Source organism: Oncorhynchus masou, chromosome 23 (assembly GCF_036934945.1).
Source record: "Oncorhynchus masou masou isolate Uvic2021 chromosome 23, UVic_Omas_1.1, whole genome shotgun sequence".
In the NCBI taxonomy this organism is placed as follows: Eukaryota; Metazoa; Chordata; class Actinopteri; order Salmoniformes; family Salmonidae; genus Oncorhynchus; species Oncorhynchus masou.
This window is the reverse complement of record NC_088234.1, coordinates 32,433,222-32,505,310: the sequence shown is the minus strand read 5'-3', so window position 1 is coordinate 32,505,310 and position 72,089 is coordinate 32,433,222. Positions and strand designations below refer to the sequence as shown.

General features: G+C 41.4%; 3 protein-coding genes and 1 long non-coding RNA gene across 5 annotated transcripts in view; 2 read left to right on the top strand and 2 right to left on the bottom strand.

Moving 5' to 3' along the window:
* etnppl (ethanolamine-phosphate phospho-lyase) overlaps positions 1-25,282 on the top strand; it is a 36,009-nt gene extending 10,727 nt beyond the window's left edge. Inside the window, exons 7-13 of the mRNA XM_064931936.1 lie at positions 6,491-6,573; positions 6,896-7,121; positions 7,936-8,090; positions 16,556-16,645; positions 17,371-17,501; positions 17,662-17,732; positions 24,265-25,282. Of these exons, the coding sequence (XP_064788008.1) occupies positions 6,491-6,573; positions 6,896-7,121; positions 7,936-8,090; positions 16,556-16,645; positions 17,371-17,501; positions 17,662-17,732; positions 24,265-24,369 (861 nt within the window). The 3' untranslated portion in view covers positions 24,370-25,282. The remainder of the gene's footprint in view (positions 1-6,490; positions 6,574-6,895; positions 7,122-7,935; positions 8,091-16,555; positions 16,646-17,370; positions 17,502-17,661; positions 17,733-24,264) is intronic.
* A 5,263-nt stretch (positions 25,283-30,545) lies between these two features.
* Positions 30,546-47,098, bottom strand: ostc (oligosaccharyltransferase complex subunit). The gene is made up of 4 exons (XM_064931935.1): positions 46,878-47,098; positions 43,873-43,966; positions 43,048-43,245; positions 30,546-31,085 (listed from the first exon to the last, which is right to left on the bottom strand). The coding sequence occupies exons 1-4, from the start codon at positions 47,014-47,016 to the stop codon at positions 31,067-31,069; spliced, it is 450 nt and encodes a 149-aa protein (XP_064788007.1). The 5' UTR covers positions 47,017-47,098; the 3' UTR covers positions 30,546-31,066.
* Positions 47,099-48,628: 1,530 nt separating this feature from the next.
* LOC135510756 (uncharacterized) lies at positions 48,629-54,901 on the top strand. Of its 2 annotated transcripts, XR_010451152.1 has the most exons (5): positions 48,629-49,079; positions 49,687-49,868; positions 49,990-50,084; positions 50,171-54,180; positions 54,405-54,901. It is a non-coding gene; the product is annotated as an uncharacterized LOC135510756 (long non-coding RNA). The 2 variants fall into 2 exon arrangements; XR_010451151.1 differs by having other exon boundaries at positions 48,656-49,079; positions 50,171-54,901.
* Positions 54,902-60,918: 6,017 nt separating this feature from the next.
* On the bottom strand, positions 60,919-66,609 carry rpl34 (ribosomal protein L34). Its single transcript, XM_064931933.1, has 5 exons — positions 66,589-66,609; positions 66,024-66,096; positions 65,663-65,762; positions 62,171-62,274; positions 60,919-61,044 (listed from the first exon to the last, which is right to left on the bottom strand). The coding sequence occupies exons 2-5, from the start codon at positions 66,086-66,088 to the stop codon at positions 60,960-60,962; spliced, it is 354 nt and encodes a 117-aa protein (XP_064788005.1). The 5' UTR covers positions 66,089-66,096; positions 66,589-66,609; the 3' UTR covers positions 60,919-60,959.
* Between the last annotated feature and the right edge of the window lie 5,480 nt (positions 66,610-72,089).

Here is a 72,089-nt window from a genome sequence, read left to right as displayed (position 1 = left end):
CCATTTCTGTTACAAATCTAACCAGAACCATGCACAATGCACTTCTTGTAGCAGGCATTATAGAAAATTAACACAGATATCATAAACAATCTCTCAAGTACAAGCCCACGTGCCAGTGAGTAGCCAGCTAATCTTTATATTTAACGTCAACTTGTATCTATTTGCTTGCTAACAATTTATAACAGTTGAACTGTTATGAATACACCCTCCTGTCCTCTACAACTGTTTGAACAACATAGCCCGTTCACTTTGTTAAGATATTTGTTAAGATAAGTTGCCTACCTGGTTATGATGCTTATTTTTCAGAATTCCTGATATAAATGCATCTTTAAATGCTCATTGCGCATTCATAAAACACAGACTAAACAGCTAGCACATGACAGTCTGTGGCTAAAATGTTACTAGCAGTGATTATACATTTTCCACAATCATGTTCATTGATACTCTCGTTATAGTGTACCACAGTATGAGACATAATACCCATAAAACCTAGCGGTCAAACAGGGAAATGGTTCTAATCGTTTTCCCAACATTCATTTTTCCCATAAGGGATTTTAGAAACATTTAAAATAAGGGCTGTGTTTCGTGTAGACTTAACCTGGCGTGACATTTGGATAACTGTGTAAATCTCTCTAGGACAAGGTAAAATATCAATATATTTGCCTGTATTTACCCCCCCCCCCCCTCCTTCTAATGTAGTTGTCATAGATAACTACAAATGCCATGACGATCTGGACCAGACTGCAGAATCTAGGCAAAATAAAAAAATCTCTGGATGAACTATCTGATGTTCCCTAAATGTAGTAATTAATACATTGGCTACGCTTCTTTAAATAGGCAATTCTGTGAACTGTCATGTGCAAGTTTTAAATTGACACAATACTTAATAGCAAAGGTGTCAGCTAGAGATGACGTGCTGGAGCTTGCAGGGATTTGTAGTTTTGCATGACGTCTACTTTGATGCTAATTAGCATTTTCAAATCTGTAAATAGAGCCAAATACCAGTATACAATGCTTTCGGAAAGTATTCAGACCCCTTGACTTTTTCCAAATTTTCTTACCTTATAGCCTTATTATAAAATGGGTTAAATAAATAAAAATGATCAGCAATCTACACACAATACCCCATAATGACAAAGCGAAAACAGGTTTCTAGAAATGTTTGCACATTTATAAAAAAACAGAAATACCTTATTTTCACAAGTATTCAGACCCTTTGCTATGAGACTCGAAATTGAGCTCATGTGCATCCTGTTTCCATTGATCATCCTTAGAGATGTTTCTACAACTTGATTGGAGTCCATCTGTAGTAAATTGAATGATATCACATTTACATACAGTACCAGTCAAAATTTTGGACACACCTACTCAGTCCAGAGTTTCTTTATTTTTACAATGTTCTACATTGTAGAATAATAGTGAAGACATCAAAACTATGAAATAACACATATGGAATCATGTAGTAACCAAGAAAGAGTTGTATTTTATATTTGAGATTCTTCAAGTAGCCACCCTTTGTCTTGATAAATGAATCACGCTTAGTCAGAGAGACGAATCTGGGTTTGGCGGATGCCAGTAGAACGCTACCTGCCCCAATGCATAGTGGCAACTGTAAAGTTTGGTGGGGGATAGATAATGGTTTGGGGCTGTTTTTCATGGTTCGGGCTTGGCCCCTTAGTTCCAGTGAAAGGAAGTCTTAACGCTACAGCATACAATGACATTCTAGATGATTCTGTGCTTCCTACTTTGTGGCAACAGTTTGGGGAAGGCCCTTTCCTGTTTCAGCATGACAATACCCCCGTGCACAAAGCGAGGTCCATGCAGAAATGGTTTGTCGAGATCGGTGTGGAATAACTTGACTGGCCTGCACAGATCCCTGACCTCAACCCCATCAAACAACTTTGGGATGAATTGAAATGCCGAGCCCCAGGCTTAATCACCCAACACCAGCAATAATTCAACATTTAGTAGAAAGCCTTCCCAGAAGAGTGGAGGCTGTTATAGCAGCAAAGGGGGGCCAACTCCATATTAATGCCCATGATTTTGGAATTAAATTCTCGACGAGCAGGTGTCCACATCTTTTTGGTCATGTAGTGTATATTGATAAAAGTCACCTAGACCACGAGAGATTGACATGTTTGTCAAAACTTCACGCCAGGGTAAGCCTATACAAAATACAGCCCTTATTTTAAGTGTTTCTAAAATTTATGGTGGAAAAATTATTAGAACATTTTCCCTGTTTAACCGCTAGGTTTTATGGGTATTATGACACCTCCACTTTGGGGCTCTATAGTAGGATCTGCTTTGTTTTACATTTTGGGAGTTGAGACATAAAAAGTATCGTTATAAAGGTCAAGTTCTCGTCTATTACAGTAAAATAATGTCTTAAGTGTTTCTGTGTCCATATGACCGATTCTGTTGGACCAAACCTCAAATGCAAATATGAAGTTTAAACTGCTTGTTGTCAGAGAGGAAGATCTTTCGTCTTTGTTGTTGTGGGTGGCAGGGGGAGGGGCTTGGTGTTAGTGTGGAAAGGTGCACAGTCCAGACAGCACCGAAGGAGCGAAGGAGACGAGACCAAAAAGACAGAATGCTCATAAAAACAACAAAAAATACAAACTTTGATTCTTGCGATACAGGAATTTGGAACATTGTGCTAAAACACATTCAAATTAATCTAATTCATTATATATATTTCCCAGCCCTACCTGCAAATCTACTGAAAATATCTCATAATTATAAACAGTAATTGCTGAACTTAAAGGCGCAATATGAAGATATCACTCCGCCATTGTCTGGTTGCTAAAATTCTAAAATGTTCGCCTAATTTCAGTTTATGTGGCAAAACAAGCAATGTTACTATTTATTTTTGTACCTTTATTTTAACAACATTTGAGACCAAGGCCTCTTTTACAAGGGATTCCTGCATATGCACAATTTACAATGAATAGTGTAAAGAATCATTGTACCATCTCTAAACCGCTGTGAAATATATTTTCAAAAGCCAATAATATCATATTTTCAGCTGTTTGAAGCTGGTGTACAAAACCGAAAGTAAAAATACACAAAAACGAAGCATAGAATGGATCTCTCTTATCAGACTTGCTTTCAATGAGAATGACTGATCTTGGAAGAGTCAACAAGAGTCAACATTGGATCATTCAGAGATCCTCACTGAACTTCTGGAGAGAGTTTGCTGCACTGAAAGTAAAGGGGCTGAATAATTTTGCACGCCCAATTTTTCAGTTTTTGATTTGTTAAAAAAGTTTGAAATATCCATAAATGTTGTTCCACTTCATGATTGTGTCCCACTTGTTGTTGATTCTTCACAAGAAAATACAGTTTTATATCTTTATGTTTGAAGCCTGAAATGTGGCAAAAGGTCACAAAGTTCAAGGTGGCCGAATACTTTCGCAAGGCACTGTATATGATGAACAGAGAGTAGCAATAGTGTAAAAGAGGGGTTGGCGGGTGGTGGGTGGAACACAATGCAGATAGCCCGGTTAGCCAATGTGCGGGAGCACTGGTTGGTTGGCCCAATTGAGGTAGTATGTACATGAATGTATAGTTAAAGTGACTATGCATATATGATAAACAGAGAGTAGCAGCAGCGTAAAATGAGGGGTTGGGGGGGAGCACACAATGCAAATAGTCCGGGTAGCCATTTGATTACCTGTTCAGGAGTCTTATGGCTTGGGGGTAAAAACTGTTGAGAAGCCTTTTTTCCTAGACTTGGCACTCCGGTACCGCTTGCTATGCGGTAGTAGAGAGAACAGTCTATGACTGGGGTGGCTGAGGTCTTCAACAATTTTTAGGGCCTTCCTCTGACACCACCTGGTGTAGAGGTCCTGGATGGCAGGCAGCTTAGCCCCAGTGATGTACTGGGCTGTACGCACTACCCTCTGTAGTGCCTTTGCCGTACCAGGCAATTGCCAATTGCCGTACCAGGCAGTGATGCAACCAGTCAGAATGCTCTCGATGTTGCAGCTGTAGAACCTTTTGAGGAGCTCAGGACCCATGCCAAATATTTTTTGTTTCCTGAGGGGGAATAGACATTGTCGTGCCCTCTTCACGACTGTCTTGGTGTGTTTGGACCATTCTAGTTTGTTGTTGATTCGGACACCAAGGAACTAGAAGCTCCCAACCTGCTCCACTACAGCCACGTCGATGAGAATGGGGGCGTGCTCGGTCCTCCTTTTCCTGTAGTCCATAATAATCTCCTTCGTCTTGGTTATGTTGAGGGATAGGTTGTCTCTGACTTCCTCCCTATAGGCTGTCTCGTCGTTGTCCGTGATCAGGCATACCACTGTTGTGTCATCTGCAAACTTAATGTTGGTGTTGGAGTCATGTGGCCATACAGTCGTGGGTGAACAGGGAGTACAGAAGGGGCCTAAGCACGCACCCCTGGGGAGCTCCAGTGTTGAGGATCAGCATGGCAGATGTTTTGCTACCTACCCTCACCACCTGGGAAGTCCAGGATCCAATTGCAGAGGGAGGTGTTTAGTCCCAGGATCCTTAGCTTAGTGATGAGCTTTGAGGGTACTATGGTGTGGAACCCTGAGCTGTAGTCAATGAATAGCATTCTCACATAAGTATTCCTTTTGTCCAGGTGGGAAAGGGCAGTGTGCAGTAGAGATTGCATCATCTGTGGATCTGTTTGGGCGGTATGCAAATTGGAGTGGGTCTGGGGTTTCTGGGATAATGGTGTTGATGTGAGCCATTACCAACCTTTCAAAGCACTTCATGGCTACAGACGTGAGTGCTACAGGTCTGTAGTCATTTAGGCTGGTTGCCTTTGTGTTCTTGGGCACATGGAGTATGGTGGTCTGCTTGAAACATGTTGGTATTACAGACTCAATCAGGGACATGTTGAAAATGCCAGTGAAGACACCTGCCAGTTGCTCAGCACGTGCCCGGAGCACACGTCCTGGTAATCCTTCTGGCCCCGCAGCCTTGTGTATATTGACCTGTTTAAATGTCTGGTTCAATGAAAATGTTTTTACCTAAATCAGGGATTTACTCATTGTCTGATTCATTTTCAGAGAGAGTCAGCAAGGCACGATCATCCTCCAGAAAGTAGTCCATCACAATGTTTTTCCACTGAGCTTTATTGATAGTGCTATTAACTTCAAGGCAGCAATGTTGAGAGCAGTAGCAAAACTTTTTCAGTTTTTCATGATATCTTTCAAAAAAATCAGCGATAGACAGGATTATCCACATATACTGAGCAGCTCATGTTATAGACAGAAGCACGTTACATAGCAGACCAATCCGAACATCTCTCAAGCATGTCCAGCCCATCCATTATCTCAGCCAATCATGGCTAGCGGGAAGGTTCCTGTATTTCTCCGTGGCTAAACCAACTAGGCTCTTTATTTAACAATTGTATTCGTATTTATAGATGGCATACAAGTTTGTTATTAAGGCACAAAAAAGTTAACATGTTCCATAAGGCATTTCTGCCAAAAAACATATTTATATGCCTCTCCTGTGAAGTAGTGATGTGAGACATACACAGAGTTTCTTGAAACGGGTCACATTTATCTACAGTAGATGGCAGTCTGTCTAGGCTTTAGGTACCTGTACAGGATGTCTGCAAGATATGGTCTTCAAATCTGGACTGTACTTCTAAGTTATTCTAATGTTTTGTAGTCCGGTATTGATTTTCTTTACATGAAATAGCCTAACTATTTACCCATCACACAATGTAGAACATTTGAGGTGCTCAGTTCTGGTGAGCTCCTGCCGAAATCAAGCACTGCCCATACACAAAGGAAGTTGCCTGTTTTTGCCCGTTTTCCCCCAACACAGGAAATAATAATTGTATCTTCCACCCCTCCTTCTTTTTTCCTCCCCGTCATTCCTCTCTCTTCTCTTGCTGTTTCTCCCACTCTCAGGTCAGGGACGAGAATGGGCTGCATAGAGGAACTCCACAGATCTGCCTGTCCCCTGGTTACACTGATTTACAGGGGCTCTTGTGGGGCTTCCCAGGGCCAATGACACTGGCTGGCTTAACCCTCTGTTCCAGGAAAAACCTGGGAGATCCACAGCCAAATCCAATGGAAGGTCCCAGCTTTACTTTCTGACATCAGTCATTCCCAGTTCAGTAGCAAGATGGAAGTGATGGCCGCCCTAGAATGCAAAGAGATGGAAATGGATGGATTACAATGCAGTTCTCCCAGAAGACAAGCCAGCCTAACGGACCTTTTTCTGTATGATGCAGTCTCATCTTATGCCTTTAACCATGCCTTATGCCTTTTTCATCTTGTTGCTATTGTGCTTTAAGGCGTAGTGAGATTGTTTTCTTCCTGTCTGGGAGTGGCTAAATGTTAGCCAAAAAGTGAGACTCCACTGTTGTGAAAAAGGGGAGAGAGGAATTCACAGGTTCATAGACCTGGGACACTACCTGGGACAAGTCTTTCCCCTATCTGTGGGTGTTGACATAAGGGGAGACATGGTGTTGGGTCTGATGTGCTCTTCTCTTGTGCAGGTTGCTGCTTTTATTGCAGAGTCGCTGCAGAGTTGTGGTGGGCAAGTCATTCCCCCTGCAGGCTACTTCCAGAAAGTGGCACAGTATGTACCAAGAGACTGCATTTACTCACTATAAGACCCCATTTACACCTGCTATTTTTGGATTGCGATTGGCCCATCGCCACACTGAAATTGGGTGTTATAAAATGCATTGTGATCTGATTGGCAATCTTATAACGTTTTGGTGGTAATTGGCTAACATTTACATTATTGTTATTTATGAAAGAGCACAAGAGGCAACTTTTAATTTGATTTATTTTTGTGTTGCAAGTAAATATATTTGTTGTTTTGTAGCTGAAAAATTGCAGCAGTATGTGTGTGTACGAGTACTTCCATACCAGTGCACTGTTCCTCTCCCCCACAGACATGTTCACCAGGCTGGTGGCCTATTCATCGCTGACGAGGTGCAGGTGGGATTTGGCCGTGTTGGCACCCACTTCTGGGCCTTCCAGCTACAGGGAGAAGACTTTGTGCCTGACATTGTCACCATGGGCAAACCCATCGGCAACGGGCACCCCATGTCATGTGTGGTCACCACAAGAGAGGTAGCAGAGGCCTTCAAGAACTCTGGCATGGAGTACTTCAACACGGTAAGAAGATTAGAAACCAAGTGGTTACATAAACCGTCAAACGTTAACTTAACTGTTCCTAATGTTTGTACACTGTATTTACAATTAGTTAGCTTCACACTTGCTACCTACCAAACACTCCTTCCTTCATGCTTGGATGCAAGAAGGAAAGAGTGTTTTGTAGCCAGCAAAAGAGTTAAGCTAACTAATTTTAAATACACTGAGTGTAGAAAACATTAGGAACACATTCCTAATATTGAGTTGCTCCCCGCCTTGGCACTCAGAACAGCCTCAATTCATCGGGGCATGGACACTACAAGGTGTCGAAAGCATTCCACAAGGATGTTGGCCCATGTTGACTCCAATGCTTCCCACAGTTGTGTCAAGTTGGCTGGTTGTCCTTTGGGTGGTGGACCATTCTTGATACACACAGGAAACTGTTGGGCGTGAAAAACCCAGCAGTGTTGCAGTTCTTGACACTACGATACCCTGTTCAAAGGCACCTAAATATTTTGTCTTTCCCATTCACCCTCTGAATGACACACATACACAATCCATGTCTCAATTATTTCAAGGCTTAAAAATCCTTATTTGACCTGTCTCCTCCCCTTCAACAACACTGATTGAATTGGATTTAACAAGCCAATAAGGTATCATAGCTGTCACCTTGATTCACCTGGTCAGTCTATGTCATGGAAAGAGCAGGTGTCCTTAATGTTTTATATACTCAGTATAAATGTAAATAGGTGAAATTTTGCAAATTTGGCCAATTCCCAGCAGATTTGTCTTCCAGTTGTACATGACCTGACTGTTTTCTGCAACTTGGATTTTCCAGTTTGGTGGTAACCCTGTGTCCTGTGCCATTGGCCTTGCTGTGCTGGACGTGATTGAGAAAGAGGATCTCCAAGGCAACGCGCTGCGAGTGGGGGGCTACCTGATGCGACTGCTGGAGCAGCAGAAAGAGAAGCATCCACTAGTGGGGGATATCAGGTACACACACACACACACACACACACACACTGCACCGTCCATAACTGCAGGGCTTTCCAGAGGGTGGTGCGGTCAGCACAACGCATCACCGCACTGCCAGCCCTGGACATCTTCGGCACCCACTGTCACAGGAAAGCCAAGAAGATCATCAAGAACATCAGCCACCTGAGCCACGGCCTGACCCCTCTATCGTCCAGAAGATCAGTACAGGTGCTTCAAAGCTGGGACCAACAGACTGAAACACAGCTTCTATCGCAAGGCCATCAGACTGTTAAATAGCCATCACTAGCCGGCTTCCACCCAGTACCCTGTCCTGAACTTAGTCACTGTCACTAGTTGGCTACCATCCGGTTACTCATCCCTGGACCTTAGAGGCTGCTGCCCTATGTATTTCAAATCAGGTGTTGACCTTAAAGTGAAATGCTTACTTACAAGCCCATAACCAGCAATGCAGTTAAAAAAATATGAATAAGAAATTGAAAGTAACAATTAGTTAAAGAGCAGCAGTAAATTAACAATAGCAAGACTATACAAAGAGGGTACCCGTACAGAGTTAATGTACGGGGGGACCGGTTAGTCGAGGTAATATGTACATGTAGGTAGAGTTATTAAAGTGACTATGCATAGATAATAACAGAGAGTGTGTGGGGGTGGCAATGAAAATAGTCTGGGTAGCCATTCAATTAGATGTTCAGGAGTCTTATGCCTTGGGGGTAGAAGCTGATTAGAAGCCTTGTGCACCTAGACTTGGTGCTCCGGTACCGCTTGCAGTGCGGTAGCAGAGAGAACAGTCTATGACTAGGGTGGCTGGAGTCTGATCATTTTTAGAGCCTTCCTCTGACACCGCCTGGTATAGAGGTCCTGGATGGCGGGAAGCTACCTTCTGTAGTGCCTGGCGGTCGGAGGCTGAGCAGTTGCCATACCAGGCAGTGATGCAACCAATCAGGATGCTTTCCATGGTGCAGCTGTAGAATCTTTGGAGGATCTGAGGACCCATGCCAAATCTTTTCAGTATCCTGAGGGGGAATACATTTTGTCGTGCCCTCTTCACGACTGTCTTGGAGTGCTTGGACCATGTTAGTTTGTTGGTGATGTGGACACCAAGAAACTTGAAGCTGTCAACCTGCTCCACTACAGCCCCGTCGATGAGAATGGGGGCATGCTTGGTCCTCCTTTTCCTGTAGTCCACAATCATCTCCTTTGTTTTGCTCACATTGAGGGAGAGGTTGCTGTCCTGGCACCACACGGCCAGGTCTCTGACCTCCTCCCTATAGGCTGTCTCGTCGTTGTCGGTGATCAGGCCTACCACTGTGTCATCGGCAAACTTAATGATGGTGTTTGAGTCGTGCCTGGCTGTGCAGTCATGAGTGAACAGGGTGTACAGGGGGGGGGGGGGGACTAAGCATGCACCACAGAGGGGCCCCTGTGTTGAGGATCAACGTGGCGGATGTGTTGTTACCTACCCTTACAACCTGGGTAAGGCTCGTCAGGAAGTCCAGGATCCAGTTTCAGAGGGAGGTGTTTAGTCCCAGGGTCCTTAGCTTAGTCCCAATGGTCAGCCTGGTACGGCAACAGCACCGCCCTCAACCGCAAGGCTCTCCAGAGGGTAGTGCGGTCTGCACAACGCATCAACGGGCGGCAAACGACATGCCCTCCAGGACTCCTACAGCACCCGATGTCACAGGAAGGCCAAAAAGATCAACAAGGACAACAACCACCCGAGCAACTGCCTGTTCACCTCGCTATCATCCAGAAGGTGAGGTCAACACAGGTGCATCAAAGCTGGGACCGAGAGACTGAAAAACAGCTTCTATCTCAAGGCCATCAGACTGTTAAACAGCCATCACTAACATAGAGAAGCTGCTGCCAACATACAGACTAAAATCACTGGCCACTTTAATAAATGGATTTAATAATGGTATCACTAGTCACTTTAAATAAGGCAACTTTAATAATGTTTACATATCCTACATTACTCATCTCATATGTACAGTGGGGCAAAAAAGTATTTAGTCAGCCACCAATTGTGCAAGTTCTCCTACTTAAAAAGATGAGAGAGGCCTGTGACAGACAAAATGAGAAAGAAAATCCAGAAAATCACATTGTAGAATTTTTAATGAATTTATTTGCAAATTATAGTGGAAAATACAGTGCCTTGCGAAAGTATTCGGCCCCCTTGAACTTTGCGACCTTTTGCCACATTTCAGGCTTCAAACATAAAGATATAAAACTGTATTTTTTTGTGAAGAATCATCAACAAATGGGACACAATCATGAAGTGGAACAACATTTATTGGATATTTCAAACTTTTTTAACAAATCAAAAACTGAAAAATTAGGCGTGCAAAATTATTCAGCCCCCTTAAGTTAATACTTTGTAGCGCCACCTTTTGCTGCGATTACAGCTGTAAGTCGCTTGGGGTATGTCTCTATCAGTTTTGCACATCGAGAGACTGAAATGTTTTCCCATTCCTCCTTGCAAAACAGCTCGAGCTCAGTGAGGTTGGATGGAGAGCATTTGTGAACAGCAGTTTTCAGTTCTTTCCACAGATTCTCGATTGGATTCAGGTCTGGACTTTGACTTGGCCATTCTAACACCTGGATATGTTTATTTTTGAACCATTCCATTGTAGATTTTGCTTTATGTTTTGGGTCATTGTCTTGTTGGAAGACAAATCTCCGTCCCAGTCTCAGGTCTTTTGCAGACTCCATCAGGTTTTCTTCCAGAATGGTCCTGTAATTGGCTCCATCCATCTTCCCATCAATTTTAACCATCTTCCCTGTCCCTGCTGAAGAAAAGCAGGCCCAAACCATGATGCCTCCACCACCATGTTTGACAGTGGGGATGGTGTGTTCAGGGTGATGGCTATGTTGCTTTTACGCCAAACATAACGTTTTGCATTGTTGCCAAAAAGTTCAATTTTGGTTTCATCTGACCAGAGCACCTTCTTCCACATGTTTGGTGTGTCTCCCAGGTGGCTTGTGGCAAACTTTAAACTACACTTTTTATGGATAGCTTTAAGAAATGGCTTTCTTCTTGCCACTCTTCCATAAAGGCCAGATTTGTGCAATATACGACTGATTGTTGTCCTATGGACAGAGTCTCCCACATCAGCTGTAGATCTCTGCAGTTCATCCAGAGTGATCATGGGCCTCTTGGCTGCATCTCTGATCAGTCTTCTCCTTGTATGAGCTGAAAGTTTAGAGGGACGACCAGGTCTTGGTAGATTTGCAGTGGTCTGATACTCCTTCCATTTCAATATTATCGCTTGCACAGTGCTCCTTGGGATGTTTAAAGCTTGGGAAATCATTTTGTATCCAAATCTGGCTTTAAACTTCTTCACAACAGTATCTCGGACCTGCCTGGTTTGTTCCTTGTTCTTCATGATGCTCTCTGCGCTTTTAACGGACCTCTGAGACTATCACAGTGCAGGTGCATTTATACGGAGACTTGATTACACACAGGTGGATTGTATTTATCATCATTAGTCATTTAGGTCAACATTGGATCATTCAGAGATCCTCACTGAACTTCTGGAGAGAGTTTGCTGCACTGAAAGTAAAGGGGCTGAATAATTTTGCACACCCAATTTTTCAGTTTTTGATTTGTTCAAAAAGTTTGAAATATCCAATAAATGTCGTTCCACTTCATGATTGTGTCCCACTTGTTGTTGATTCTTCACAAAAAAATACAGTTTTATATCTTTATGTTTGAAGCCTGAAATGTGGCAAAAGGTCGCAAAGTTCAAGGGGGCCGAATACTTTCGCAAGGCACTGTAAGTATTTGGTCAATAACAAAAGTTTATCTCAATACTTTGTTATATACCCTTTGTTGGCAATGACAGAGGTCAAACGTCTTCACAAGGTTTTCACACACTGTTGCTGGTATTTTGGCCCATTCCTCCATGCAGATCTCCTCTAGAGCAGTGATGTTTTGGGGCTGTTGCTGGGCAACATGGACTTTCAACTCCTCCCAAAGATTTTCTATGGGGTTGAGATCTAGGCCACTCCAGGACCTTGAAATGCTTCTTACGAAGCCACTCCTTTGTTGCCCGGGCGGTGGGTTTGGGATCATTGTCATGCTGAAAGACCCAGCCACGTTTCATCTTCAATGCCCTTGCTGATGGAAGCAGGTTTTCACTCAAAATCTCACGATAAATGGCCCCATTCATTCTTTCCTTCACACGGATCAGTCGTCCTGGTCCCTTTGCAGAAAAACAGCCCCAAAGCATGATGTTTCCACCCCCATGCTTCACAGTAGGTATGGTGTTCTTTGGATGCAACTCAGCATTCTTTTTTTCTGTGTTTTTTTTGTTGTTGGAATTTTTTCCCCTTATCTCCCCAATTTCATGGTATCCAATTGTTTTTAGTAGTTACTATCTTGTCTCATCGCTACAACTCCCGTACGGGCTCGGGAGAGACGAAGGTTGAAAGTCATGTGTCCTCCGATACACAACCCAACCAAGCCGCAATGCTTCTTAACACAGCGCGCATCCAACCCGGAGGCCAGCCGCACCAATGTGTTTGAGGAAACACCGTGCACCTGGCAACCTTGGTTAGCGCGCACTGCGCCCGGCCCGCCACAGGAGTCGCTGGTGCGCGATGAAACAAGGACATCCCTACCGGCCAAGCCCTCCCAAACCCGGATGACGCTAGGCCAATTGTGCGTCGCCCCACGGACCTCCCGGTCGCGGCCGGTTACGACAGAGCCTGGGTGCGAACCCAGAGTCTCTGATGGCACAGCTGACCACTGCACCACCCGGGAGGCCCTAACTCAGCATTCTTTGTCCTCCAAACACGACGAGTTTAGTTTTTACCAAAAAGTTATATTTTGGTTTCATCTGACCATATGACTTTCTCCCAATCTTCTTCTGGTTCATCCAAATGCTCGGGCCTGGACATGTACTGGCTTAAGCAGGGGGACACTGCTGGCACTGCAGGATTTGAGTCCCTGGCGGCGTAGTGTGTTACTGATGGTAGGCTTTGTTACTTTGGTCCCAGCTCTCTGCAGGTCATTCACTAGGTCCCCCCGTGTGGTTCTGGGATTTTTGCTCACCGTTCTTGTGATCATTTTGACCCCACGGGGTGAGATCTTGCGTGGAGCCCCAGATCGAGGGAGATTATCAGTGGTCTTGTATATCTTCCATTTCCTAATAATTGCTCCCACAGTTGATTTCTTCAAACCAAGCTGCTTACCTATTGCAGATTCAGTCTTCCCAGCCTGGTGCAGGTCTACAATTTTGTTTCTGGTGTCCTTTGACAGCTCTTTGGTCTTGGCCATAGTGGAGTTTGGAGTGTGACTGTTTGAGGTTGTGGACAGGTGTCTTTCATACTGATAACAAGTTCAAACAGGTGCCATTAATACAGGTAACGAGTGGAGGACAGAGGAGCCTCTTAAAGAAGAAGTTACAGGTCTGTGAGAGCCAGACATCTTGCTTGTTTGTAGGTGACCAAATACCTATTTTCCACCATAATTTGCAAATAAATTCATTAAAAATCCTACAATGTGATTTTCTGGATTGTTTTCCCTCATTTTTTCTGTCATAGTTGAAGTGTACCTATGATGAAAATTACAGACCTCTCTCATCTTTTTAAGTGGGAGAACTTGCACAATTGGTGGCTGACTAAATACTTTTTTGCCCCACTGTATATACTGTATTTCATACCATCTTTTGCATCTTGCCTATGCCGCACCACCATCGCACATCCATATATTTATATGTGAATATTCTTATTCCATCCCCATACATTGTGTGTATAAGGTAGTCGTTGTGAATTTGTTAGATTACTTGTTAGATATTACTGCACTGTCAGAACTAGAAGCACAAGCATTTCACTACACTCGCATTAACATCTGCTAACCATGCGTATGGTCAAATTTGATTTGATAAGTGTGCTTTGAATTTAAAACAAATCACAAAGTGTCACCAGCAAAGGACCCCCACACCATCACACCTCAACTTCAGGAGGCTAAAGAAATGTGTCTTTTCACCTAAACCCTCACAAATATCGACAGATACACAATTGAGAGCATCCTGCCCTCAACCGCAAGGCTCTCCAGAGGGTAGTGCGGTCTGCACCATTTCAGTTTGTCCGTGATGTGTACGCCGAAGAACTTACACTTTCCACCTTCTCCATTACTGTTCCTTCGATATGGATAGGGGGGTGCTCCCTCTGCTGTTTCCTGAAGTACATGATCATCTCCTTTGTTTCGTTGACGTTGAGTGAGAGATTACTTTCCTGACACCACACTCCGAGGGCCCTCACCTCCTCCCCTGTAGGCTGTCTCGTCGTTGTTGGTAATCAAGCCTACCACTGTAGTGTCGTCCGCAAACTTGATGATTGAGTTGGAGGCGTGCATGGCCATGCAATCATGGGTGAACAGGGAGTACAGGAGAAGTCTGAGAACGCACCCTTGTGGAGCCCCATTCCTGAGGATCAGCGGGGTAGAGATGTTGTTTCCTAACTTCCACCTGGAGGCGGCCCGTCAGAAAGTCCAGGATCCAAATGCACAGGACAGGGTCGAGACCCAGGGTCTCAAGCTTAATGATGAGTTTGGAGGGTACTATGGGTTTGAATGCTGAGCTGTAGTCAATGAACAGCATTCTTACATAGGTATTACTCTTGTCCAGATGGGTTAGGGCAGTTTGCAGTGTGATGGCGATTGCATCATCTGTGGACCTATTGGGGCGGTAAGCGATAAGCCATCCCACCTGGTTTGCGCTTAGTGGGACTATCATTTGTTTTTCAACAGGACAATGATGGAGTGGTGCATCAGGTGGCCTGGCCTCCACAATCAACCGACCTCAAACCAATTGAGATGGTTTAGAATGACTTGGACCGCAGGAAAAGCAGCCAACAAGTGCTCAGCATATGTAGGAACTTCAAGACTGTTGGAAAAGCATTCCTCATGAAGCTGGTTGAGGGAATGCCAAGAGTGTGCAAAGCTGTCATCAAGGCAAAAGGTGGCTACTTTGAAGAATCTAAAATCAAAAATATATCATATTTCAGAACAAGAATCGACTGATGAGTTTCAGAAGAAAGTTCTTTGTTTCTGGCCATTTTGAGACTGTAATTGAACCCACAAATGCTAAAGAAGGCTCGTTTTAATGCTTCTTTAATCAGAACAACAGTTTTCAGCTGTGCTAACATAATTGCAAAGGGGTTTTCTAATGATCAATTAGCCTTTTAAAACGATAAACTTGGATTAGCTAACACAACGTGCCATTGGAGCACAGGAGTGATGGTTGCGGATAATGGGCCTCTGTACGTCTATGTAGATTTTCCATAAAAAATCTGCTGTTTCCAGCTACAATAGTAATTTACAACATGAAAAATGTCTACACTGTATTTCTGATCAATTTTATGTTATTTTAATGGACAAAAAATGTGCTTTTCTTTCAAAAACAAGGACATTTCTAAGTGGCCCCAAACTTTTGAACGGTACTGTATGTAATCATACTCCGGACTCCGACATTGCACATCCTAATATTTCTCTATTTCTTAATTTCATTATTTTACTTTTAGATTTGTGTGTATTGTTAGATATTACTGCACTATTAGAGCCAGGAACACAAGCATTATACTACACCCACAATAACATATGCTACCAATAACATTTGATTTGATTTGATACACACAGGGAAAAACATCCACTGGCAAGAAATATCAAGTAGGTCTACTCACTTAACTAAGGGGGAGAGAGACTTATCATCTGAGCCTGATACTGACTCCCTAATATTGCAATAGCTTAGAGCTCTACACATTGACCATTGATCATGTATTTGGGTGTCACAGTTGTGTTTCGGTATTTGCAGATATACAACATGAATAATGTTTTTAGTCCGATTTTTTTTTTTTGGGGGGGGGGGGTTTAAACAATATGGTATTGTAAAGTATTGGGCAAGTAATAGCTGTAAATTTACACTGAATAATTTGACTTAAGTAATTACAAGACATGTTGTGCACACTCAAGAAACCACTGATCTATATACAAATATACACAATACCAATGCTTTTACCACTAGTAGTGATAGGCACCAATATCAATAATTTGACATGGCAAGGCATATTGTAATATCAATTGATCCGTCCTGTTATCCTTCCCATTATGTTAAAATGCTAACTTGACTGCTACTGCATGCACAAACCCCTTCTCACAGGCTCTCAACTTAGCATGCTGATGTGCAATCAATGGTAGATAGGCTTCCCATTGTATTCAAACGGGTTGAGTAGGTTTTAGGCTCCTTTGGGAAAAGTCCATACTTATATCAGTTGTCTTTTTCTAGTTGGTGCCTATCACTCACCACTACAATATGCCAATGTACATATCCAGTGTCAAATTACTCTGAAACCTATAGAGGATTCTTAGAAATGCAGCTGGTGACGTTCAACATGACAGAGGTTCACAAAAGCTCTGTGTGTGTGTGTCAGGGTTCAGACTGTGATGATGTAATGTCTGATAGGGGTCGTGGCCTGTTTGTTGGGGCGGAGCTTGTGAGAGATCGGGTGAAACTGACCCCTGCTACAGCGGAAGCCCAGGACATCATTTACAAGTGAGTGACTCATTTCGGGCATTTTTAGACATTTATAAAACGTACTTAGTTTTTATACTGCATTTTAGCATATGGTCAGTTCTTAAAATGAGATTAAACACAGTTTATAAAATGTCTGCACATTTATCAAGCCGTGTAAATCACACATAGAAGCATGTTTTATCAATTAGAATCATGTTAAATCAAATAGCACATTTTCAAATCAAGTATAAGGTTTTTAATTCACAATTTGCCATAGATTCCGACATATTTTTTTAGGATCGAGTTCTGTGAGTATTTTTCAGGCCCATGTTGGTTTAGGTTTCTAACATCACATGATACCGGTGATGTGTCGTATTGTAATGATCTCAATAAAAGTTTATAAATTGAGCAATGCAGAAGCACACATGAACTAAGTGCAGTTATATGAGCATATTAAGACCAAAAATCATTGGGCACCTCCTCCTAGTTGTAGTGTTAACACAACGGTTATGTAAACGTTTGGGCATACTCGTCATTGACCGCCATTATCTCAACCCCAGTGTAAACGTGGCTATAGTTGGCTGTACTATAGTAAACTAAACTATAGTTCAGCACTTGGGGGATGGCCTCAAGTGAAGAAACATATCTTCTCTTGAAATTCTAAATTGTAATTGATCCAGAAGAGACTTGTAGACCCAGAAGAGATATTGCAGTATGCTTGTTTCATTAGGACAAATATGGAGTTCCAAACTCTGTTTCCCCAGACTGAAGGAACAACACATCCTACTAAGTGCAGATGGTCCTCATCGCAATGTCCTCAAGTTCAAACCACCCATGTGCTTCTCTGAGGAGGACGCCGACATGGTCGTGGAAAAGATTGACCAGATTCTCACAGGTACTCCTAATGCCCCTCTGAGTTTGTGAGCTGTTGTCTGGAAAGTAGCAGACACCACATTCTTCTTTCTCTTGTCCATTATTCAAAATGCTTGTAGTGTCATGACACTGTGGTACCATGGCAAGACGTTTTATTATGAGTATTATTATTTTTTTTACAGACATTGAGAAGGCGTTGGGGTTACAAATGCCCTCCACAGTACATACAGAGAATGGAAGCCATAAGAGAAATGTAAGTCTGGCCCAGTTCATATAGGCCCTAGCTCCTTCCCCTCAATCTCTTTGTCATTCACAGATCTAATTTTAGCAGTACCAGTGTGTCGCCACTGATTATGTTAATGTGTTGTGATATTGTTTTGGAACTGAGTTTCCATAGCTAGGGCTGACACTTAGGACTTGCGAAGAGCAGAACCAATTGAACTCTGCATCATCAATACAGTTGCTCTGTGAGAAGGTGTTAACTGTGGAAGGTGTTAAACCATGTTCACAGTTAGACATTGTTATTTAAATGCTGTCTGAAAAGTACTAGTGGCCTCGCCTTGGTTCCTAGTCAGAGCAAGTCATCGGAGGCAATGGCCCAGTGAGTCACTCTCTGGAGCCGTGCAGTGGAAGTGGAAATACAAAAGTCTGAGCCTTTTTAGTAAAACACCAGGGTAAATCCTCATTGGAAATTCACCATAATGATGCATTTATACGAAGGACTTACCACACACCAGGGTGTCATGTGCTTCTAGGATTCTGCGATCGCCAATTGTTTTTCAAAATTAACAATTTCCTGCATATTATGCGAAGGCTCGCAATTTTAACCAATCACTGCCCAGTTACCACATAATTTGGTTCAATCAAGCCAAACATGAAACTTTTTCCCACGTCACCGCATTTTTGTGACAAATTGGACAAAATCATTGCATATAATGATCAATTAGCCTTTTAAAATTATAAACTTGGATTAGCTAACACAACGTGCCGTTGAACACAGGAGATGGTTGCTGATAATGGGCCTCTGTAGATATTCCAATTACAAATCTGCCGTTTCCAACTACAGTAATAATTTACAACATTAACAATGTCTACACTTATTTCTGATCAATTTTATGTTAATTTATTAATGGACAAAAGATGTTATTTTCTTTCAAAAACAAGGACATTTCTAAGTGACCCCAAACTTTTGAATGGTAGTGTACAGTCGTGGCCAAAAGTTTTGAGAATGACACAAATATTAATTTCCACAAAGTTTGCTGCTTCAGTGTCTTTATATATTTTTGTCAGATGTTCCTTTACAAACTGAGGGAACAGACTTTGTGAAAATGTATATTTGTGTTGTTCTCAAACCTTTTGGCCACGACTGTATATACAGTGCCTTGCAAAAGTATTCGGCCCCCTTGAACTTTGCGACCTTTTGCCACATTTCAGGCTTCAAACATAAAGATATAAAACTGTATTTTTTTGTGAAGAATCAACAACAAGTGGGACACAATCATGAAGTGGAACGACATTTATTGGATATTTCAAACTTTTTTAACAAATCAAAAACTGAAAAATTGGGCGTGCAAAATTATTCAGCCCCCTTAAGAAATACTTTGTAGTGCCACCTTTTGCTGCGATTACAGCTGTAAGTCGCTGTGTGTGTATGTCTCAGCAGTTTTGTCACATCGAGAGACTGACATTTTTTCCCATTCCTCCTTGCAAAACAGCTCGTAGCTCAGTGAGGTTGGATGGAGAGCATTTGTGAACAGCAGTTTTCAGTTCTTTCCACAGATTCTCGATTGGATTCAGGTCTGGACTTTGACTTGGCCATTCTAACACCTGGATATGTTTATTTTTGAACCATTCCATTGTAGATTTTGCTTTATGTTTTGGGTCATTGTCTTGTTGGAAGACAAATCTCCGTCCCAGTCTCAGGTCTTTTGCAGACTCCATCAGGTTTTCTTCCAGAATGGTCCTGTATTTGGCTCCATCCATCTTCCCATCAATTTTAACCATCTTCCCTGTCCCTGCTGAAGAAAAGCAGGCCCAAACCATGATGCCTCCACCACCATGTTTGACAGTGGGGATGGTGTGTTCTGATGAGCTGTTTGTTGTTCAGTTTTACGTAGTGGTCAAACATAACGTTTGTGTGATGCATTAGTTGCCAAAAAGTTCAATTTTGGTTTCATCTGACCAGAGCACCTTCTTCCACATGTTTGGTGTGTCTCCCAGTAGCGGTTTGTGGCAAACTTTAAACTACACTTTTTTTGGATATCTTTAAGAAATGGCTTTCTTCTTGCCACTCTTCCATAAAGGCCAGATTTGTGCAATATAGACTGATTGTTGTCCTATGGACAGAGTCTCCCACCTCAGCTGTAGATCTCTGCAGTTCATCCAGAGTGATCATGGGCCTCTTGGCTGCATCTTGATCAGTCTTCTCCTTGTATGAGCTGAAAGTTTAGAGGGACGGCCAGATCTTGGTAGGTTTGCAGTAGTCTGATACTCCTTCCATTTCAATATTATCGCTTGCACAGTGCTCCTTGGGATGTTTAAAGCTTGGGAAATCTTTTTGTATCCAAATCCGGCTTTAAACTTCTTCCCAACAGTATCTCGGACCTGCCTGGTGTGTTCCTTGTTTTTTTTACACCTTTATTTAACTAGGCAAGTCGATGCTTCTTATTTTTAACGGACCTGGGTTAACTCCTTGTTCAGGGGCAGACTATCACAGTCAGCTCAGGGATTCTGCACGTTTCATTAGTTCCTTTGTTATGACTTGATTACACAGGTGGATTGTATTTATCATCATTAGTCATTTAGGTCAACATTGGATCATTCAGAGATCCTCACTGAACTTCTGGAGAGAGTTTGCTGCACTGAAAGTAAAGGGGCTGAATAATTTTGCACACCCAATTTTTCCGTTTTTGATTTGTTAAAAAAGTTTGAAATATCCAATAAATGTCGTTCCACTTCATGATTGTGTCCCACTTGTTGTTTCTTCACAAAAAATACAGTTTTATTCTTTATGTTTGAAGCCTGAAATGTGGCTAATGAACAAGGGGGCATACCACTTTCACAAGGCACTGTATCTATTTATAAAAAATATATATAAACCTCAAAAATATAAGCGCAACATGCAACACTTTTTATGATTTTACTGAGTTACAAAGTTCATAAAAAATTAGTCAATTTAAATATTACAGTTTGTCCCTAATCTATGAATTTCACGTGACTGCGCAGGAGGCTCAAAAGCCCCGCGAATGCAGTGGGAGCCAGGCTAGCCAATCTAGCCACAAATTATCTTATAACAACCAGAATATAATCCTAGTTATATCTTTCCGGGTGGCTGTGGTTGTTCACTAGTTGTGTGTGTATGGTCAGCAGTTGCCCCCAGTAGTTGTCGATGCTCAGTTGCTCAGGTCTGCACTGTGTGGTTGTGGACAACCAGATGTGGTTAGCAGTTTCATTCAATCAGTAGTTGTGTGGTTGTGGACAGAAGGTGTGTGGTTGTCAGCAGTTAGTAGTTGTCATATTGCGCTCAGAAGTTGTGTGGTGTGGTTTGTAGTTGTGGTTGTTGTCAGACAATATGTGGTTATGCAACAGTTTGCTAGCCGCCTGGCTCAGCTGGACCTGAGCTTGCCAGAAGTGTTTGAGCTTGCGATCAGTTTGTTATGACAGAAGGTAACATTGAAGGTTGTGTCAATGTTTGTATTTAGACTTGTGGATGTTGTTAGATAAAATATGGAATGGTTCCTACTCTTCCTAGGGTCCAGAAAATTAAGGCAGTTTATACAATTTTAAAATCATTACAATACAAGGCTGTGTTTGTATGTTATTCTGTGATAATGTTTGTTTGTTCAGTAGCTGTGGTTAGTAGTAGGGTCCAGCAAAATGTAAGGTTGTTCAGTTTGTGAACAGCAGTTGTGTTTTGTGGTCATTAGTTGTAGTCATTATTTTTGTCAGTAGTTGTTCAGTATTTAGTGGTCAGTAGTAGTGGTCATTAGTTTTGTGGTTGTGGCCGAAAGTTGTGTCAAACAGTTGTGTCTTTGAGACATTAGTGTGTAGGACAGCAGTTTTGTATGTGGTCAGTAGTTACGTATGGTTGTGATCAGTAGTGTGGTCACAATTGTTTTGTGGTTGTAAACAAACAAACTGTGGTTGTGGTCAGTAGTTAGATAAATGGTAAAACAACAAATCGGAATGTGAAACCTAATTAGGGCCTGACTGGTTTTCATAATAGATCGGAAATCGTTATTTTTGGAGTAGTTTTTTTTTTTTTTACACCTTTATTTAACTAGGCAAGTCAGTTAAGAACACATTCTTATTTTCAGATGATGGCCTCAGGAGCCAAACCTATTAAACAACTCCCCTTGTTCAGGGCAATCCCAAATTTTTACCTTGTCAGCTCAGGGAAATCTGTCACACCCTGGCCTGACTAACTTCCTTTGTTATGTCTTTGTTTTAGTAGGTCAAGGCGTGAGTTGGGGTATTAGTTCAATGATGGCTCTTGGGTTCTCTATGTTCAAGGGTTTATGATGTTTGGCCTGGTCAGCTCAGGGAGGTGTCTGTACTGTTCACTGGAATATGGTTTAGAAGAACATCCAATGTCAAAGGTTAATGTGGGTGATTATTTTCTAGTCTATGTTTCTATAACTTTCAGGACTGTTTTAGTTTGAAGACTCATTTAAACGTTGTTATTTCATATGTTCTGAGCAAACATCATGAACACATACCACGCTGCGCACTGGTCTGACATTTCATACTACCTTCTTCTCCAGACACTTTGTTTTTGCATTATGTAACAGATTCAACATGTTTCATTGTTTACATTTAGTCCAACGCTCTAACCACCTTTTATTGAGGTATTATATTAAGTTAAATAAGTGAAGCCATTCAGTATTGCTTGCTAATTAATTATCTTATAAAAAACAATCAATCAATCATAATCACTAGTTATAACTACACATGGTTGATAATATTACTAGTTTATCTAAATCCTGCCTTAATCGATATTGGCAGTTTTGGTCCTCCAATAAATGGGTAAGTTGCTTGCTTTAAAAATCATAATCACTGTCGACCTCTAGTCAGTGGTTGTGTGGATGTGGTCACATGGTCAGACTGTTGTACCTAACCATAATGTTGGTTGTTTGCATCACTGTGCCTTACTAAAATAAACTCATAAAATCAATACACAGAAGTATGTATTTTTAAACCTGCATATTTAGCTAAAAGAAATCCAGGTTAGCAGGTCATATTAACCAGGTGAAATTGTGTCACTTCTCTTGCGTTCATTGCACGCAAAGTCAGGGTATATGCAACAGTTTGGGCCGCCTGGCTCATTGCGAACTAATTTGAAGGTTGTGCAATGTAACAGGAATATTTAGACTTATGGATGCCACCCGTTAGATAAAATATGGAATGGTTCCGTATTTCACTGAAAGAATAAATGTTTTGTTTTCGAGATGATAGTAGATTCCACCATATTAATGACCTAAGGCTCGTATTTCTGTATTAATAATAAGTCTATGATTTTATAGAGCAGTTCTATTTCTGTATTGAAGCTGGGGTTTTGCTGTAAGCGATGAAGTAGTCATAGCACCAGCAAGCTCGTAAGCATTCATTCAAACAGCACTTTTGTGCGTTTTGCCCAAGCACCTTTTCGCAATGCTTCAAACATTGAGCTGTTTATTACTTCAAGCCTATCAACTGCCGAGATTAGGCAGGGGGGTGCGGGGTGTGCGCTAATAGCTTTCCAAACGTCACTCGCTCTGAGACATGGAGCAGTTGTTCCCCTTGCTCTGCATGGGTAACGCTGCTTCAAGGGTTGCTGTTTTCGATGTGTTCCTGGTTCGAGCCCAGGTAGCGGCGAGGAGAGGGATGGAAGCTATACTGTTACACTGGCAATACTAAAGTGCCTAGAAGAACATCCAATAGTCAAAGGTTAATGAAATACAAATGGTATAGAGAGAAATAGTCCTATAATTTCAATAACTACAACCTAAAACTTCTTACCTGGGAATATTGAAGACTCGTGTTAAAAGGAACTCTGTGAAATAGTGGGAATGAGATGAGTTACCTGAGCAGGATTTTGGCTGTATTTGAGTCAATATTTTATAAGAGAAATTTTGCCCTTTTCATATTTGAATGCAAGCCATCCCTTTTTTAAAACTGGGGCTTCTCACAAAAGTGGTCAAAATTGTCAATGTACTCCAAATCCATTGAGAAATAGTAGCATTTAAGGCAGAAGAGATGACTAAAGCATTCCATTCCGTGACCTATTCTTGGTAGAGGCCCGGAAATGAGAACCCACTTGCCTGTCTCCTTTAACCTGCCTATCAGCCCTCTGAAGTAATCTTTTACTAACATGAATGACTACTGTGGGAGCATTCATGTGCTTCTCCATCACCACGGGGACCTGGTATTATTATAGTATAGTATTATCTTTTCAGATCTGTGGACACAGAAGGTTTGTGGCAGCATAAGTTTGTGGCAGCTTAATTGGGGAGAATGAGCTCGTGTTAATGGCTGGAGTGTAATCAGTGGAACGATATCAAATACATTAAACATATGGTTTCCAGATGTTTGATGCCATTCCATTTGCTCCGTTCATTATTATGAGCCCTTCTCACCTCAGAAGCCTCCTGTGGTGGACACTGAAAGGGTGGGTGCTAGGGGAAAGAGCTAAAGGATATGAAACCAGGAGAGAGAATGATGATACTGAGAATGCAGCAAAATGTTACACATACTCTTTGCCTTCAGATTCATCCATATTGCTCTCATCATTTTAATTTGATCACAAGGTTCAACCTGAGGAAAACGGATGTCATCATTCAAATGGAATAGGCCATAGCCGTGATACGTCTCAACAGCATGCCTCTCAGCAAAACAAAAGGCTGAGGCCTTAATGGACTTGTGGAGTTTTGCTACTGTCTTATAAGACCTGAATAGTGTGCCCTGCACACTTACATGTTTCAATGGATAAAGAAAGCGACTTCATTCTCAAAGCTATAATTACTTTTTGTAAGCATTTATAATATGTTAGTTACACATCGATGTTATAATCCTAATCTCAGATACTTTGAAATGTGATTGGAAATTTGGACAGGCATGTATAAGGCCTGCTGTTCCTTTGTATACAGACAAATGCAGATGAACTAGAAACCCATATTGACAGTGAGGAACAAATTTAAAGTGCTAATGTCCAGGATGTCTTTAGAGTCATGCATTGATCCCTCACTGTGACTTCATATTAAATAGTAAATGACAATGATTACAAATGCGAACTTTTTCAAAGTATCATTATGAAATATAAAGAACATGTTAGGAGGCCTACTGAAAAGACTATAAAGTCTTGGCCGTTGTCATGTTATTGCCCACATTTAGAGGTTCTTCAATGAAAGCTTTGTTCTACAAAAATGTCAAATAAACAATGCAGACAGGGAACGGAATTGTTTATCTTTGTGTCTAGCAGCCTCTTGTGTACATTGAAAGAAAATGCTGAGGAGCAGAGTTGGCTACACAGAAACCTTGGACAATACATGGTGCACTGCTATGCTAATTGTGGCAAGAACAAGTACCAAAAACACTTAGTTAATAGCCCAGGTGTTTATTTGCTTAAATCATGGAACACAACAGGCGCTTATTAGAGACTGGCTTCTATTTTAGCTTTTGCTCATTTGTATAGTTAATTGTTTAATACCAGGTTTTCTTGTACTAATATGTTATAACTTGCACACGGTGTCACATTTATTTTGTCTTAGTATGCCTGTATAAAATAAAATAAAACTTTTCCTTGACAGGATAATTATTGACCTCCGACTGTGGCTTTCCGGCAGTTCGTACTTTCACTACTAGAGGGCGATCTGCCAATTTCTAGTGGTCTGTACTCCCAAAATAGTTTTTGTGCTTGCCAGTTAGCAAGCAGTTCTCAGCGCTAGCAGTGTCTTACAGCCGATAAAAATGGATGATTGCCATAATATTTGTGTATTTACTGAATTATTTAATGTTAACAAATCAAACATTTAAACCTCAAACAATTCATGGTAACCTTTAGATCCAGCGTTAATTTGAAACGGGTGTTTATTTGCTGAAATGTGACATTGGCTGGCTATTAAACGGGACGGGGCTATTTGAGACTCAGCAAGTTAAGTTACATCAGGTTCCTATTGCCCAAATATGCTAAAGTTTGGTCAATGCAACACTGAAGTGTAGGGGATATTTGTCCTAAAATATTGTTTTTGTCTTTGGTAAAGATTCTCCCAGGGTTCTGTTTTGTTCCCACTTTTGTATATTTTATAAGTTCTTACAGACTGTAAATTAAATGTTCCTATGACAGCCCAGGTCAGACTTCTACAAAATGACTAGAAACACCATGGCCCAGTCCTAGATGACTTTGTCTAGTGATGTGATAGATCACATTTAGGGCCTCTTTGCACTACATTACTTTGATGACAAACTAGGTCCAGGAGAGATACTTGTGTAGTGTAAAGAGAGATACAAATCTCTCTTTAAAGACATGCTCCAGAACTTTGGCAACTAGTTAGTACTTTTTAAACTTCCTGCTTTGGGCTGGATGTGTCAATGTGTAGTTTCATACATGTATAATGTATGAGCAGAATTACTGTTTTACCTCAATTAGCTAAGAGTGTGCAAAGTGGTCATCAAGGCAAGGGGTGGCTACTTTGAAGAATATTAAATATATTGTGATTCGTTTAACACTTTTTTGGTTGCTACATTATTCAATATGTGTTATTTCATAGTGTTGATGTCTTCACTATTATTCTACAATGTAAAATATAGTAAACATAACTACAGTTGAATTCAGAAGTTAACACATACACTTAGGTTGGAGTCATTAAAACTTTTTTTTCAACCACTGAACAAATTTCTTGTTAACAAACTATAGTTTTGGCAAGTCGGTTAGGACATCTACTTTGAGCATGACATAAGTCATTTTTCCAACAATTGTTTAGATGTGTTCACTGTATCACAATTCCAGTGGTTTACATACACTAAGTTGACTGTGGCTTTAAACAGCTTGGAAAATTCCAGAAAATGATGTCATGGCTTTAGTTTCTGTGGATGTATTTCAAGGCCGACCTTCAAACTCAGTGCCTCTTTGCTTGACATCATGGGAAAATAAAAGAATATCAACCTAGACATCAGAAAAATAATTGTAGTCCTCCACAAGTCTGGTTCATCCTTGGGAGCAATTCCAAAACGCCTGAAGGTACTACGTTTATCTGTTCATCTGATGTCAGCTTCAATATATCCACATAGTTTTCCTGCCTCATGATGTCATATATTTTGTGAAGTGCACCAGTCCCTCCTGCAGCAAAGCACCCCCACAACATAATGCTGTCACCCCCGTGCTTCACGGTTGGGATGGTTCATCTCTAGGAGACAGAATGCATCTCTGTCCTGAGCGGTATGATGGCTGCGTGGTCCCATGGTGTTTATACTTGCGTACTATTGTTTGTACAGATGAACTTGGTACCTTCAGTCGTTTGTAAATTGCTCCCAAGGATGAACCAGACTTGTGGAGGTCTACAATTATTTTTCATAGGTCTTGGCTGATTTCTTTTGATTTTCCCATGATGTCAAGCAACGAGGCACTGAGTTTGAACGGAGCCCTTGAAACACATCCACAGGTACACCTCCAATTGACTCAAATGTCAATTAGTCTATCAGAAGCTTCTAAAGCCATGACATAATTTTCTGGAATTTTCCAAGCTGTTTAAAGTCACAGTCAACTTCGTGTATGTAAACTTCTGACCCACTGGAATTGTGATACAGTGAAAGAATCTGTCTGTAAACAATTGTTGGAAAAATGACTAGATGTAGATGTCCTAACCGACTTGCCAAAACTATAGTTTGTTAACAAGAAATTTGTGGAGTGGTTGAAAAATGAGTTTTAATGACTCCAACCTAAGTGTATGTAAACTTCCGACTTCAACAGTATCTGATCATAAATTACTGTTTCTAGCACTTCAGACAATATACTCAAAATAGACACACGTCTATAGTTTTGCCCTTCTTGTGGTAAATGCACTCCAAGTCACTTATTTTAATGGGTATGTCATCAAATACCAGGCCTAGATCTTATGTGTTGTTGAACTGTTACTTTTTCTGTGTAGAGAAAACAGTGGTCAATGTAACACCGCTGCTTGTTTTTATTAATACACATCATTGCGGTTGTTCACAGAATTTACTGGCTGGCACCTACGATTTTGTGCAGGGAAATCGGTTTCCAGATCTGTGTTTATATTAGTGGCAAATTCAACACAGATCTCCAGCCCCCATGCACTGCTCTCAATTTGAGCTGTGATAGGGAAAGAGCACCACCTTTTGGACATCCAGCCAAAGTGTATCATCTCCATGCACTTATTTCAACATGCCTGGATCTCCAAACAGAATTCAGTTTCACTGGCATGAATTCAGTTTGGATTCAATATTACCACACATTGTATAATCTTTGGCAATACTTCATTTATACAGATAACCCACATTTAGACCAGGGTCTCATTTGCAATGGTGTGTTCAAATAATAAAAAATCTAAACACCTTACACAGAGAATTAGAGAAAAAAAAATCATATATAGGGGGGGGAAATACAGTACCAGTCAAAAGCTGACACACCTACTTCGTTTTTCTATTTTCTACATCGTGAAGACATCAAAACTATGATATAACACATATGGAATCATGTAGTAACCAAAAATGTTAAAAGTTAATGTGGAATTTCTTTACCTCTTATTGCGTTTGAGCCAATCAGTTGTGTTGTGACAAGGTAGGAGTGGTATACCAAATAGGGATAAGTCAATATTATGGCAAGAACAGCTCAAATAAGCAAAGAGAAATGACAGTCCATCATTACTTGAAGACATAAAGGTCAGTAAATCCGGAAAATATCAAGAACTTTGAACGTTTCTTTAAGTGCAGTTGCAAAAACTATCAAGCGCTATGATGAAACTGGCTCTCATGAGGACCGACACGAAAAGAAAACCTAGAGTTACCTCTGCTGCAGAGGATAAGTTCATTAGTTACCAGCCTCAGCCATTTAGGATCTTGAATACAAGACATGCGTCGGTGTATTGCACAAGATTTTCCCAACTCAGGAGCTCATGCTTTCTGAGGATGTAACAATGATGGCTATTGGGCTTCCTATCAAGCACTTTGAGAGGCTGTTTGTAGACACTGAATAAGTTTTAATGTTGTACAGCAAGCTTGGGCCCAAATCAAGCAGTATGTTAAGTGGGGGAGTATCATAGATTTGAAGTAGTTTGCTACCTCGGTAGTCAAACAATTTTGTATAAATCGGAAATTAGCTATGTTGAATTTGGTTTATCTGAATTACCTTTTTCATATGCTTTTTAAGAGGTTGGAATCAAGTATGATGCCAAGGTACTTAAAATCAGATACCACCTGGAGCTTTTCCATTGACACATAGACATCTGGCTCAGTAGCATCTGTTGCCCTCTTTGTGAAGAACATGCAAACAGTTTTTTTCAGATTGAGATGAAAACACGAGTCACTGAGCCACTTTGTGACCTGGACCATTACAGTAGTGAGTTCTTGTGCAGCTTGTTATTTGCTCTTTGCATGCTGTATCACTGTATCATCTGCATACATTTGAACATCAGACCTAGTACAGACAGAAGGTAGATCATTAATGTACAGGCTGAACAGGAGGGGCCCCAGTATTGACCCTTGGGGCACGCCCACATCATAGCTAAGAGTGGGCGACAGCTCATTATGACACACTGAGTTCTGCCTTCAAGGCATGATTTCATCCATCTCAAGGCATCGGGGAAAAGTTGAACTTGGACAATTTGGTGATGAGAATCTCATGGTTAACAGTATCAAAAGCCTTCCTGAGGTCCAGAAACAGACCCAAAAACGCACCCTTTGTCCATCTTGTACTTCACATTTTCCAGAAGAAAGCAGTTGGCCGTTTCTGTGGAGTGTTTCGCTCTGAAGACAAACTGCATGGAGTGTAATGTGAAGGGGCTGTTGTTGAGGTGGGCAATCAGTTGTTCTGCTACACACTTTTCAACAACCTTCGACACCACAGATGGTAACTACAGGCCCATTAGTATACTCACATCAGAAGGTTCGCCCGATTTTAAAGATGGCCGACTTCCATACCCTTGGAAACACCCCGATACCAATAGATGTGTTGGTGACCTTAGTAATGGGGCCAATGAGTGACACTTTGGTCTGGACATACCTTTCTTAAAAACTACAAACACATCTTTGGCTTTAGAGTTCTTTAGTGAGCTAATCACCTTGTTCATCTTTGACTCAGAAACCTCCCTTGTGATGAAGACAGGTTGAGTATCATTCACTAGCACTGAGCCCAAGAAACCAGTGGCAGGGTTCTGTGTCAGTACCCTGACAGAGTCAATAAAGTAAGAATTGAAGGCTATTGCTATTTTGACTGCATCCTGTGTTAGATTGTTATTCACCATTGTTATTCACCATCTTTTTGCAGTGTTACTATGGTCTTTCCCTGTTAACTTTTTTAGATTCTTCCAGATCAATTTAGAATTTCCCTTTGCTTCACCAATTATGTCAATAAAAAAAAGTTTGCCTTGGCCTGTCTGATTTCTTTCATCACCTTATTTCTCAACATGGTAAACCTACATCTGTCATGCTCCAATTTGAATCTTAGGGCTATTTTCAGAGCATTATCTCGTTCTTTAATCAATTCCAGATTTCTCCATTTAGCTAAGTAAGAGTGCTCTTTTGGCCAGGTTTGGATTTGATTTTCTTTAGGAAACCACTTATTGTAGTCTGGATTCCTAGTTTAAAAGTTTTTCTGGAAGCTGTGCTGCACCATTTTCCCTACGAGGGCCAGCCCAGTAGAAATTTGAGTTCACCAAGTAGCTTCAGCCCCTCGTCATATGACTGACAGCTAGCAAGATGCGCACACAGTAGAGCAATGACGTAGTGGTCCACTTTTGGCTTGTGAGCACTACCTTCAGAACTACTGGTTAAAAAGATTACAAAAGTACAGAAGAATCCATTTCAGTAAGGATATTACTAGTATATTATTAAAAAAGTGATTAGAATGACAAGCTTTCTGGAAATAACATTTATTTAAGTTCCTAATACACACAACAGTGACATGTTGGAAGGCATTTAGGAAGATAGAATGGTCTACAAAACATTACTTATCAATAACCCCAACCACCCACAAATTTACTGCTCATTCAGATTTAATCAGGAAAGTGTCCCTCCTTCCAATGGGTGCATCTCAATGGTCTTATAGTGGCTTTGTCTCCACATTCTCGCCATCTGCATTACTGAACTGAAGACAGGTTAGCAATACAGCCTGTAAAGGAATTCCATCGCATCATTTATTGGAAGGAAAGGAGACGAGGGTAGGAAGCCTCGACTATTGAGATGCACATTGTGACATTTAATACATCACTCAAACATGGTCAAAGGCTTATTGCCAGGGACAGATGTTACTGTCAATTCTTTATTTGCAATTTAAATCTGTATTATCATAACATTTTAGGCTATCTTAAATCAACTGAAGCTTAAATCTTTGGCAGTCCTTCACCATTCTGTCTTCATAATGTGTTGTGTCCATCTTCAACCCATGAGGTACCCACTGGGGAGAAATAAAGAAAAGGTAGAGAGATTAGAGTAGGCTTCCAACATAGGTACAGTGAAAATAGAAAGGTAGACCCTGAACACAACACTTGACACATTTGTCTGCAGTTCAGGTAAATAGCTGACTGATATCATAGACCTTAAATATGAGCATCACATTCTGCTAATGCAACTCACATGTAAATGACAGCTCTAATTTTGAGGATAACACCACTGAGTGCCTTGACAGGGGATGTTTCACTCAAAATGCAACCTAAATCGTCAAGTTTATGATATAGGCCTATATTCTGCATACTTATGTATTTGATAGTTTTAGTTCAGCCCAAATTATATTACAATGTATTGCGTAACGACTGGACGTCTTTGGGATCAATTAGCATGCTAGCTGATCCTGAACACTTCCAATCATTGCGCTAAACACTAGTTCAAGCTGCACGCAGAGACAAAGAAATGGTATCCATGAGTCTGACTAAGTAGAAAATGTGCTTAAAAAAAATCTTGCACTATCGCTTTAAAGCTGAGATCTGCATTAGGGGAAACAGCACCACTGGCTGCACCCAGGCGCATTTGCTGTCTTTGTTTTGTTTAAGACAGTGGAGAGAAGCATCAAGGTACAACAACAAAAAATCATAGTGCATCCTCTGCTGCTCTATCACACGTGCATTGATGTCCAATGAAAAATAAAGAGTTTTTTGTTTGAATTAGCGTATGTGTTGTTCACAACCGGACGTGGAAGTTTCACCACATCTACAGGGCCGCAGTGGAGAAGGTGAAAAGCTTCGTACACATGACTGACAATCTGAAAAATGGTCCAGCCACACAGACAAAGTGGTGAAGGTGGTGCAACAGCGTGTCTTCAACCTCAGGAGGCTGAATAAATTTGGCTTGGCCCCTAAGACGCAAACTCTTTTACAGATGCACCATTGAGAGCATCCTGTCGGGCTGAATAACCGCCTGGTACGGCAACTGCACCACGAGCAACCGCATGGGCTCTACAGAGGGTGGTGCAGTCTGCCCAACACATCACCGGGGGCACACTACCTGCCCTCCAGGACACCTACAGCACCAGCTGTCACAGGAAGACCAAAAGACAACCACCCGAGCCATGGCCTGTTCACCCAGCTATCATCCAGAAGGCAAGGTCAGTACAGGTGCATCAACGATGGGATCGAGAGACTGAAAAACAGCTTCTATCTCAAGGACATCAGACTGTTCAATAGCCAGCCTCCACCCAGTACCCCGCCCTGAACTTAGTCTCTGTCATGAGCAGGCTACCACCCTGCACCTTAGACTGCTGAAATATGCACAGACATAGAATCAGTGGCCACTTTAATAATGGAACACTGGTCATTTTTAATATTGTTTACATACCGTTTTTCTAATTTAATATGTAAATTCTGTATTTTAGTCAATGCCATCCTATTCAACTATTGTATATAGTGGGGCAAAAAAGTATTTAGTCAGCCACCAATTGTGCAAGTTCTCCCACTTAAAAAGATGAAAGGCCTGTAATTTATCATAGGTACACTTCAACTAACAGACAAAATGAGAAAAAAAATCTAGAAAAATCACATTGTAGGATTTATGAATTTATTTGCAAATTATGGTGGAAAATAAGTATTTGGTCAATAACAAAAGTTTCTCAATACTGTTATATACACTTTGTTGGCAATGACAGAGGTCTTCACAAGGTTTTCACACACTGACGCTGGTATTTTGGCCCATTCCTCCATGCAGATCTCCTCGAGAGCAGTGATGTTTTGGGGCTGTTGCTGGACAACACAGACTTTCAAATCCCTCCAAATATTTTCTATGGGGTTGAGATCTGGAGACAGGCTAGGCCACTCCAGGACCTTGAAATGCTTCTTACGAAGCCACTCCTTCATTGCCCGGGCGGTGTGTTTGGGATCATTGTCATGCTGAAAGACTCAGCCACGTTTCATCTTCAATGCCCTTGCTGATGGAAGGAGGTTTTCACTCAAAATCTCATGATACATGGCCCCATTCATTCTTTCCTTTACACGGATCAGTCGTCCTGGTCCCTTTGCAGAAAAACAGCCCCAAAGCATGATGTTTCCATCCCATAGCTTCACAGTAGGTATGGTGTTCTTTGGATGCAACTCAGCATTCTTTGTCCTCCAAACACGACGAGTTGAGTTTTACCAAAAAGTTATATTTTGGTTTCATCTGACCATATGACATTCTCCCAATATTCTTCTGGATCATCCAAATGCTCTCTAACAAACTTCAGACGGGCCTGGTCATGTACTGGCTTAAGCAGGGGGACACGTCTGGCACTGCAGGATTTGAGTGTGTTACTGATGGTAGGCTTTGTTACTTTGGTCCCAGCTCTCTGCAGGTCATTCACTAGGTCCTCTCGTGTGGTTCTGGGATTTTTGCTCACCGTTCTTGTGATCATTTTGACCCCACAGGGTGAGATCTCGCGTGGAGCCCCAGATCGAGGGAGATTATCAGTGGTCTTGTATGTCTTCCATTTCCTAATTATTGCTCCCACAGTTGATTTCTTCAAACCAAGCTGCTTACCTGTTGCAGATTCAGTCTTCCCAGCCTTCCCAGCCTGGTGCAGGTCTACAATTTTGTTTGTTGTCCTTTGACAGCTCTTTGGTCTTGGCCATAGTGGAGTTTGGAGTGTGACTGTTTGAGGTTGTGGACAGGTGTCTTTTATACTGATAACAAGTTCAAACAGGTGCCATTAATACAGGTAACGAGTGGAGGACAGAGGAGCCTCTTAAAGAAGAAGTTACAGGTCTGTGAGAGCCAGAAATCTTGCTTGTTTGTAGGTGACCAAATACCTATTTTCCACCATAATTTGCAAATAAATTAATTAAAAATCCTACAATGTGATTTTCTGGATTGTTTTCCCTCATTTTGTCTGTCATAGTTGAAGTGTACCTATGATGAAAATTACAGGCCTCTCTCATCTTTTTAAGTGGGAGAACTTGCACAATTGGTGGCTGACTAAATACGTTTTTGCCCCACTGTATATACTGTATTTCATACCATCTTTTGCATCTTGCCTATGCCGCACCACCATCGCACATCCATATATTTATATGTGCATATTCTTATTCCATCCCCATACATTGTGTGTATAAGGTAGTCGTTGTGAATTTGTTAGATTACTTGTTAGATATTACTGCACTGTCGAAACTAGAAGCACAAGCATTGCACTACACTCGCATTAACATCTGCTAACCATGCGTATGGTCAAATTTGATTTGATAAGTGTGCCTTGAATTTAAAACAAATCACAGAGGGTGCTCCCTCTGCTGTTTCCTGAAGTCCATGATCATCTCCTTTGTTTCGTTGACGTTGAGTGAGAGATTACTTTCCTGACACCACACTCCGAGGGCCCTCACCTCCTCCCCTGTAGGCTGTCTCGTCATTGTTGGTAATCAAGCCTACCACTGTAGTGTCGTCCGCAAACTTGATGATTGAGTTTGAGGCGTGCATGGCCATGCAGTCATGGGTGAACAGGGAGTACAGGAGAAGGCTGAGAATGCACCCTTGTGGGGCCCCATTCTTGAGGATCAGCGGGGTAGAGATGTTGTTTCTTAACTTCCACCTGGAGGCGGCCCGTCAGAAAGTCCAGGATCCAAATGCACAGGACAGGGTCGAGACCCAGGGTCTCAAGCTTAATGATGAGTTTGGAGGGTACTATGGTTTTGAATGCTGAGCTGTAGTCAATGAACAGCATTCTTACATAGGTATTACTCTTGTCCAGATGGGTTAGGGCAGTTTGCAGTGTGATGGCGATTGCATCATCTGTGGACCTATTGGGGCGGTAAGCGATAAGCCATCCCACCTGGTTTGCGCTTAGTGGGACTATCATTTGTTTTTCAACAGGACAATGATTTCCTGGAAAAAAGAAAAAAATTCTCATTTTGTCTGTTGAAGTGTACCTATGATGAAAATTACAGGCCTCATCTTTTTAAGTGGGAGAACTTGCACAATTGGTGGCTGACTAAATACTTTTTTCCTCCACTGTATATTTACACTTCTATCCTACAGATATTCTATCCACATACTGTCCATACATCCCATCACACATTTATATACTGTATATTTTAATACTTTTTTTATTTAACCTTTATTTAAACTAGGCAAGTCTTAAGAACAAATTCTTATTTAATGACAGTAAGATATTACTGCACTGTTGGAGCTAAGAACAAGCATTTCGCTATGCCCGCAATAACATCTGCTAAATATGTGTATGCGACCAAAAAAAATGTGATGACAACAAATTTCAAAAGAGGGTTGTCCTGCAAGACTTTACAAAACTTTCACAAAGACAAGGGTGTGTTCAATTAAATGTTTAACACTGTTCTGTTGTACTGAATGGAAACGGTGCTGTACTGAATGACCAGTTGAAGAATGATGCGATTATGGCGGCAATCTGTAGTTCAAACCACAACATAGGTCACCTCGCCACCTTTTCGGGGTAAACAGTTTAGGGATGGGGTTGTAAAAATGTAACCACACTTCCATTCAGACAGAGCTATGAATGCAAGGACTAACCATCCATGATATCAACATGATAGTTTTAAATATGTTTTGAAGCTATACAGTGTTTAAAATTGAACAAACAATAGTGTAAAACAAGCTAATATTTGGGGTTTTGGTGGGGTTAAACCAGGGGTCGGCAACTGTTATGACTGGAAGAGTCATGTCAGTCGATAGGGGACCTAACATTCTACAAATACGTCATACAGAAATTCGCTTCTACGAACGAGTTTACCACCGGGATTAAACACTTGAGTTTAATTTCAAGTGAAGACAAACAAAAGTTACCTAGCCATCTTCCACCTCAACCAATGCTCTAAAAAGATGCACTCTAAAGCCGACCTAATTGTCACAATACAAGCAACTCGATAGGATAGTTGAGATTGATCCGCATGGTCCCAAAGCCTGGCTAAAGTGCATAATTGTTGCCTTTTGGAATGATTTTAGTAGCCTACAGTATTTAAAATAGTTGGGCATGAGCAAGGCCGCATTATTATTTTTTATTTTATTTTTTTTGGGGGGGGAGGGGGGGGGGGGGTCTACTACTAGTGGTGTAAAGTACTTAAGTAAAAATACTTGTGCTTTTTCTTGACTACATTCCTCATGGAAATAGTGTACTTTTTACTCCATACATTTTCCCAGAGAGCAAAGAGTTTTTTGAATGCTTAGCAGGACAGGAAAAGGGTCCAATTCACACACTTATCAAGAGAACGTCCCTGGTCATCCCTAGCGTCTCTGATCTGACAGACTCACTAAACAAAAACGCTTTGTTTGTAAATGATGCGAGTGTTGGAAAGTGCCTCAGGCAAGCCGCAAATACATTTTAAAAACAATAAAATTGTGCCGTCTGGTTTGCTTAATAAGGAATTAGCAATGATTTACACTTTTACTTTGATACATAAGAATATTTTATCAATTACATTCACTTTTGATATTTAAGTGAATTTAAAACCTGACTTGTCCTCAAATAGTATTTTACTGGGTGACTCACTTTTACTTATGTAATTTTCTATTAAGGCATCTTTACTTTTACTCAAGTATGACAATTGGGTACTTTTTCCACCGTCTACTACCATTTCTGATAAAGATTTTTTTTTTAAATGTATATATATTGTATTTACTTTTATTCAAACAGGGAAGTCATATTTAAAAAGAATTGCCCTGCACAATACAAAAACAAGTATAAATAAATAAAATAAAACAAAAGACAGACTAGGGCTGTCCGACAAGAAATTGGTCAACCGAAAGTCTGTTCTCTCGACCAATGACCAATTGATTGGTGGAAATGTTAAAGTATTCAGACCCCTTCCCTTTTTCTACATTTTATTGCGTTACAGCCTTATTCTAAAATGGATTAAATAAATGTTTTTACTCATTCTACACACAATACCCCCATAATGACAGAGCGAACAGATTTAAACATGGTTAGAAAGGTACAAAAAAATTAAAAAATTACTATGAGAATAATGGGTTCTCACTGTATGGATGATAAATTGTGCACCTTAATTCACAATTTAATTTAAGCCTAACTGATTGATGGTGAAGAGGTAGAGTTGATTTTGAAAAGACAAGTGTAATGAGTTAGTGTTATGCCTATTTGTCAGCAGCAAATAATTTGACCACACGCTTTGGGGGTTGACCATTCTTTTATATTTTACTTTGTAAAAATAAGCTATGGGACTGTTTTATTTACTATAACTGTATTACTAATCACATTTATTGTAAGGAAATTAAAACATGGTACATGTTGCAGTATGCCTTCAGAATAATGCAAAATATATCCTTGACTCTATCCAGTGAAGCAATTGATGCCAGCCCACTGAATGGCAAATGGATGAAATGGGCGATGCTGCACCTCACTTCCCAATTGAATTTCAAAATTAGGCCAAACTGGGTGAAGAGGTTGATTTAATTTAAAGACAATAGTGTAATGAGTTCGTTATGCCCATTTATCAGTGTTAGCACTCATGTTAATAATTTGACTGCGTGCCTTGCGGGTTGATACCATACTCACATTTTAAATTTGTAAAAAGAAGCCATTCCTGGACTGTTATTTACTATAACTGTTTTACTAATTAAATATATTGTAAGGGAAACGATCACATGCTATTTGTGCTATTTGTGCTCTGGCTACTAATTAAAAACGAGTAACAATCAAATTAAAATGTTATTCTGTCGTCAATGGATGAATGGGCGATAGAAACTGATAATGGTGCACGTGACTTTAATTAACTGAATGATGAGGGTGAAATAATTTGATTGATCTGAATGATACGGGTGAAGATGATTGAATTTAGAACAATAGCGTAATGAATTGTGGGTGGTCTAATTATTTTATTATGAAATGCTGGAAATTGTATATAATCTCCCCAGACACTGAGTACAACATTCACAATGGCAAGGCGAACCAAACTAAGGGACGCACTGACAGCGTTGCAAATGCTGCAGAATTTAAATGAGTTGGAGTCGGATGGATAATCTGATATTGTGCTTGATATCAAAGTTGCTGATGAAGAGTCATCTGATTCTGATGTTTACTTCGAGCCTCGGACTCCGATGCCTGAGCCTCGCCGCAGAAACAGAACAGAGCCAACAGACGGTGATCCCAAGTGCCACGTGAGACAGGAGTCTGGGAGGGATGGCACGGTTTGGGTAGAAAAGAGACCCCAACAGGAAGGTGGCCTCACCAGAATATTCACAAAAAAATATTCACCTCATGCAGAGACAAATTGCCAGAGTACTCAGTTTTCTTTGTTTGTGACATGCAGATAGAACAGTCTCTGTGCTGCAACATCACTCATATGCACAGAAAAGGAAACAAAACGAGGAACATGTGTATGAATGAACTGAATGCATTTATTGCACTCTTGTATGTCCACGTAGCATAAGGCGGAAAGAGCATGGATGTGGAGTCATTAGTCTGATAGGTATGGGGTGGACTTTTTCCAGAGACCATGCCACGCAACCGCTTCAGAGATCATGCGACACCTGCGTTGATAACAAGGAGATGAGACCAATAGGCGTGCAGACAGACAAGTTTGCCACCGTCTCAGACACCTAGAAAAGTGTTGTGAAGAATTGCACTGCTTGTTACAAGCCAGGAGACATCATAACTGATGAGTAACTGTTCCCAACAAAAGCTTGGTGCCATTTTACCTAATACATGGTCAACAAACAAGACAGATTTTGAATTGATTTTTAGTTGGCCGCCGATGTCAAAACCAAGAACTTGCTCAATGGCTTTCAAAATCGAAACCAGGCCAGTGGGTGAGCGACTGTTTGAGGCTGTTGAGACTCGTGGAGCCTTACATTGGCAAAGGCAGAAATGTGGCCATGGCAGACAAGTTGATTGCAAAGAAGATTAGTCTGCTTGGAATAGTGAACCAACAAAGGCGGGAGCTGCCCCTCTGCGCAAAACTTACCAGCAGAGCTGTACTCCACAGTGACGGAAAGTGGTAAAGCAACACTTATGGTGTACAGATGCAAAAGAAAGTGTTTGCATCCTCAGCACCATGCATCCCACTGTTGCCATTGGCAGTGACCAGAAAAAGAAACTGGAGACAGACGACAATCGCACAAAGGTATACATCTCTGCTATATACATATATCGTTTCCATCTGTCAAACACCAAATATAATCTTATATTGATGCACTAGTTATCAAGCATTGGTGCTTATGTTTGCTGCACCTTTCGGGTTGATATGCATCTGATGCATTTGCTGCATAAGGACAATCCGATGAGTGAAGATGTAATCCAGCCAAGGCAATCTTACGAGAACTTGAAAACAGAATTTATTTAGTTTTGCCCGTATTAAGCACACGTTTTAAAAATCAGTAATGGCTTCCTGTACAGATGCACAGACTGTAGCCTGGTAAAATCCAGGTCAGCAGTCAGAGCAATTGCATACATATCATATGCTGGGACTATCATATCATCCGCATATTGATGAAATGTCAATTCTTTAACAGATTGACCAATAGCATTTATATAAATAGTGACAAAAACAGGTCCCAAAACAGACTCCCGCAGAACACTTATGTACTTCAAGAAAATCGGACTTAACCCTATCAATCACGATGGCCTGAGGTCTGTCACTAAGAGAAACAATGAGCAGGTGTCAGAACCCAGCAAAGTTTCTTATTTACCATAGATTCAAGAATTTTAGCTAGACACAGAAGCCTAGAGATGGGACAATAATTATCAAGATCACTACTATCCCCGCCCTCATGGAGTAGCAGCATGTTAGCGGTTTTCCATACTTTAGGTATATTTCCTGACAATGTTAAATTTAAGATATGGGTTACTGAGCCAGCAATGAGGGGGCAGCACACTTGAGCATACAGTGCATGACGCTACAAGCTTGGCACACCTTTATTTGGAGAGTTTCTCCCATTCTTCTCAGCAGATCCTCTCAAGCTCTGTCAGGTTGGATGGGGAGTGTTACTAACCAGCTATTTTCAGGTCTCTCCAGAGATGTTTGATGGGGTTCAAGTCCGGGCTCTAGCTGGGCCACTCAAGGACATTGAAACATGTCCCGAAGCCACTTCTGCGTGGTCTTGGCTGTGTGCTTAGGGTCGTTGTCCTGTTGGAAAGTGAACCTTCGCGCCAGTCCTCAGCGCTCTGGAGCAGGATTTCATCAAGGATCTCTTTGCTCCGTTGATTTCTCTCTCGATCCAGACTAATCTCCCAATCCCTGCTGCTGACAAACATCCCCACAGCATGAAGCTTCCACCACCATTCTTCACCGTAGAGATGGTGGCAGGTTTCCTCCAGACATGATGCTTGTTATTCAGACCAAATAGTTCAATCTTGGTTTAATCAGACCAGAGAATCTAGTTTCCCATGGTCAGAGTCTTCAGGTGACTTTTGGAAAACTCCAAGCGGGCCGTCTTGTGCCTTTTAAGGAGGAGTGGCTTCAGTCAGCCCATTCTACCATTAAGGCCTGATGCTGCAGAAATGGTTGTACTTCTGGAAGGTTCTCCCATCTCCACAAAGGTACTCTGGAGATCTGTCAGAGTGACCATCGGGTTCTTGGTCACCTCCCTGACTAAGGCCCTTCTCCCGGTTGCTCAGTTTGGCCAGGCGACCAGCTCTAGGAAGAGGTGGTTCCAAACTTCTTCCATTTAAGAATGGAGGACACTGTGTTCTTGGGGACCTTCAATACTGCATAAATATTTTGCTACCCTTCCCCAGATCTGTGCCTCCACACCATCCTGTCTCGGCGCTCTAAGGACAATTCCTGGTTTTTGCTCTGACATGCACTGTCAACTGTAGGACCGTATGTGACTCATCAGGAAACTAGGTGTATGCCACGCATCACTACTTCACAGGAGAGCATTTTGAATGCAATTTTATTTTATTTGATCAAAAAGCATTTTTTTGACAAATGCCTTCTGGAACATGTAAACATTTTCATGTGCCTTTAACAAACGTGTATGCCATCTAAATACTAATACAATTGTTAAATTACGAGCCTAGTTAGTTTAGCCACAGAAAGAGAGCAACCTTCCCCCTATCCATGATTGGCTGAGATAATGAGTGGGCTGGACATGTCGAGAGACGAGTTCGGATTGGTCTGCCATGTGGCACACTCATGTCTATAACATGAGCTGGTCAGTATGTGTCGGTAATTCTTTCTAACGCAGCTTTTAAAAAATATATAGTGTTGGTCTCCACTTTCCGGAGGACCGAGTTTTGAAATTAACTAAGGAGATGGAGAAAATTCTGGCGTTTGATAGCGAATTTGAGTCAAAAAGAGAACACAAGGCTGTTGTAATCCGGAGACATGTGTTTTACACATCTTCAAACTAACCCTAACCCATTTTTTATTTAACCTTTATTTAACTAGGCAAGTCAATTCAGAACAAATTCTTATTTACAATGACGGCCTAGGAACAGTGGGTTAACTACCTTGGTCAGGGGCAGAACGACATTTTTACCTTGTCAGCTCAGGGATTCAATTCAGTTACTGGCCCAATGCTATAACCACTAACCCTAACTCATGGCATCTGTGACAGAGGGAGAAGCGTCCATGCATGTATATGGGTAAGATAGTCTAGCTAGCTACATTTTCAGATATTACACATTTCTAATTTTCTCAGAAAGTCACTTTAAATTTGAAGTTAAATTGTACTGTTAGCTAGCTAACGTTATGTGTATGATCTGTGTAGTAATATTATTCGTACCTCAGAGCTATTTGCATTGCTAGTTATAGCCTAATGTTAGCTAGCTAACATTGAACCTGGTTGGTTAGCTACCTGCAGATTCATGCAGGGTAGTAACGTTATGGGTTGGGATTATGGTTCATTGTTTAGCTAGCTAGCTGCATGTCTCAACAAAAGACTCCACTATGCAAGTAACCATTTCAATAGAAAGTTGTCAGGGACATAAACAGTCAATAGACACAGCTGGGGGGGAATGGAATTATTTTATTATGACTTTATTTTTCTCGGTCGGGGGTCACTCCGAGATCAGTCTCGGTTCACTAACCTCAGGAGGCTGAAGAAATTTGCAGTGTCACCTAAAACCCTCACAAGCTTTTACAGATGCACCATTGAGAGCATCCTGTTGGGCTGCATCACCGCCTGGTACAGTAACTGCACCGCCCACAACCACAGGGCTCCTCAGAGGGTGGTGCTAGCTGCACAACGCATCACCGGGGGCAAACTACCTGCCCTCCAGGACCCCTACAGCACAAAATGGCCAAAAAGATCAACAAGGACAACATCCACCCGAGCCACTGCCTGTTCACCCCGCTACCACCCAGAAGGCAAGGTCAGTACAGGTGAATCAAAGCTGGGACCGAGAGACTGAAAAAACAGCTTCCATCTCAAGGCCATCAGACTGTTAAATAGCCATCACTAGCACAGAGAGGCTGCTGCCTACATACAGACTTGAAATCATTAGCCACTTTAATAAATGGATCACTAGTCACTTTAATGTTTACATATCTTGCATTACTCATCTCATATATTTATACTGTATTCTATACTATCTATTGCATCTTAGCCTATGCCGCTCTGACATTACTCATCCATATATTTATATATTCTTATTCGATTTCTTTACTTAAGATGTGTGTATTAGGCATTTGTTGTGGAATTGTTAGACATTACTGTACTGTCGGAACTAGAAGCACAAGCATTTCGCTACGCTCGCAATAATATCTGCTAACCATGTGTATGTGACCAATAAAATATGATGTATCTGTTACTATCAAGAGTGTTACTTGTGTTGATGATTAGGTCCTCTTTAAACAAGACAAACAAATGTGTAAAAACACAGCAACTTGATGGTTTTAAATGGGAGCAGTAGGGTGGGGAAGGGTTTTGTTGCGCTGTCCATCCTAAAAGTAGCAAACTTCTCCCCACCCCACAGTTTCATGTGTTTTAGGTTGGGGGCACGATTGGAAATTTTCACAAGAGAGTAGACTTACGGCAGTTTCATTCTCATGAACACTCTGGCCATGAAGAAGCTGAGCAGGACACTGACAAAACCGATGAACAACAGAAGGAAGCGGTTGAGTTTAGGGATGTTTGGGGCATTCGAGCGATCCAGGATTATGAAGCCCAAGCCTCCCATGGTGAAGAGGAAACTGGAGGCCAACCCTTCCATGATGTACTGGCCATTCACTCTTCATAGGAAAGAGAAAAAAATAAGGTGGTTATGTGACTACCCCTCTCAAATTTGTGCAATACAATGCAGATAATGAAGGGTAAATAATAGCCCCAGGGATTGACTATGCAGAAACAGCATACACTTGGAAAGTGTTAGCTCTTAAGATCCCAAAGGGGATTACAGTTGAAGGGTTCTCAGTTGAACGTATGGACCACAGCTGGCCAAATGTGTACTACAGTCCCAACGCTGTTTTAACATTTAGAAACTTGAATAATCCTTGCTTGCAATGCGGTTTTGGAAACATTTGGAACTGAACTTTCATATAAGCAAGAAATAATTTTTCAAATATAACCGAAACACTTTCTGTACATCGTTTCAGCACAGTTGCACAGAGCAATTTCCATTAGAGTGCAACTGGGTAGGAAGTATTGTACGTTGGCTGGAAGCATGTGTTATTCAAAACACAGACACTTGCAACTGTGCCAAAACTGGGTACAGTAAGAGTATCTTTCGTATAAAAATAAAGAAATTGCACTGATGAAATTTCGAAATGTTTCCAAAACTTATAACGCAAGCAAGGCGCATTAACACTAGCATTAGTCTAGTGTACATGAATGGGCAAGGAAAGGTGTTGCGTACTTACCTGTATGCCAAAAAGGCAACAGGCCGCTGGTGCCCATGTTCATCGGTCATTGAACCCACACTAGGTGGTTCCACAATGACATCGTAGATGATGCCTACAGATGGGAGAGACACGAGGAAATCAGTTAGCTAACTAGCTAGTAGCAAGAAGGAAAATCAACAGTTACGCACTGGCATAATAATATGAATTGGGATGGTAAATGACATGTGTAAGGGTAAAGGAGGGTGCAAAGCTAGCCCATACCAGCTGAGCTGGCTTCGTAGTTTGCTACATGTTAGCCTACTCAACCGGCTAATAAATAAATCTAAATCTTTATTAGCCACATATTATTAGTATTGTGAAAGCTACTCTGAAAATAGTGTTTACCAAGCTGCTAACAATAACGTCAATGTTCCTACACCCCCCCCCCCCCCCCGAAAACGGAATAGATATAAAATGCCAAAAGATGATTTTCACACAAGTCACATAGCAAAAAACCCTCAATAGTCAATACAATGTCAAAACATGGTCCTGCCATGAGTTCAGTACCATTTGCGTGTTTGTGCAGACCCATGACAATGGTATTTTTTTTATGTATTAAGGCTCCCCCGTTCCGTATTTCACTGAAAGAATAAATGTTTTGTTTTCGAGATGATAGTTTCTGGATTCGACCATATTAATGACCTAAGGCTCGTATTTCTGTGTGTTATAATTAAGTCTATGATTTGATAGAGCAGTCTGACTGAGCGATGGTAGGCACCAGCAGGCTCGTAAGCATTCATTCAAACAGCACTTTGTGCGTTTTGCCAGGAGCTCTTCGCAATGCTTCAAGCATTGAGCTGTTTATGACTTCAAGCCTATCAACTCCCGAGATTAGGCTCGTGTAACCGATGTGAAATGGTTAGCTAGTTAGCAGGGTGCGCGCTAATAGAGTTTCAAACGTCACTTGCTCTGAGACTTGGAGTAATTGTTCGCCTTGCTCTGCGGCTTTTGTGAAGCGATGGGTAACGATGCTTCGAGGGTGGCTGTTGTCGATGTGTTCCTGGTTCGAGCCCAGGTAGCGGCGAGGAGAGGGATGGAAGCTATACTGTTACACTGGCAATACTAATGTGCCTTTAAGAACATCCAAATAGTCAAATGTATATGAAATACAAATTGTAGAGAGAGAAATAGTGCTATAATTTCTATAATAACTACAACCTAAAACTTCTTACCTGGGAATATTGAAGACTCATGTTAAAAGGAACCACCAGCTTTCATATGTTCTCCTGTTCTGAGCAAGGAACTTAGACGTTAGCTTTCTTTCATGGCACATATTGCACTTTTACTTTCTTCTCCAACACTTTGTTTTTGCATTATTTAAACCAAATTGAACGTGTTTCATTATTTATTTGAGGCTAAATTGATTTTATTGATTATATTAAGTTAAAATAAGTGTTCATTCAGTATTGTTGTAATTGTCATTATTACAAATAAATCAAATGTAAAAAATAAAAATTGCCCGATTAATCGGTATCTGCTTTTTTTGGTCCTCCAATAATCTGTATCGGCGTTGAAAAATCATAGTCGGTCGACCTCTACACGGTACAGCTGGCGACCAAAGTCAGTGTGCATGCGGAATGTTTGCTATGTTGCGGAACAGTTTGTTCTGAACGACATATTTCCCCAAAACGTTCTTGAACAGACTGGTATGTTTGCTCCTTTTTGGTGAGTGTGGCGAGGTGTGGCTTGAAGCAAAGATTTAAAAGGCAGTGCCAAGCTGACAGCTTTCCAACCCCTCCCCTTTTTTCAACTGGACTTTCAGTTCAGCACCGTTTCTGTTCAATGAAACGTTCAAGAACATAGTGAACATAGGACTTGTTACGGCAAGCACCAGCAGATCAAACAAATAACTAAAATGAAAGCTTAGAAAAAAGTCAGTAACACATCATGGCAGGGTAAGCCGACAAATAAATATCTAATTTTAAGTGTTTCTAAAATCTCCTACGGGAAAAAATTAATGGTGAAAAAACACTTGGAACCATTTCCCTGTTTGACCGCTAGGTTTTATGGGTATTATGACTCATGCGGTGGTACTCTATGGGTGCGTTCGTAAATTCACTCTAGCTATCTACTCCGATTTCAGAGCACTCGTCTGAGTGTAGCAGAGCACAGAATAACTAATAGTTTACTTACGCTCAACACCCGTTCAAAATGGTGAATGTCAGTAAAAGTCGTCAAAAAAAATGTAATTGAATTGTTGCCAGCAGCATAGTTACAGTCACCAACGCTCTGGATAACATGAACACCCTAATTCACCAAAATTCTGCTAGGGCGAGTAAACTGGTCAGAGATTATCTAATTTGCGCCTGTAAATAGTTTGCAAGTCTTAGCTTGGGTGCTTGACTGCCGTTGTCAGAACACTCGAATCAACCCTACTCCTAGGCCAGAGGGTTCAGTGTGCGCTCTGAACTCTGAATTTAGGAACGGAAGATCTGACGGTCTGAATTTACACCCAGAGCGCACTCTGGCACTCCAGATTGAATTGACACAACCTATAACAACCTATAACAAAAAATGCCAAGATCATTGTGAATTATGTCAAACTATTTTTAATTTAGCTTATTTTGCCAAATGAACAAATGTATTACAGTAACTGATGGAATTCATTTTTTCCGCTATACCGTAAACGAGCGTTACCCCAAAACCACAATATGTACTGAACCGTGGGTTTGGTGAACAGTTACACACCTAGCTAGTACTAGCTAGCGAATTAGTTAGCTAGCTACACAATAGCAAACTCCTCCGTACTCGGCCCAACACTGATTAGCCGATTGAATAGGTCTGACTGCATAAAATACGTGTGATGGGTGAAGACGTTGAATCATATTTTAGTAGGCAATACATGTACCTAACGTTAGCTGTTTAGAAGCCGGGTGTAACTTTAACAGACAAATCCTGTATCGGGGCTTTACAAAACCATCGGTTCCAGCCACCTAGTTAAACTAGCTTGACAGCTAACGACGCTGCAGTGTTCGACAACTTACCTCCAGTGATGAGAAAGTACGATACAATAACGATCGCGTAGACTGTCATAGCCGACGGCATGTGCAGCCATGATGGCTTTTTGAGTTTTATATTAGGACATTCCAACACTGCGAAAGGTACACCGTATAATGTCTCCATTTCTAATTCAATACGAATTTACTCTTCAGGTAAACAGATGTCTGGCTGCTACGGCGACGTGTCCAGGAAGTACCGAAAATCTAGTTAGTAGATAAACACTTCTAAGCAAATACTATACTTTTTAATCACAAATAATGAATTTCATGCACTGAAATTTTATTTCATATTTAATATAACTATTATATATACACATCTTGAAGACAATCTGAACTGACATGTGACCACAGTTTATTATCCTTCAAATGTTTCGCTTACCTGCTAAGACCTTCAGTGTTGACGTAGTTATTGTGCGACACTCAACCAGGTTCTAGAAAAAAGGAACTCCCGCTTGCAGCGAAACGAAATATTCCTTCGAGGACTCTCCCAAGCCAATGGGCTCTCAGCAACGCTTCCACCGGCTCGTAATTACGCCGTGAGCACTGCACAATGTGTGACACGCGCGGTTTGGCATTGTGTGCATGTAAGAAAACTGTGGGAGGGTCTTTTACTCAGTTATAAATAATTCTTATCACTTTACAAGGTCCCTGTAACACCTAAAGATTTTGCAATTGTTTTAGATGCCATTCCCTCAGGTGTTGCTATGTTATTCAGGAACATGTCAAGACCTGACCATCAGAGCCTACCTTCTCTTGACCCTGTTGACTCATCAGTAGGAAAGATTTGTTTCTCTTTTGGTCCATTCAACAACAGAGCGATACGATCCTTGCAGGATGTTGTATCTATACCTTATGTCATGCCTTATTGGAATGGATTTATTGATAATATCTGTTGGAAAAAAGTTTGGATGTTGCCACACACATACCTACTTGTTAACAAAATTAAGGACGTTTCCTTTAAAATTATTCATAAATATTATCCTGCCAACCACTATATGAAGAAGTTTAAGGAAAAGATCAACTCAAATTGCTCCTTTTGTAATGACCACCCAGAAACAGTTGTGCATCTTTTTTGGCATTGTATGCATGTAAGAACTGTGGCAAGACATCAGTAGGTTTATAATTGAACACATTTATGAAGATTTTACACTATTGTGGAGAGATGTACTGTTTGGATTCTTTACATACAATAGAAATAAGTGGAATCATTTTTATGTAATTAATTTAATTATTCTTTTGGCCAAATTTCATATACACAAATGTAAATTTACAAACAGAAAACCACATTTTCGTAACCTACAAAAAGAAATTGAACTGTATTTTAAGACGGTTAAATGCTCTACTAACAAAAAAGCTGTTAGAATTGTAAGTATATGCATGTCCCTTAAGGTCCTTGTGTAATTGTAATGTGATATTGTACCCCCTAGCTCGATTGTCTATTGTCTGTAATCTATGTATGCCTGTGTTCCCTCATGTGCTTTATATATTGAAACACCGCTTCCCATTCATTTTCAGCGGAAGGAAAGCGATGAGAAGCGGAGAGGGCAGGAGACCGTTGAGCGGCGTGATGTTAGACGTTTCCAGCTTTATGCAAATCACCAGCGGCGACTGCTAGGCAATGACCAATCATATATATTTTATTTAATCAGGCAAGTCAGTTAAGAACACATTGTAATTTACAATGGCGGTCTACCAAGACCTAACCCCGACAACGCTGGGCCAATAGATAATTTAAACAACGTAGCAACGCCCACTTCCGCTCAACTTCCTACCTGATACATTGCTTCCTGTCAGCCTGATAGTAGTCATACTAGCCTCTAAGTCGCTCGTTTTATCATTACCTCATTATATGAATATAATCATTTTTCTATAGCTTTAAAAAAATATATATTATTGTTGAAAATTGTGTTTATCCGTTCAGTTAGTGATTTTTGTAATTCGATTCTTGTGTTCTGTGTCTTTTTTTGTTTCGTTTAGCTAGCTATTAACGCGCTAACCATTAAGGTGGCTAGTAATTAGTCAACACCCCTGCTTACCATGCCATTGTTTTACACAAGGTGCTTGAAGAGCTGCCAAAGGTAACAGTGACGGGTGTACATCGTCTGGCCAAGACAATTAGCAAAGCACCGACCTCCAAGTTGGAAAAAGGTTTAAACTTTGTCTCCAGTTACCTTTTCTACTATGAAGGTAAATGTAGCCAAGTTGCCTATCAGACCAGACAAGGACGTTTACTCAAAGCTTTAACATATTTTAAAACATGCCTTTTACAGTAGCTAGCTAACATGATTGCTCTTTCTTTTTTATTCAAAACAGTTTTGAACAGTGATAAAATGACAGGAGAGGTCAGCATAAGGGCTTGCTGCTACAAGTCCCTGAGGAAAAATGAGAAACCACAAAGTTTGAGTGTAGGGTGAAAAGTCAGCCTTTTGTGACACACTACATGCTGGTTATACAGTCAGAGATAAAGCCTAGTCTCAGGCTAAGAAGTTCCTGTCAATGGAGATCTGCATTATGAGGCATGCTTAGTTTAGGACCAGGCTTAACCCATGTCTATGAAACCGTTTTTAGTTTAGTAACTGTTAAGGCGTCTTTGTTTCTGTAAACTCTGTCATGTTGAACGCATTTGATTAAGTTTAAACAAGGGCATATGCCCTTAATATAAATGTTTAAACCCATATTGTTGTAATGAATTTAATGGCTGTTGTATGTTGCACCAGTCAATTCTGTTTGCTGGTCGTAACTCATGTTGAGTGATTTTATAGTCTAATCATTTTCTTTTTATATCCCCTCGTAGGTTGTACTGAAGCGCTCTGAGCCAGAAACAATGACACATCACTGTTTGTGTTGCTGGCACTGCATTATGCAACCACACAGTTGCATTACTATTCCAGTCTGCACACTATTCCCAGGTGGGAACATCAGTCATCCCACCTGTGCACAGAGGCCAGGCAGCAGTGGCATAAGCCCAGGACTATGGTATGTTTTAATAGCTCTACCACATATAAATCATATCATAATGCTAAGAAATTATATCATGAACACTTAAATCGTCTCATGATTAGATTTAGAATAGTGCCCTTGTACTCTCTATTTACAGGGTCTGAAACCTGGGCCTATAGGCAAAATTACCATCATAGGCAAAATTACCATCATCAAGACCACCAAAAAGTGCATGGCAGAAAGAGGGATTAGGTGAGTATTCCCTAATAGCCAGTATAGTAGGTAGTAGCTGGTCATGTCCTATTACACTTTGACTATATAAAATGATTTCATTTCAGGTGGTTTCAAGTACGTTGTTTAGATTGGCTAACCACAGCGGCTGCTTTGCAGAAGTACACTCTACAGTGCCCTTCTTGGACCGCTCCCTGACTTCTCAGTAATTCAGATAGAAGAGGCATAAAATAACTTTGACCATCTCTCCAAGCCATTGATCTGCAGCATGGGGATGTCTGCTGAAAAGCTTTTAGCCAAGGAAAGGTGCAAGTGGGGAGCCTCCTGTCTTACCAGCAGCCACCAATCACAATGCAACACATAGTTCACAATAAGGAGACACCACCATTCCCTCCACTGCCCCTGGATTGCTACAGACTAGAGAACAACTTTCAAGGCTGCACATTTGTGTTCAGTGAAGGAGACCAGCTTCACATAGTCTCTTCAGGTGAGCTTCGCAACGGCCCATAAAATAGAGGAAGCTACTAGAGAACAGAGTGCTTTCTCTGACTGGCAGGTGCTACGGAAACCAAGACTGACCTCGTCACGGTTCTGAGAGGCTTGCCATGTGAGAGTGCCTACGGTTGTCTGCCATCTAGCTGAAAGGATCCTCAAAGGCACAGCACCAACAGCTGACATGAAGAGAGGACTGGAGATGGAAGCAGCCAGTGACTACTGCAAGATGCAGAATGTCAAATTCTCACCCTGTGGCCTCATACATCCTGACATCCCTTGGTTTAAATCTTCTCCTGATGGCCTGGTCTACAACCCTCTCGAGCATCCACCTTTTGGCCTAGTTGAGATTAAGAACCCAAACGTAAAAGATTTTGTGGATTGTAAGTACGTTCACATGCATAACGGTGAACCTTCCCTGAAGAGGCATCATACCTACTACTGGCAAGTTCAAGGTCAGCTCTACATCACTGAGTTGGAGTGGTGTGACTTTGTTGTCTGTGGACATGAGGACATTCTGTTTGAGATAGTACAGAGACCCAGTGGTGTTCACACTAATTAGAGTGAAGGGTGACTGGTACTACTTTATATGTGTACATGCAAAAGTTATTAGGCAGGAAAGCCTAAATAACTCCAGACAGGCTCCTGTACCTTTCAATTAATGAAAGAGAAACAAACTAACAAATCTGTCTGTGCAATTAATTAATAAGTCATTTTAAATAATTCAGTAACATTTTTTCAGTTCTCTTGTCACTGTAAATAAATATTATGTCCAACATTTTGTGTTTGGAGTATAAGCAGTGGTGTTTATTATCAATACATGGACTACAGGGTGTTAGACAATGTGGATGGTCACAGCAAAAAAAAAAAAGGAAAGCTGTAGCTCATTGCACCTTGGCCCATGCCTTCACAAGAGGCCCACACTGGTAGTTTGTGAGAAGGCAAGCCACAGCCCAGATGCAGTTGATGCTTCCCATCAGTGACTTGGGGATCTCTGACTGAAACAGCCTTTTCAGTTTAATTCTGCCAATTAATCTCTCAATGTGGACTCGATAAGATGAGCAATCTCTCGCGTTTTGATGGACCTGTGCTGCTGGCATTTGGATCCGTTTAGACAAAGGGTGGACGGTAAGACCTTGTCTGGCACACAGTCATCAATCATGAACCCCTTGTCTGCTATCACTGCCATGTCTTCAGTGAGCAAGTCAAACAGCCTGATTTTGGGGGGGGGGGGAATATCTCTTTGTTGTTGATGGAGCCCGCATACAATTCTGACACTACAGTAACTGCTCCATGTGGTGCCATGGGGCTTTCAAGGTGCAGTGGGACTTGTAATGACTGTGTAGAGGGAGACTGGCTGGCTGCTGGCATTTCAACTCGGTACAGTCAATAATGACCTGGGTGCCTGGATACCTACTGAGCTCCTTCGGCAACACATCACGGACAAACTGAATTGGTCCACACAGACAGCGTTGTGAAGAAGGCGTAGCAGCGCTTCTTCAACCTCAAGAGACTTTAGAAATTTGGCTTGCACAATAAAGAGCATCCTGTCGGGCTGTATCACCGCCTGGTACGGCAACTGCTCCGCCCACAACCGTATGGCTCTCCAGAGGGTAGTGAGGTCTGCACAACGCATCACCTGGGGCAAACTACCTGCCCTTCAGGACACTGTTAGATTTGCGTCAATTCGAATCTGGTATTAGGATAAATATGTGACATGGACAATATTGGCAGTTAACGGTTCGATGAGAGACCAAAAAGCCATCAGATGGTCATGTTAGCACTAACGTTAGCTATGTACTGGTAGCTAACGTTTGCTAGCTAAAGAGACAAAAAAAGACGCAGAACACAATCGAATTACAAAAATCATTAACTGAACAGATAAACACAATTTCAAAAATGGCTGACAGAAATACTAGGTTGAGACGGGGATGGTGGTTGGAAGAGGGCGCTTGGTTGAAATTGAAAAGTGTCATGGTAGCTTTTGATAAAGCATAACATCAAGACAAAGCAGCCGCATTGTAAGTGTGATGCACTGTTGAGCGCTACATCCCGAGGGGTTCGTGCTAATTGTACGGAGATTGTGACAGCTGGTTAAATGGCGTCCCTTGAGAAAGCAAGAACAAGATGTATGTCAGGAGAAGTGCAGTATTATAATAAGGAGGCGTATACTTAGAATACAGAGGAGGAATGGAGGGAAAAAGAGAGACACAGGAGGTCTAAGAGTGAGGAAGACGTGAGCTTGTTGGTTAAAAACGGGGGGGGGAGCCTGGTTTGTTAATGAAGAATGGTAGAAAGTATAAGCAGAGTGAGCTGAAGACAGGAGGAGAAAAGGAAGTGAATGAGGGCGAAGTATCAGAGGTGGTAGGTGTGGTGAAGTTCTCAGAGCCTGAGGCTTGCACCAAGGGTTAGGATAAAGATGAGTCACAGAAGTGAAGTATTTGGAAAAGTGGAACCTTGTCTTTTGGCTGATCCATTTGTGGTTTCAGGGTGGGTGAAAACAGAGTTGGGTGCTGTGGATCGGTGAAGTGGTCTTGTGATAATTGTTTGTGTAACTGTTGGTCAGAGGGAGAAGGTGCTCTGCGTTAAACAAATGGGGGCAAGAAATGTGAATTGTTTCACTCTCAAGAAAAGGGTGCCATTGAAAGGAGTGATTTACTGGGGTAGCAGTAAATGTAAAAGTTGACCAACTGAAGGGAAAGAATCTAGGTGTTTGATGCTCGTCGTTTGGTGCGACGCAGACAGGTTGGCGAGAGTGGTGAAACAAGTCATTTTCTGTTCTTTTGAGTTTTGATGTTGAGTCTTTGCCCGACAAAGTGATGTTAGGATAGATAAGTTATCCTGTACGAGCTTTTGTGCCGAATACATTACGTTGTTACAGGTGTCAAGCTTATGGGCATGTGGCAGCAGTGTGTAGGAGGGAGGCTCTTAGGTGTGAGAAGTGTGCAGAAGAGCATGAGACAAAGGAATGTGTAGCATCGGGGAAAGTAGTGGTATGCGTTAATTTTAGGGGTGCCTATATGGGGCTGGGAATCAGAAATGTCCCGTGCAAGAGAGGCAGGTTGAGGTTTCCAGGGTTCGAGTAGTGCAGAAGTTGTCATATGCTGAGGCAGTGTAGAAAGTAGAGGAAGATGAGTCAAGGGGGAGGTATCCTGAAAGGAGTGGTGTGAGTAGTAGATCTGTACCAGTACAAAGGGATAGGCCAACAAGTGATGCATGTTTCAGAAAGATTGAATTTCAAGCATTTATAGCAATGGTTATCAACTGGACTGCAGGGATGGAGCGTAAGTCGCAGAAAATTGAGGTTGTGGTGGCAGCTGCAGAGAGGTATTTGGGTTTGCGAGACTTGACATCAGAAGAGTTACAGGGTGTGTTAAGTGTGGTGATGTCCCATCCTTTCAGGTTGTTGGCATGAGGTAGGACTAAATATATTTAAATAGTGGAGTAGGGTGGTGGTATTTTTTTGTTTAGTGTTGTGTTAGATGGTAGGGTATTTGTTTATTTATTTCAAGCAAGGTATAAGGAAGTTATACTCCAGTCTAGTAGGTGGCGGTAATGCAACATATTGGGTGCCAACTGCCTTTAAAACTCAGCAAAGAGGAAAAATACTATGACGGAAGCAAATGTAAGTAATTATGTCATAACGAATCATGCATAAAAAATGTAGTTGAGAGGAATGTGTTAGTTAATGTAAAGACAAACGATTGTCTTTTTCGTTTGTCATAAGGCTAATTTACAAAAATCGCTATTTAGCAAGCTAGCTGACTAGTTAACATTAGCCAACTAGCTGGCTAACTTTATGGTGTGACATCAGTTTGAAATTGTAATTCTGGTTGTTTAATGTTTTAGGAACTCGTGAAACAACCAGCAAACCAAGCTGTCTTGTGAAACATTGGATGTAAATAATCTAGCTAGCTAGCTATAGCATTTACTACAAATTGATTGTACAATTTTGTAAGCTTGCCTTGCTGTTATTTGCCATGTAATCCATCTGAAGTAACATAGCAAGCTAACTATTTTGTTGCTTATTGTGCAGTGGAGGATTAAAATACCTGTATGCCTATGGATGTGTAGCGAGCTATGTTGGCGATCTGTGTATTGACCCTAAAACGTTTGGTATATTAGTTCAGAACCTAGCTATGAACATAGCTAGCCAAATGTATCAACTTCATTCATGACGCCTATGGATTGAGTAGAATGTAATAGAACTTTGTGCCAAGGATGCTAGTCGAATGTACATGTAGTTATTACCATACATGATATCCCGACATTGTAGCCTGTACATGTTATATATTCACTGATCATGTACTCTACTTTGGCAAATAAAGGTGCAGTTCAGGTATGAATTTCTGTGAGATTCTTTTTCAGTCATATCCAATACCAGGAGTGTCAAACTCCATTCTTTGAATGAATTCTTTGTCTGCATGTATGTATTACAATTATACACTTCAACAGTGTTTACCAATCCTGGTCTTGGGACATCAATGGTTACACATTGTAACTATGCAATAGACTAGAAACATTTAACTAGTTAAATCATTGTCATTCATAAATAGAATTTTAAAAAACAGTACACTACACTTCCTATGCATCATGTAAATACTGTAAAATACTGTAAAACCGGTTCATCTGAATCTAATTTCCTTCATCTGCATTGATCTGATACACAGGATAGGTGTTGTATTTCATCACATGAGGAACTTCATTATCCAAGGGTTATAAATAAATAATCCATGCATTATAAATATAATTGTAATATATTATAAATACAAGTTCAATCTGTATTTCAATGCATATCTGGTGTGCATTATAAAAACAGAGTGTAACGATGTGCGCTGGGGGTCGGGAAGCAAGTTCAGGGAGTGAGTGTTTTAATACATAAAACACAAACAACGCACAGACATGACACTGGAACAGAAACAATAAGGCCTGGGGAAGGAACCAAAGGGAGTGACATATATATATATATAGGGAAGATAATCAGGGAGGTGATGGAGTCCAGGTGAGTCTGATGAATTGCAGGTGCGCGCAATGATGGTGACAGGTGTGTGCCATAACGAGCAGCCTGGTGACCTAGAGGCCGGAGAGGGAGCACAGTGACACAGAAGAAGAAAGAGGAGGTGGCGAGAGAGGCGTAAAAGACAAAGGGAAAGAGGTAAGAACAGGAGCAGGGAAGATGGCATATGATTATTGAATCACAGTGCTACCTTAATATTCTCTCAGTTCATCACAATTACATAAGTGTCTTGTGGTGTCTCCTAATCAGCCTTGGGCTCCCAGTCGGGCCGAAGGTTATTTTAAGAGCTTGGCGATGACGGGACTGGGGTTGGCATCCTCTCTCACATCAAACATACCTGCAGACGAGAGACAGGTGGCTTTTAATTTTTTTTTTATTCTAACACCGACAGTCATCATAATCATGAGGTGAAATGCAAAACTGAACTTGGATCATTAAATCTGGGGAAACTACTACAACTGTCTTTATTTCAATATAAAGCACCTATTTAATAATACTTCCTGTTGACCCAACCAAGTGACCTCTCACCTCTGATCATGCTGTCCCCTCTGTAGCCAGTTCAGATGCGGGAGGGGTTCATCGACACAGCTGATATAACCTAGATGATTTAGGGAGAAGGAGAGAGATTGTTATTGAGAAAACAAGGTAGTTAAAGAGACAGTTTTCAACAGGAATCTGTGTCCTCACCTGGAGTCCACACTGAGTGGATGCAGAGTACTTTATGCTGAAAAACATGCAGAGACACACGACTTAAAATAGCCTGTTTTTGTTTTTGTGCAGACTTCGCACCCTTACCTAAACAGCACCCTCACCTGAGAAGTAGAAATCAAAGGGAGAGAAACTGGGAATTGAATAAATGCAGTTGACATTGATAAGTAAATGGAAGAATACTGTTATTGCAATGTGGATGGCTTATAAATATCCTTTGGTTGTGCATAGTGTAGTCTGATGTCAGGGAACAGCACCCTCTTCGAAGAAGTAGGAGGTGAAGATGTCCTGCACACGGATTGCCTCTCCTGCTGCGTTGTTGGACCCCATCCTTCAAACATCCTGCAGAACAGCAGACTTCTCCTCTGGCACACGGCGGCGAGCTGCAGATCCCCTCCTGGTTCTCGTGTCCATCCTCATGAAGTTATGCAGGATACAGGTAGCCTTCACATGCCTGAATTCCCCCAGGAGGCATTCCCAGATAGCACTGGTCACCCAACCTTGCAGTGCCCTACACGGTAACTAGGCAATCATTTTGTAGGTATCTCCAGTTTACAAGGTATCCGTCTTCCATATGCGACAATGTCATTATTCAACTTCTACATCACCAGGTCATTGTGGATTATTAAAGTATAATATCCCTTATAGCAAATCATGATAACATTGGATAGATAGATGCATGTGCATGTGACAATAGCAGGATCATATCAAGGATAGCATCACAAATGAATACATAAATACCACATGACACTTGATGATGAGTTGATCATTTGAATCAGCTGTGTAGTGCTAAGGCAAAAACAAAAACGTGCACCCCTTTGAGTCCCCAGGACCAGGACTGCAGATTTGCTTTCACAGCTCTCTGTATGCGAGGTCAGAAAACCTCACAAGAAGTAGACTTAATTATACTTCATTTAGACCGCACTGAATATTATGTTACTATTATCTCCGTCCTCACTTCTAGGGACTGGAACTACACAAAAGTACCTGCCCTATCCAGAATAACCTACTCTCTCACTTTGACAGTTGGCGCAGCCATCCTTTCACCCTCCTCCATGGCTGTTAGCTAGCTACCTACAAATGCATTTTGAGTTTTTTTTTTTTTACAGTCATAAAGATAGCTAGCTAATATGAAGTTAGGTTGCTGGTGATATTTAATTCACTTAGCTAGTTATCTATACACTATGTAAAGTTGGCTAGATAGCCAGCTAGCTACGTTAGCAGCTCATTTGAGATAGCCTGCACAGTAGCTAGTTAGCTAATAATACATTGGGGTTTTTTACATTTTCGAAATGTATTGTAATGAAACAGCAGAGAGCAGGTCTCGAACCCTCGACCTTCGAGCCCGAGGTCCGGCGCGCTATCGACTGTACCGCAAAAGCATATGCACGGGTCCTGCTCTCTGCTTACTGCCTGGATGGCAGTAAGCTTGGCCCCAGTGATGTACTGAGCCGTACGCACTACCCTCTGTAGTGCCTTATGGTCGGATGCCGAGCAGTTGCAATACCAGGCGGTGATGCAATCTGGTCAGGATGTTCTCGATGGTGTAGACGCCTCACAAGTCCTCAACTGGCAGCTTCATTAAATAGTACCCGCAAAACACCAGTCTCTATGTCAACAATGAAGAAGCGACTCCGGGATTCTGGCCTTCTAGGCAGAGTTCCTCTGTCCAGTGCCTGTGTTCTTTTGCCCATCTTAATCTTTTTTTTATTGGCAAGTCTGAGATATGGCTTTTCTTTGCAACTCTGCCTAGAAGGCCAGCATCCCGGAGTCGCCTCTGCACGTTGACGTTGAGACTAGTGTTTTGAGGGTACTGTTCAATGAAGCTGCCAGTTGAGGACTTGAGAGGTATCTGTTTCTCAAACTAGACACTGTAATGTACTTGTCCTCTTGATCAGTTGTGCACCGGGGCCTCCCACTCCTCTTTCTATTCTGATTAAAGCCAGTTTGCGCTGTTCTGTGCACAGCGTTGTACCAGATCTTCCGTTTCTTGGCAATTTCTCGCATGGAATAGCCTTAATTTCTCAGAACAAGAATAGAGTGATGAGTTTCAGAAGACCGTTGTTTCTGGCCCTTTTGAGTCTGTAATCGAACCCACAAATGCTGATGCTCCAGATACTCAACAAGTCTAAAGAAGGCCAGTTTTGTTGCTTCTTTATACAGGACAACAGTTTTCACCTGTGCTAACATAATTGCAAAAGGGGTTTCTAATGATCAGTTCGCCTTTTTAAATTATTAACTTGGATTAGCTAATACAACGTGCCATGTAGATATTCCATAAAATCTGCCGTTTCCAGCTACAATAATAATTTACAACATTAACAATGTCTACACTGTATTTCAGATCAATTTGATGTTATTTTGATGGACAAAAAATCTTTGAAAAACAGGGACATTTCTAAGTGACCCCAAACGTTTGAATAGTGGTGTATATGAATTACAAATAAGCCTTTAACTAGTTAAATCATGTGTTCTAGTCTATTGCATAGTTACAATGTGTAACCATTGATATCCCAGGACCAGGCTTGGTAAACACTGTTGAAGAGTATAATTGTAATACATACATGCAGACACAGCATCATTCAAAGACTGGAGTTTGATACTCCTGGTATTGGATATGACTGAAAAGAATGTCTCAGACATTCATACTGGAACTGCAACTTTATTTGCCAAGGTACAGAACATGATCAGTGAATATATTCAATGTACAGGCTACAATGTGGGAAACTCATACTTGATAATAACTACATGTACAGTTGAAGTCGGAAGTTTACATACACATTAGCCAAATACATTTAAAACTCAATTTTTCACAATTCCTGACATTTAATCCTAGTAAGAATTCCCTGTCTTAGGTCAGTTAGGATCACCACTTTATTTTAAGAAAGTGAAATGTCCGAATTTCAGTCGAGTGATTTATTTCCGCTTTTATTCCTTTCATCATATTCCCAGTGGGTCAAAAGTTTACATACTAATTGAGTGTATTTGGTAGCATTGCCTATTATTTTGACATTTCACATTCTTAAAATAAAGTGGTGACCTAAGACAGGGAATTTTTACTAGGATTAAATGTCAGGAATTGTGAAAAACTGAGTTTAATGCATTTGGCTAAGGTGTATGTAAACTTCAACTGTATATCACATTGCTCCATACTGGTCTTTAGGAGTTTGACTGACAGGGGAGGTGAAGGAGTGGTGATATCTGTTCAGCTTATACTGAGGAACCCTGTTACATCTGGCTGAGGGGAGAAGCTGAAACTTTGGGTGGTGTACATGGGAGGGGTCTGACATTTTCTTGACCTATCTCATGATTGTTTGTTCATAAACACAGTACGCAGTGATGAGTGCTACCTCACACCCATCACCTGCCAAGGCAGCAGCTACTCCTCCTGGGGTTTGGTGAAATTAAGGCAGTTATACAATTTTTGAAAACACAATATATTCATTACAGAATTCACAAGTGCGTGCCCTTGGGCCTATACTCCACTACCACACATCTACAACTCAAAATCCATGTGTACGCATATGCATTGTGTGTATGTTGGTTTACAGTCCCAGCTGTTCCATAACATGTATTTATACCTGCTTTTTAAATCTGTTTCTACTGCTTGCATCAGTTACCTGATGTGGAATAGTTCCATTTAGTCATAGCTGTTGTATTGTGCGCTTTCCATAGTCTGTTCTGGACTTGGGGACTGTGAAGAGACCTCTGGTAGCATGTCTTGTGGGGTATGCATGGGTGTCTGGTACCTTCGTCTAGTCAACACCTTACAAAAACAAGATAACCAGATGTGTGTTATCGTATCTTTCATTTTTGTTAACATTGCTAGACCTCATTACTGGTTTATCATCCACCTCAGTATATTTGATGGATTCCTAGCCAAAGCATAAGTGGCCGAGATACCCTTTTGTCCATTGATGTAGTCACAAAGCTCCAAAATATGTTCAGAGATTATCTGGGGGAATGCTCTTTAGATACCTGCGGGTAGCCAGAGTATACCAGAAACACAGGACAATTCAAAAAAATACACTTACCAGCTGTACAGCAGCTGCAGCCTCTGATAATTAAATATTCTTCTAACCCAATTTGTCACTCCCACTTGACACTCGTCCTTCAACCGCCAGTGCAGACTGAATTATCACCGGCGTAAACATTTTTTTTTACAGGACTATCTTATTTCAAAACTGTTTTGTTTGGAGTGTTGTGACAGGTTTACATTTTATTGTCCAATCAAGAATATCTATGCATACAAAAATAAACCCAGCGCCAGAATTTCAAAATGCAAGCACATGCTGCACCATCCTAATATATTTCATGTCAACTGCCTGAGAATCTTGAGTAAAAACAAAATTCCTGGATGTAATGTCAACACTTTCTCAAAGTCCATATGTCAATCAGTAGCCCACGCAGTCTTCAAACTCCACACTCATTCAAAACTACAAAATGACACAGGGGCCGATAGGTAAAGCTTGGTGATACTAGCAAGAGCAGTATGCAGGTACTCTTTCCCCTCTTATTCAATAGTTACCACGCACCTGCAAAAAAGAGCCCAGATGTGCGAATTCCTTTCGAATGACAATGAAATTAAACGTCAAATTTAGAAATACTATGGCCTGTTAAACAAACATGTCAGGACACTGGACTTGAATGACTTTTATTGTAGCAGTACAAATACACAATTACTTAGATTTCTGACTCTGTGCCTGTGCCTTAAGAACCTTGACAACGATCTTCTGTTCCTCAATCAGGAAAGCTCGCTTGATCCTGTGGTAGACAGAAGGGTGAACGTTAGTTAGTACATCTTGGAGACTAAGAAAGCGTAGGAGATATATTTTAACATGTTTTTACCCCCTTTTGGGTAGGCACAAAATTACCTTCATACATAAAAAAATCGGTACTGGTGACCTTCAGACGAGTCCTGTGACACTTGGAGGTTGTAGAGCAAACGGAGAAACACCATCGTGTTTGAAAATCTCCCCTTTCCATAGTGGGTCAAACCAGTCTGATGCTACAGACGCTTTCGTGAGAAGCTTAAGTTTCGGGACGTCTCAGTCTGACAAACACCGCTCTCTACCACCTTTAACTGCAAATGCGGAAGTGCGACACTAGTGGATTGAAACGCACCCAATGCAAAAAAATAACTGATCTCTAGCTTAAACTGTGATTTTGATTGGGATTTTTTTGGTTTGTTATTTAACTTGGATTGATGTTCCGGTGCATCAATAATCTCCAGGGGGTTTCTAGGGGAATGAAACTACAGCTGGTGTCTTGAATGTAATAACACCTTACTGGCATAGTCCAATATGCAAGTAAACCGAGTCAGAATGGCCCAAGGGGCAGGAGCCCTGTATCTGTATCGTGAGGCAGCTTGGTGTTTTAAGAGCAAATGGCCAGGATGCCCTCAATGCTGAGTCAAGCAGAGGGTCCCATTTTTAGTCTTTGATACAACTCTACATGGAATCGAACCCTCCTCTCAGCATGTACACTAACCACAAGCCCACCAAGTTGATTACTCCAATATGAATCATGAAACATTTATTACTGAGGAGACTACGGTCCCATGCAGAAAAAAAAACCTAGCCACATCATGTAGCTCTGATTAGGCATGTAAGTAGTTCCATCAACTATCACTAATATTCTGGGTGGAGATATTACCTATTTATCAAACCGTTTCAGATCTACACTTGTGTCTCGGGGTTGTTTCCAGAGAGTATGAGAAAAAGATAAACAAAATGTACTCCTTTATTCTGGCCAAAACACCAATGTAATGCCATTGAATGAAGTAGTTTAATTGAAAACCATTTTGGGTTGAATCAAACCGCACGTCTTCCAATATAAACAACACTTAGACGTTTTCTACAAAGGTGGTGTTGGGGATGCGCTTTCTTACCGGTCGCGCACACACTTGGCACACATGGCTCCACCGTAGGCTCTGCTGACGTGCTTCTTGGTTTTTGAGAGCCTCATCAGGACCTGGGGTCTCACCGCCCGGATCTTTAAGACAAAGAAATGCTTGTGAGCACAGACAACACACAAACCTGAACCCAGGGTTAAATTCAGGAGAAACCAGTGTTGCACAGTATACCGAAATTTTGGTAATTCAACTGTTCGGTACTAGAGTGTATTCCTCTTAGTACTTCTGTCAAATGTGTCTCATGTATTCTACTGATTGATTGAGGATCAAGTCCATCAGCGCAGTCGATGTCCCCTTAGCACAACAGCACCATACCTGCTCCACTTACTCATTGCTAACTCTAGCCTGTCCGGAGGAACCAATGCACTCAATGGGAATTTGGGCTGTCACCACTTATGTTGCACAGAAATTAACACGCTTGAATAATATAACACGGCCTGAACAAATGTTGAAAATGTAAATTACGGTTCACAAAACAATGTCCCATTACAGGCTCAAACACTTTACAATGCAAGATAACAGCAGCTTCCAGCTTTGTACACCAACTCACCTTACTAGTCAACAGCTGAAGCTAACATCAATTCACTTCCCTAGTACCTTGTTTGCGATAAACCAATTCAAAGCTGATTGTAAACCAAAAACGATTAATTCACTTAATCTCCCCGCCACGTCTCTCCCAGTCAAGATCTTTGCTCGAGACTCAAACTGAGTGTGTGTGGGAATAAAGATAGATCTTAAAGAGGAAGTGTACACTTTAATAAGAGTTTTTATGCAAGTGTTGAGGTACAGTAAAATAGGTTGAAGGGATAGATACTTATCTGTAGCCCCATGAAATAAGCCAAAACAAGCTAAAGTCAATGCACACCTGTTGAATATGCGTGCACCTGTACTGTAAATTGATTTCCCCAAGTTAATCAGACTAGATTTAACATTCAAATAACTGATTACAATACCATCATGTTACGTAGTTATATTTGTAAAAAACAAAGTAAAATTGACTGCATGTATTGAGTAGCTTGGATGAATAAGGTGCCCAGAGTAAACTGCCTGCTACTCTGTCCCAGATGGTAATATATGCATATTATTAGTAGCATTGGATAGAAAACACTGAAGTTTCTAAAACTGTTCTCTTTAACTCTTAAAGGTTAGGGTGCATTATTTCAACTTTTTGATAAAAAGCGTGCAAAATTTCAACTTCCTGCTACTCATGCCAGGAATATAGTATATGCATATGATTAGTATGTGTGGATAGAAAACACTCTGAAGTTTCTAAAACTGGTCCAATCATGTATGTGACTATAACAAAACTTGTGTAGCAGGCAAAACCCCAAGGAAAAACTGTTCAGAAAAAAAATCCCTCTGGCAGTTCCCTGTATTGTCTTGTCAAGGGAAATTAGATAGGAACTGTAAACTGGGCGCTACAACTTCCACAGGATGTCACCAGTCTTTGGAATTGGGTTGAAGTTAATCTTTGGTGAAATGAAGAAGAGGCACTTCCTGGCAGAGGTTACACTGTGGATAGTTATGAAAGAGCGAAAATCGTGCATGTATTGTTGACTTGCTGCTATTGAATATAGATCGCCCCGTCAACAATTTGATCGATTATTAACGTTTACAAATACCTAAAGTTGGATTACAAAAGTAGTTTGAAATATTTTGGCAAAGTTTATAGGCAACTTTTGAAATGTTTTGTAAGGACGTTGCGTTTTGGAAAGCTGTTTCTTTCTGGATCAGACGGGCTTTATAATTGGACATTTTGGGTATACATGGACGGAATTAATCGTGAAAAAAGGACCAATTGTGATGTTTATGGGACATATTGGAGTGTCAACAAAGAAGCTCGTCAAAGGTAATGCATATTTTATTTCAGCGTTTTGTGTAGCGCCGGCTACGCTAATTCTTTTGTTTGCATCTCGTTCAGGTGGTTCGGGGGGGGGTGCATGCTATCAGATAATAGTTTCTCATGCTTTCGCCGAAAAGCTTTTTTTTTTTTTTTATCTGACATGTTGGCTGTATTCACAACGAGTGTAGCTTTGAGTACCCTGCATGTGTGATTTAATGAAAGTTTGAGTTTTATCGCGTACTATTTGAATTTGGCAGTATGCATTTCCCCAGGCTATTGGCCAAAGAGACGCTAGCGCCTCCATATCCCTAAGATGAATGAATACGCTATTGTCCGGTTGGAATATTATTGAAGATTTATTATAAAAAAGACCCTAAGGATCGATTGTAAACATCCTTTGACATGTTTCTACTTTCTACTTCTGCTTTTTGTGATCTCTTTGGTTGGAAAATGGCTGAATGCTGTCTGACTAGTTGCTAACCTAACATAATGATATGTTCTGCTTTCGCCGAAAAACCCTTTTGAAGTCGGACACTGTGGTTGGATTAACGAGAAGTGTCTCTTTAAAATGGTGTAAAATACTTGTCTGTGTAACAGATGTATATGTTCTCTCCATGCGTTGTGTTTTCTCAAATTAAATCACTTCGGCCAGTGGTCCCAGTTGAGCATTTATTTCTGTTGTTAAATGGGAAACAGCACGTTAGTTGTGCAGGGCTTAACAGTATTGATGGCTGTCGATGGCAAAATCCCTTGCATCACATTTTCATACTGGGAAGACCTGACGTTCGCAATCTCCCCCTATTCATGCTACCAGGAGCTACCTTAGAATTCCATTTGTGCAGAATGCGAAACCTAGGCCTCTGGCGTGCATCAGCAACCACAGTTCTTCTTGAAGCCGGGTCTCCGATCCCTCCACATGACGTCCGGCGAAGACGAGTCATGGCACCAGTGTAACAGTATAACTTTAGACCGTCCCCTCGCCCATACCCTGGCGCGAACTAGGGACCCTCTGCACACATCAACAAGTCACCCACGAAGCATCGTTACCCATCGCTCCACAAAAGCCGCAGCCCTTGCAGAACAAGGGGAACCACTACTTCAAGGAAATGCTATTTAGCGCGCACCACCGCTGACTAGCTAGCCGTTTCACATCCGTTACATATGGTCGAGGAATTTTAATTATGAGATTTGTTGTTTTGAATTTGGCTCCCTGCAATTTCACTGGCCTTTGGCGAAGTGGGACGCTAGCACCCCGAACGATCCCAGAGGGGTTAATGCATGCAAAATCAAACATTTCACATGCAATGAAAATGAACTCCAGATCGTTCTGGATCAAGTGCCATTTTGGCATTCGACGTAGTGCTTTCACCCATCCTTAGGGCACATTCAAACCAATGTGTAAAAAAGACAGGTTAAGTGGAAGCAGTGCGTTGGGGGTGGCTAATATTGTGTTGTGCTCAGCCTGAAAAGTTGTGATGTATTATCAAATAATTTCTCTCCACCCAACCACACTGACATGCATTTTGGCTGAGGTACTTTTATGCACAGTTCTGACACAGAATTTATGGCGAGTCAAACTGAATAGAAATTAAGAGTGGGCTGGCACAGTTAAGAGCTTTACTTACTCCACGCAGTCTACCAGGGCAGATTCCGCATGCGGACTTGGGGGCCTTGCCCACCTTCTTGGTGTACAGGTACACAATGCGGTTACCAGGAGTCCGGGACCTGCAAGCAGGGTCATACACAATGCAAAGTTGTCCACAATATTTAGAAATCGATAAAAACATCAGTTGTTCCTACTTCCTATTTAAAAGCAATAGCTAGGTATAATCGTGCAAACCAGTACAACTTACTAGGAACAACCAATTAGTTTAGGCCATGAGAAATGCCAGGCAATGTAATAACTAATGACAAAGAAGCTAAAGAAATGGCGTAGCAGACAAGGGAATTGCAATGCAATTAGTAGATAAAGATCATGTTACTTACAGCCTAGTTTTGTTGGAGGCAGTGTTGTAGGACAACCTACGACGGTAAGTCAAGCGCTGGACCATGTTGATACCTGTAAATACATAACAGATTGCAGGACAGTAGAATATTGTTCACCGATTGATTTGCTACATAACTAGATAGCTAAATAACGAACTAGTTAGCTAGCTTGGGGACTGCGGATGGAGTCAACATTACTGATCAATGCTACTAGCAAAAATGCTTAATACCCAAAAAACGAATCAATGGAGAAAGAACATTTTACTTGCATGTATACACCCTGCCTTGGCAATTTCAACAAGACTATCTCCGGTAGTAAAACCACTTAAATGGTAATGCGTTTTGGTACCAAAATGGACATTTCTGCTTTGGGCTAAACGTTACTGAAGGCATGATACTAAGAAACGACAAGACAGTACTAGGATAAGAATAAATCATTAAATACTTTTAATAATGTGTTTACGGTTTCTAACACTGTGGAAATATGGTATTTGAAATACTATTTGTCATTTTATAACAACAGATTACAGCAGATTATTTTGACATGAAATGTCGGCCTCCATACCTGCTATTACGGCTACCGGAAGAGGAAGAACCAAAGAAGTTGCTCTGAAATGTTAAGTTTTCTCACCACCGGATATTTCCTCAACTTCTTATAATATGCTGCCACCTAGTGACGATTGTATGACCTCCCGTTGAGACGCCCACAACATTGATTTTAGATGACTGAAACGATTATAATTAAAAGTTCCATGTAGCCAGTTATTTAACTTGTGGTGTAGTATGATCTAAAATATGGACACGCGACAACGAGGTTCTAGCTCCAGCCTGTACATTAACCTAACCCTCGCATTTCCTACATAGGCACGGATACCCCCAAGGGACATCCTACTACAGTGGCCCGCCATCCAACTATCCAATCAAATGGGGGGGGGGGGCTCCCTCTGCTGTTTCCTGAAGTCCACAATCATCTCCTTTGTTTTGTTGACGTTGAGTGAGAGGTTGTTTTCCTGACACCACACTCTGAGTGCCCTCACCTCCTCCCTTGTAGTTGTTGGTTATCGAGCCTATAAGCTATAAAGGGATAGTTTCCTCAAAATACAAATCAACAAGAATACCCTACTTCTGTTGGCTCACCAAGGCAGTTTTTCTGGCGGGATTACATTCCCTCAGGCCCATCCCTCAGCTGTATTCCAAAACATGTGTAAGAGGTCATTTTGTTGAAAAAGAATCCTAGACTGTAGCTTTCATTCTTGTTTTATTGTATATTATTTTCTATTAGTTTGTATAAAGTGTAATGTAGGGTGAAAAAGTGGGACATTATTTAAACTGGGATAGCTTAATCCTCACTCTCTGCAAGGGTTTAGTAACAATAGTTTTGATTTTCACTTGTCAGACCAATAGATAATAGGGTAAAACCTTCAAACAAGTAGCAAACCCCAAAGACACAGTAAGATCACTGGCATATTTTTTGTTTGTTTTGTTGATAAGGTTATAAAACGGTCATCAATAGTTCACTGTACAAAATAGTGATGCAAATCTGCATACTATGTAGGCTACTGGAGAGTTGCCAAATTTATGTTTCAATTTTGTAATTCAGTCATTTTGTTGTTGTTGTCCCACTTTACCAGCCATAGATGCTCAAATAAGGCAGCATGGAGTAGCTAAAGTGATAAATCCCTGCGACAAACAAATGCATGTTTTGGCACAAGGCCACATCTATAACAAACACTCTAACATTTTGAGGATAGTGACACATGATGCCTGCCACAAGAGTCAATTTCACATATACAGTGCATTCAGAAAGTATTCACACCCCTTGACAGCCTGCATTTAAAATGTATTAATTTCAGAGTTTTGTCACTGGCTTATACACAAAACCCCATAACGTCAAAGTGGAAATATGTTTTTCAATTATGTTAAAGGTAATTATGATGCAACTATGATGGTAATACTATATGGATTACAATTACCATCATGAATATTAAGGCTATACGCACTACATGTTACACACACAGCCACTCAACCATGCAAATTGGCAGAGTTATTTGGACATCACACATTATAGTCTTACTCTTATACAGACATCGTGTACATTCTCACTATATCAAATCCAATATCATACACATCAACCTACTCAGATTTGTTACACACATAATATCTTGTCTCAATTTTCTAACATCTGTGGCATTGGCTCACAGGCAAACAGACAAGGGAATAAATCAAATATTGCTAGAACCTATTTCTTGAATTCTAAATATCAGACATTTGAAAGCTCTAGTTTTGACCTTCATAATACCTCTGATGGCAGTAACTTTACAAGCACTAATTATGGTCAATTTAGACTGAGAATAGTATCTAGTTATGGTAAGGGGTGAAATAAGTATAGCAAGTTATAATTGTAACGGTTTAGCAGATTATAAAAAAAGATCAGTGTTTACATGGCTAAAATGAATGTAACATATACTGTTTACAGGAAACTCACTCTACATCCTTAGATGAAGTTGCGTGAAAAAAGAAATGGGTTGGTGAAATCATTTTCTGTCATGGACAAAGTAACTCAAAGGGTGTGATGATATTAATTAATAAAACCATTGATCTGAATGTGCAAATAGTCAGGAATGATTCACAAGGAAGGTGGATCGTTTTGAATATGAAAGTGGACGAAAAGAGATTTGGCTCATTAATCTATAGGGTCCAAATCAGGATGATCCACACTTCTTTGAAAACATTTATACCAATTTATTGAAACTTACAGGCAACAAATTACCTAATCGTTATTGTAGGAGACTAGAACACCTCAATGGACCGTAAAAGGTAATCACTCTACAAACAATCATCACCGTGCCCTTAAGGAAATCACAAATATTATGGACACATTAGAAATAGTGGATATTTGGAGACTGAAAAACTCAGACCTAGTGAGATATACATGGAGCAGAATCAAGCTAGTCATCTTGACTACTTTCTTGTCTCTCTTGCATCAAAGATTAAAAAAGTTTTAATAGGAGACAGAATGCGATCAGATCATCATCTAATTGGCATTCACATAACTCTTATAGATTTTCCACGTGGACGGGGATATTGGAAATTTAATCAAAGTTTACTGGAGGACAACTTAGTTAAAAATAAGACAAAATAATGTATAACTTGTCACGACTTCCGCTGAAGTTGGCTCCCCTGCCTGTCTGGTCCTCGGCGATCGTCGTCACCGGCCTACTAGCCGCCACCGATCCCTTTTTCGTTTGTCTGTTTGTTTTGTCTTTGTGTTACGTGTGTGCGTTTAGGTAGAGGTGTGTAATTTTCTGGACTTGGCACCCTGTGTTTTGGGTAGTCTCATTTACTGTCCGCGCCCTGTGTTGTTGGGCTTGTCTATTTTGTGCCATATTAAAAAGCACTTTTCCCAGTGGAACTCTCTGCACCTGATTCCTTCCTCACCCACCTAGTCCCACGTGACAGAATCCCGCACCTAAACAATGGAATCAGCAGGAGCAGCCGCACCTCCTCTCCCATCGATGGAGGAAAGGGTCCTCCATCACACCAGTGTTCTCCACCGGATTGGATCAGCGATGGATCTAGTGATGGAGAGGATGGATCGATGGGAGAGGAGTGGCCTTCCCACCTCCTCTCCAGCTCCCCCTCCTCCAGCACCTCCTACCCCTGCTACCGCATCCGGCTCCGGGGCTCTTCGGCTGGCGCTCCCACGGGAGTATGATGGAACAGCGGCTGGGTGTCAGGGGTTCCTCCTACAGCTTGAACTTTATCTGGCGACCGTTCATCCTACTCCCTCAGGAGAGGAGAGCGTGAACGTCCTTGTCTCCTGTCTGACGGGACGAGCCCTAGAATGGGCAAACACAGTGTGGAAAGGCCCAGACTCGGAGAGGGATCACTACCCCGAGTACACCCACCGATTCAGAGCTGTATTCGATCACCCGCCAGAGGGTCATGCAGCATGTGAACGGCTGTTCCACCTGCGTCAGGAGACGAGGAGTGCGCAGGACTTTGCCCTGGTTTTCAGGACCTTGGCTGCAGGAGTGGGGTGGAACGGCAGGGCTTTGATAGACCATTTTCGATGTAGCCTCAGGGAGGACGTCTGCAGGGAGCTAGCGTGTTGGGACACCACCCTCACGCTCATCGACATGTCCATCCGTCTTGACAACCTGCTGGCTGCCCGCGGGCGTTCGGAACAGGTCCTGTCGTTTCCTCCTCCCGGCCCTCCTGCTCCTATCCCCATGGAGTTAGGGGGGGCTGCTTCGAGGGGGACCAGAGGAGGAGTTTCCTCCTGCACCAGTTGTGGTCGGCGAGGAGACACGGCCGACTGGTGCTGGAGGAACTCGTCTGGGAGTCGGGAGGGCAGGCGGAGCACTATTCGGTCACCCCAGGTGAGTCAGCACCAGACTCACCCAGAGCTTCCTGTCGGTCATATGTATGTGTTAACCTCTTTCCCTGGGTTTTCTCCCTCTCTACAGCATAAGGTGCTAGTCGAATCAGGCGCAGCTGGGAACTTCATGGATCGTGGGCTCGCGTTAAGGCTAGGGATTCCCCTTGTGTCGTTAGACCTACCTGTCCCCGTGCACTCCTTAGATAGCCGACCATAAAGGTCAGGAGTGGTCAGGGAGGGGTACGGTCCGGAGGAGAGATGCTGGGTTCCGGTGGGGGACATTTTGGTTCCTTCTCTCCTGAGAGACTTCCACCGCCTCCACCTGGATTGCCCGGTGCCTCGCCCTCTGGGTCGCCCTCAAGGCCGGTGGCGGCGCACTGCGGAAGCCGCACGTCAGGGGGGGGTACTGTCACGACTTCCGCCGAAGTTGGCTCCCCGCCTGTTCGAGCGGTGCTCGGCGTTCGTCGTCACCAGCCTACTAGCCGCCACCGATCCCTTTTTCATTTGTCTGTTTGTTTTGTCCTTGTGTTACGTGTGTGCGTTTAGGTAGAGGTGTGTAATTTTCTGGACTTGGCACCCCGTGTTTTGGGTAGTCTCCTTTACTGTCCGCGCCTTGTGTTGTTGGGCTTGTCTATTTTTGTGCCATATTAAAGAGCACTTTTTCCCAGTGGAACTCTCTGTGCAAGATTCCTTCCTCACTCACCTAGTCCCATGTGACATAACTGAATTTTTCCAGTATAATATAGGTTCAGCAAATCCCCTTATTGTTTGGGATACCTTAAAATGTACCTTCAGAGGTCATTCAATTCAATATGCATCAATAATAAAAAAGCAGTTTCTGGCTAAAGAGACAAGACTAACAAGGGAAATCCATGAACTAATAGTACATGTAGATATACAAAATAAGTTAGAGGAAAAACAAAAAGAACTTGAGGGACTTTTTCATGAGCGATTTAATATAATCTATAACAAATATAAAGCAAACAGGATGGAATATGGAGAAAAATACACAAAATTCTTCCTGAATCTCCAATACAGGAATGCTAACAAAAAGAATTTGCAGAACCTCCTTACTGAAGACGGAGTCATCTATGATTCTCTGAATAATATTTTAAAAGAGGCAGCTAATTATTTTAGGCAGATGTTCTCTTTTCCATCTCATCCTTTCCTACTGAATGATTATGGTAAGGAATTCTTTCCAAATATTATAAAAAATGGAAAATTAACAAATGTACAGAAAGATGAGTGTGAAGGACAAATTACAGAGGAATAACTTTGAGGCAATTAAATCCTTTCAGTCTGGAAAAAACCCAGGGCTTTATGGCGTACCGGTAGATTTTGCAGGTTATCCTACTTACAAAGCCTGTAGAGGTATGTAATTTTTATCATATATTTATATCATATCTTTATCAGGTACACTTCAACTGTGAGAGACGGAATCTAAAACAAAAATAAAGAAAATCACATTGCATGATTTTTAAGTAATTAATTTGCATTCTATTGCATGACATAAGTATTTGATACATCAGAAAAGCAGAACTTAATATTTGGTACAGAAACCTTTGTTTGCAATTACAGAGATCATACGTGTCCTGTAGTTCTTGACCAGGTTTGCACACACTGCAGCAGTGATTTTGACCCACTCCTCCATACAGACCTTCTCCAGATCCTTCAGGTTTCGGGGC

What these genes read in the sequence shown, in the direction of transcription:
- rpl34 (XM_064931933.1), bottom strand. Translation starts at nt 66,088, where the DNA reads ATGGTCCAGCGCTTGACTTACCGTCGTAGGTTGTCCTACAACACTGCC. An exon ending in GCCCTGGTAGACTGCGTGGA is followed by an intron (nt 62,275 to 65,662) that starts GTAAGTAAAGCT and finishes TTTGTCTTAAAG; the next exon opens with ATCCGGGCGGTGAGACCCCA. An exon ending in GCCAAGTGTGTGCGCGACCG is followed by an intron (nt 61,045 to 62,170) that starts GTAAGAAAGCGC and finishes TGTCTACCACAG; the next exon opens with GATCAAGCGAGCTTTCCTGA.
- ostc (XM_064931935.1), bottom strand. Translation starts at nt 47,016, where the DNA reads ATGGAGACATTATACGGTGTACCTTTCGCAGTGTTGGAATGTCCTAAT. An exon ending in GTACTTTCTCATCACTGGAG is followed by an intron (nt 43,967 to 46,877) that starts GTAAGTTGTCGA and finishes TCCCATCTGTAG; the next exon opens with GCATCATCTACGATGTCATT. An exon ending in GTTGCCTTTTTGGCATACAG is followed by an intron (nt 43,246 to 43,872) that starts GTAAGTACGCAA and finishes TTTCCTATGAAG; the next exon opens with AGTGAATGGCCAGTACATCA.